A 70,889-nucleotide genomic window follows, 5' to 3' on the forward strand; every position below is an offset into this window, starting at 1 on the left:
GGTGCCAGTGTTTAGGGTCTGTTGAATATTGGTTTCTGCTCCCAGTTCCCCACTCTCACCACCCCGCCACAGTCCCAGATTCGGTCCCCATGTCCCATGCAAACTGGGTTCATTAATCAAACACAGAGGAGGATTTTCTCGGCCATTGTCAAGCCGTGAGTCAGCCCCACCGGAGAGACGGGTTTGAGGTTGGCACTGGCAGCGGGTCAGACACGGGCGGGAGGCAGGCTGGGGGTGCAGCAGGCAAACTGGGCAGCTGCCCACAGGAGGGAGGGTAAATGCCAGCTTGTGGGGGTGGGGAACTGGGCAGAACCGTTGACAGGACCTCGTCCAGGAAAAGCTCCCTTGCACTCAGCTCCTTGGCCACAGGCCTGTACTCCAAGCTTCACACACACGCTCAGGTAGGTCATTTCAGCGAATGACCTTCCTGACGTGTGCAAGGCTTGACTCAGGTACAGTGGCTCCAGGTGTTGTTGGAGGCCCAAAGCCCCATTCCCCAAGCGCCCGGCCATAGAGCTGGAAGGCAGGGGTTCTAACCCACCCTCCCCTTGCAGCTCAACAACAACACAACCCAGGGCCAGGCTATGGTAGTGGAGCTGATTCTGACCTTCCAGCTGGCACTCTGCATTTTCTCTTCTACCGACTCCCGCCGCACCAGTCCTGTGGGCTCTCCGGCACTGTCCATTGGCCTTTCCGTCACACTGGGCCACCTTGTGGGGGTGAGCAATGCTGCCACTTGGCTGGAGTTGTGGGGATCCCCTCGGGCCAAATAATGGGGCCCTAGAGCAGCACCCTTCTGAACCAGGAAACCCAGCAGTTAAGGCCTGGAGGGGGGTTGCTGTACTCTGTCCCAGGCTGGCTCTCCCCAGCTCTTCTCTAGCCTGAGGGAATATGCCAGGAAGTGGGAGTTGGGGTGAAAATGGAGACCCAGCCTGAGCACGGGACTTGAGAAGAAAGAAGGGGGCACGGGCACCCGTGGAGGGAGAGGTCACCAGCCTAGAAATCTGGAGACTTGATTCAGAGACTTGGCTGAGCCCCTAAACTTCTGGGTGATGCTGGGAAAGACTGGGCCTTTAGGAGTTGGACAAGCGTGTTGCCCTCCTTGCCACCTGCCTCCCTCTGTGCAGATCTACTTCACCGGCTGCTCCATGAACCCAGCCCGCTCTTTTGGCCCCGCAGTGGTTATGAATCGCTTCAGCTCTGCGCACTGGGTGAGTCTCAGCCCTACCCTGCCTCCCTGGCAATGTGGGCCTGGAAACCCGGCCAAGAGCCCCTGGACTATCTGGAGGCTGTGGGCGCAGCCCTTGGGGTGACCCTGGGAGGAGTGGCTGGAGAGAAAAAGGGATATAGAAAGGGATGGAATGCAGCCAGAACAAGGACAAGGGTAGTTGAATGGCAGAGGACCCTGATTCAAGGCTGGGGTGAGGTGTATCTGTACCCCTAAGGAAGGGAAGGAGATCTGTTCCTCTGTGTAGATCTCTGACGACTTGGTGTCTGTCCTGGGGTGTGATGGGGTCACACCATGTCTGTGTGTCTGTCCTCTCTGATTTTTTTTTTTATCTGTTCCCGTTGAGGGAGCTGAGAGCCTTCCTTCCTGTGGGCCTGTCCCCCTGGACAGTCTATCTGTTGCCTCCTCATGTTCTCTCTCTCCAGGGTCTCTTTCATTTCCTATGTGGGAGGGAGAGGAGTTCTGTTGTCTCTCCGAGAATCTACATGCCTGTTTCCTTCGAAGGGTCATTTGTGCCTCTTTAGGGTGAGGCTGGGGGTCCTGTCCTTCTGGGTATCTGTGTCCTTTGAAGATCTGAGTGTCTGTAGGTCTCCCTGTCATTGAGGAATGGAGTGTCAGTATACCTGTTCCTTAGGCAGGAGGGAATCTTTCCTTCTGGAGGTCCAGAAGTCTGTTTGTCCACCTCCCCTGAGGGTCCATAGTTCTGTCCTCTGGAGGGGAGGCTGTTGGTCTCTGAGGCCTGAGACTCAGCCCTCTGATGCTGCCGTGTCCCCGCCAGGTGTTCTGGGTAGGCCCCATCGTGGGGGCCATCCTGGCTGCCATCCTCTACTTCTACCTGCTCTTCCCCAACTCCCTGAGCCTGAGTGAGCGCGTGGCCGTCATCAAGGGCACATATGAGCCTGAGGAGGACTGGGAAGAACAACGAGAGGAGCGAAAGAAGACCATGGAGCTGACTGCCCGCTGACCAGTGTCAGGAAGGGGTCAGTCCCCTAGCCCCTAAACCACAGGGGCAAAATATATACATATATGACAGCAAAGCTTCCTTCCCCTACAGCTGGGTCCTCTGGGCTAGGGAGGAGGTGCTGGGTCCCCCAGCTTCACAATAAGGGATGGGAGCAGGAACCCATGATGGGACTCTTGGGTGGGGGCCAGGGGTTGGTGTCTGATGGGGAGGGGGTTCTGTCTGGGACAGGGCAGCCTGCTGCCATGAGGTCAGACCTCAGAGACTGTGAAAGTAGCACCAAGCTTACAGGCTGCATGGGGGCCAAGCTAGGAAGGGGTGGCCAGCAGTCTGTATGCCCCTATCTTCCCCCACCACCCCCACCTTAAAAGCCAGAGGCGTCCCAGTCCCTTGGACCGCAGAAGCTGCCCCTCCCCAGATTGCCTTAGGAGGGAGACAGACTGATTCATTAAATGCTGCCTTATTTATTTCCGCTCAAGGATGCACAGGGTAGGGCTGCTGGTGTTTGGGGCAGGGGCATACCAATAAACCACTGACATTCACGTTCTACCTCGTCTCTCCCCAGAGCGTCTCCTTGAGGCACTCTGGCTGATTACCTGTGTCCCTCTGGACAGTCCGTCTCCTCTTTGTCATCCCCTATGCTCTCCACAGTCTGCATAGTTCTCCGTGGCAAGACAGGGAAGCTGAGGCCAGGGGAGGCTTAGAGAGGTAGAGAGATGAGGTAAGGAAGAGAGAGAGGGAGAGAAGAAGACCGAAACACAGAAACAGAACTAGAGGTCAGGAGGGGGCCGTGGGAGCAGAGGAGGGGTCCTCACCAACTCACCCACCTGCTCATCCCCCCACCTCAGCTATGTAAGTCTCTGCCACTTGAGGAGGGCTTGGACCCAGTGCTAGGGAGTGCCAGGCAGGGTGGAGGAGGACTGAACCCACTGGCAGCCCTTTGAGATGCCAAGGGGGTGACCAGCCAGCTGTGTCATCGGGAAGGAGACACAGCCCTGGACTGCCCTCTCTGCACCCCACTAGTCCAAAAAGATGCCATGTTGGGAGCCTGGGGTCGGAGGGAGAAGCCCCCTGCCTCACTCCCCAACATACCAGGAGCCACAGCCAGCCCTGCCTTTTTCTGGTTCTCCTCACTCCTGCCTCTGCCAGCCTCTGTTCCCACTGTTTTCCCCTCCGGGCCTGTGGCTCTGCTCTGCTCTGCCCCGTCCCCTTGTCACTGACACTCCTTAGGAAGTCTCCTTAAACTCTCTGAGCCTCCGTCTCTCAAGCTAGGAAACAAGGATAAAAAAGGCTTCCCTCACAGGGTTGCTGTGGGAATGATTTAAGATGAAGGGAGTGAGATACCTGGGACCAGTCTACTCTTTAGGGAAAATGGTGGACATGGTGCAGAAAAGCAGCTCAGAACACAGCCCTGCATCATAGTTAAGGAGTCTAGCTTGGAGCTCAAATCCTACTTTGCAACTTTGGGTAACACAGGTTCTCTGAGTTGTGGTTTTTTGGTTTTTGTTTTTGCAAGATGTTTTATTTATTTATTTGAGAGACAGTGAGACCATGTGAACAAGAGTGGGGGGGGAGGGGCAGAGGGAGAAGCAGACTCCCCCCTGAGCGGAGAGCCCTCATCTATAAAATGGGGATACTTCTACCCACCTCATGGGTTGCTGTGAACATAAAGGAAGACAGAGGACGGACAGAAGATGCTTGCGTAAACAGGGCCAGGCACCTCTGGGAGTGCTCAGTGAACTAGTGTGACAAGAACTCAGCAGGTACATATCGGGGACCCCAGCCACTCTCCACTTCTGGGCCCCTGCTCTCCTGAGAGTGAACCTGAGTTCCTACTTCTCCGGAATGGGAACCTCTCCCATGGTCTTACAGTTTTGCCTCCGAAGAGGAGGGGCCAGTAGGGTCAAGAGAGGGACTGAGATGGGGCGGAAGAAGCCAAAGACCCTGTCTGGCCAGCCTCAGTCCCAGGGAGGGAGGGTGAGGAGAGCCAGACTTCCTAGCCCTCCTTCAACTTGAGCCTAGTATCTGTGAATGAGAGCTGCAGCCGCCCCTGCCCTGCCCTGCCCGCCTCATTGACTGACAGTTAACACCACATGGGTGTGTGTGTGTGTGTGTGTGTGTGTGTGAGAGAGAGAGAGAGAGAGAGAGAGAGAGAGAGAGAGAGAGAGAGAGAGAGAGAGAACCTCAGGCCCCCCTTAAAGGAGTAGTCCCTTACCTGCCTCTTCCACCCCGTCCCAAACCTTGAGCCGGGCAACGCAAATACCAACTCTGACCAGCAGGGGGGGACCTCGTCCACCGAATCCGCCGCTGCTGGGCTTCCTCTAACACAAATCCTAGGTCTGGGCCCTAGCCGCGTGAGGGTACGGGGAGTCTCTCAGATCTGGGTCCCCTAAGCCACCAGGAAGCAGCTACCCCGAGTCCACTATCCGGGAAGGGGTGCAGAAGAGAGAGGATCCCTTCCCCCTTTTGTCCCCCACAGGCCTCAGGTACAGACACAGATCTGACTGGGAGGCTGGCCTCTCCCTCCAGCCCAGCGACCTGCTTTCCTTTTTTGATGGGTCCGAAGGGGAGCATAAGGTGGTGAACAGTGGGCCTATGGGACACAGACCCTCCAGGGATGGGTGGGGCACCCAGCTCGAGGGAGTTCCAGGCCTGACCTGGCCAGAGGGTGTGGGTCCCCACAGGGCTTTGGGCCCACAAGATGCAGCAGTGGGCTGTTGAGCCAGCAGGGGGCGCTGTGTTCCTTGGTGGGTGAACTTCCCGGCGGCTGGGTCCGGAGCCCAAAGGGGCCTGCGCACGCGGGAACACGCACACAGTCGTAGCCCGCCACATCTACAATGACCTTCAGTTGTACTCCAGGGACTGTGTCTACTCAGTGTAGACGGATCACGTGGTGTGTGCGCGCGCGCGCGCGCGCGCGCGTGTGTGTGTGTGTGTGTGTGTAAGAGCCACATCAACCCTCCCCCATTCTCTCACAGGGCCAAGGGGCTGCTGGGGACCAGACCCAGGAAACTGGCCCTGTATGTTCTCAGAGAGGTATGCGTGTCACGCCCAAGAACACACATGCCCAGTCACCCCTGAGCCTCTGCTCCTCCTGGAAATGGAACCCAGGAAAAGCCTTGACTTTCCTATGGGAGATTTCCTACTCCTCTCTCTCCCTCTCTGCCCAAGGGCTGCTGGTTTTCTCCTGGTAGGAAGGCGGACATGGGAACACGAGGGAGATGGAGGGGGGCTGGGGGTAAAGGCAGAAAATGGCTGCAGGGTTGGCTGTCTAGGGGGATGGGAGCTGGGGTTGAGAAGTGTGTTAGCTCTCGAAGCCCCACAGGAGCCTCATGCTTCCTCTGTCAGGTGTGGATGAGGCTTCCACAATTCGGGAGGATTGCTGAGATGATGCGAGGGAAGCTACCTTGAATCCTTCCTTCCCTTTCTGACTTTCATTCCCTTTCACTTTCATTCTCCCTTGGCTCTTCTTTCCCAGCACCTCCCTCTTTCCCCTCCCTTCTGCTCCTCCTCTGTTCCCCAAGCCAAGAGGACCTCAGTCAGAGCCCACTTTGCCCCTGGTGCACACACACCTCCACACTCCACTCCCCAATGGAGACAGCCACTGCAGAAGCCAGACAGGCCTCTAGGAGGTTAAAAGCACACGACCACCGGCCAGCAGCTGTAGGCAGCCAGGTGTGAGGCCTCGGCATAAGGCCTCTGAGCGTGAGGGACCTTGGAGCTCACCAGTAGAGCCCAGGACTGGCAGGGTCCGGGGAGGTGCTGGCTGGAGCCGGAGCAAGGCCCTGGCCAATGCCCACCTGGCCTAGGAGGGGGTGGGGGTTGAATGACCTTGGCCCCAGGCCAGACAGGGCCGCAGGAGGCGCTGCTCTGGGCCAGCTGAAGACATGGGCTGCTGCTGAACTTGATTCTCTCAACCTCCAGGGCCCAGAGCAGGAGTCCCAGGAGCTGCTTGTCTGGGAGTTGCCATGGCAATCAGGACCCTTCCCACCCCAACCCAGTCCTCACACCTGTCTCCCCAGAGGGCTGAGGGAGGGTAAGCCTAACAACCAGAATTTTCTTGGCTCGGAGACTCTCTCCTAAGTATCAGCACATTTAGCCCTAATGACACATGGGGAAATGGCAATTATCTCCATTTGTAAGTGGGGAAACTGAGCTCACAGAAGTTACCCACTGGTCGGGGGTACAGCATATACAGCAAAGTGAATGCTTTCGCCTGTGTTGCTGTATCAAAGGCCTTCAACAGCCCAGCGTGAGGGCTGCTGGGTGCTTGGCGTACAGGTGCACCCTACCGAGGCGAGGCAGGGTATAGGGAAGCCCTCTGTGGTCCTGTCTGCAGGAAGTGAAGGAGAGACATGCCTTGAGGTGCCCTGGGCCAGCCCCTAGGCAGAGAGCCCATCATGTCAGCCCCACCCACACTGCCCCCGCGGCCATATTCCTTCATTCCTGGAGCATTTATTAAAACCTCTTTGAGGGGCGCCTGGGTGGCTCCGGCGTTAAGCGTCTGCCTTCAGCTCGGGTCATCATCCCAGGGTCCTGGGATCGGGTCCCACATCGGGCTTCCTGCTCGGCAGAAAGCCTGTTTCTCCCTCTCCCACTGCTTGTGTTCCCTCTCTCGCTGTGTCTCTGTCAAATAAATAAATAAAAATCTTAAAAAAAAAAAAAAAAAGCCTTTTTCACACCAGGCAAGCATGGGAGTCTGCACCAAAACAGGGGAGGCACTGAGGAGGCCAAAGCCAAGAGTAGCCACTGGCTGGAGAAGAGAATCAGGGCAGGCTTCATAGAGGAACTGGACCTGAGCAAAGTCTTGAAAGAGACAGAGGAAAGGGGTGACAAACCCATGGTCTCTCCAGTACTCTGCGATTACCCAGGCCCCGTTACCAAGTACCAGCCAGGAGAGGGGGAAGTGAAAACCCCAGATGAGACTGGGACCCCGATCCCAGTCGCTCGCAGGGAGCCAGGAGCCCAAGGAGGGGCCCCTGACAGGACAGGAGAAGGGCTGTCTCTTCTTCAGGTCCAGAGGGAAGACGGGGAGGGCATGGAACTGTGGCAGGGGAGTTTGTGGCTGGGGAAGAAGGATGGGAAGAAGTCTTACCTGCTAGTTTCTCTTTCTAGGTAGGACAGGGGGCGAGCTGAGCTGCTGGAAGAAAGCTGGAGTAGGGCACTTGGAAAGCGTGGGCAAGGTTGGATGCCGACCTTGGAAGAATGGGGAGAGAGAGAGAGCCGACTGAGGTTGGGGTAAGGATTGCTGAGCAGAGCTGTGACCCCCGCTGAAGCCAGGGACCATGGACTCGTCATGGCAGCAGTCTGCATGGCTGGGCGAGCTTCTCCGGCAGCGCTTGGCAGCACAGATCCAGATGGGGGCAGAGGGCTGTGGAGGAGAATGGAGCGGAGAGAACAGAGAGCCAGGACAGTGGGGGCATGGATGGGGGATCTCGCTGGGGAGGGGAGGGTGAGGCCACGGAAGGCTGGAAGAACAGAAAGGGATGGGGGGGGGCTCCAGGTGCGGGGTGGGGGGTGGAATGGACAGAGCCAGTAACCAGTGCTGGGATATTCCACTTGAAGATTTCAGAGGGCTCAGTCCCAGGTGGGATAGGTAGAAGGCCAGAAGAAGAGCTGGCTGGAAGGAAGTAGGTATGAAAGTCGCCTGCCTCCAGGAGGTCAAGAAGCTTTTATTCATTCATCCTTTCATCAATAAATATTTATCAAATGAGGAATTTGAGAGGCAGGGTGGGGGTTCATAGTAGGAAGGAGGGAAAAACGAACAAGATGGAACCTGGGAGGGAGAAAAACCGTAAGAGACTCTTAATATCAGGAAACAAACTGAGGGGGTGAGGAGGGAAGGGTGGCTGAGTGACGGACGTTGGGGAGGGTATGTGCTGTGAATTGTGTAAGACTGATGATTCACAGACCTGTACCCCTGTGGCAAATAATACATAATATGTCAATTTAAAAAAACTGAAAAAAAATTAGTTATCAAGCCCGGGGCCCCTGGATGGCTCAGTCAGGGGTGGCTTGGGACATGATCCTGGGGTCCTGGGATGGAGCCCCGCATCGGGCTCCCTACTTGGCGGGGAGTCTGCCTCTCCTTCTGCCTCTGCCTGCTGCTCCCCCTGCTTCTGTGCATGTTCTCTCTCTGTCTTTCTGTCTCTCTGTCAAATAAATAAATAAAATCTTTAAAAAATATATTTCTTGGGATGCCTGGGTGGCTCAGTTGGTTAAGCAGCTGCCTTCGGCTCAGGTCATGATCCCAGCGTCCTGGGATCAAGTCCCACATCGGGCTCCTTGCTCGGCGGGGAACCTGCTTCTCCCTCTGCCTCTGCCTACCACTCTGTCTGCCTGTGCTCGCTCACTCTCTCTCTCTAACAAATAAATAAATTTAAAAAAAAAGATTTTAAAAAATATATTTCTTGAGCACCAACTCTGGCCAATCCCTGTGCAAGACACTAGATCAGGGATGAGCAAAATTTCTTTCCTGCTCCCTGAGGGGCTCACTGTCCCATTAAGGAGGCACATTAACGCCATGACAGCACTCTGCGGTGACAGAAGTGTACAAACGTGCCCAGGTGGTGTGGGAGCACACGGAGGGCTCATCACCCAGGAAAGGAGGGGGCGACACTGAATCTGAGCCTTAGGAATGAGTTAGGAGTTACCCAAGCAAGAGACGTGGGAAGGGCTGTCCAGGGGGAAGACAGAGCCTTCTCCAAGGAGCAACCAGCAGGGCATGTTGTGAACCTCTGGCCATTTGGTGAGGCCACAGGGTAAAGGACAAAGCAAGGATAGGGAGAGGTGAGGTGGGAGGAGCAGGATCTCTGAGGACCCTGTAGGCCTGGCACGAGGGCACTTTGAAGGGATTTTAGCAAGGGAGCAGCAGAATCAGATTTGCATTTTAGAAAGATCACTGGGGCTGCAGTGTGGATAATTGATTGGAGCTGAGCGAGGAAGCAGACAGAGAGAATGGTTCAAGGCCACAGGGCAGCGGGGGTGGCAAGAAGAGGGCACAGTCAAGAAATATTTAGGTTTCCAAAAGAGCAGGATTCGTGGGGGGCAGGAAGGAGAGAAGGTTCAAGGACGAGTCCTGGGTGCCACCAAGGGAGTTGGAAAAAACCGGAAGAGTGCATGGGGGGACGGAGGAGGTGTGTACAGAGAGAGCTGAGGGTCTCATTTTAAGACAGGTCGCATCTGAGGAGCCTAAAGACAACCAGGACATATCCACTGAGCAGGGATTTATGGCCAGGGGCTAGGTCAGGGCATCCCGATGTGATGAAGAGGTGAAGACCATTGTTTCCACAGCTCCACAGATTCTACGTAAGGAGGGAACACCTTTGTTTGAGAAAATATCTTTATATGCTGCTAGGGTGAAAAGGGCAGAGCCTAGGGCCTGGGTGACCTTAGGGCCAGCATTGCCACAAAAATGGCTCAGCATCCCTGTGTGAGACTTGAGAGGAATTGCTCAGGCCCCTGAGAAGGAGGAGAGCAGGGCAGTGGTACGGGAGAGGGCCTGAGAGGGAGGGGGCAGGCAAGGGAGACAGGACAGGGCAAGGACAAGCCAATGGAAATTCCCAGCTCACAGGGGAGAAATTCTCCACTGCCATGTGTGTCATCTGATCAGCTGTGGAAGACGCCCCTTCTCCCCCGGTCCCCCCTGCGCCCACACAGACCCAGGTCCTTAGTAAAGTTGACCCTGTTCACATCTGCTTTCTGTGAGTAGGGATTTAGGTGGGAAAGGAGGAAAGAGCTTCATTTCACATGTGGGTTTATGGGGCATTGAATAGTGTGAGCCCATTCCGAGGCAGAGCCTGGAGGCGGAGGTGGGGGAGGGCAGGAGAGCAGGAGCCTCTGGGAATGCCCAGGACCCTCAGAAGCCGGCCTTGGACTTGGGGATGTGAGGATCTTCTCCATCTAAGCTGGAATCCCATGCCAACCACTAGCCCTGGCCCTGCCCCCCTCAGGCTGGGCCCCAGCCTGCGGCAGCCTTAGTTCTGTCCAGGCTTAGGAACCTGGAGGTTCCAGCTCAGCGCCTGGGGACTGCCCCCCCCCTCCAGCTGGGAGGTGAACTTAGGGCGGAGCAAGCCAGGGAGCACCCCTCCTCATCCCAGCATCACACCTCCCACCCACAGAGACACACATAACCTGCTCCCTGCCAGTCTGACCAGCAGGTCCGTGGGCCAGCAGCTAGGAGAGGAGCAGGCCGGAGACAAGAGACCCCCCCCCAAGAGAGCGGAGATCAGAGGCTAGAGAAACAGAGGTCCCAGGAGAAGTAGAGGAAGCCGCTGAGGCAGCCGGAGCCGGACCCAGGACAGCCTGGCGGGTGAGGCTGGGCCAGCATGTTGGCCTGCCGGTTCTGGAGAGCTATCAGCAGGGCGCTGTTCGCCGAGTTCCTGGCCACGGGGCTGTACGTTTTCTTCGGGGTGGGCTCAGCCCTGCCCTGGCCCTCGGCACTCCCCACCGTGCTGCAGATCGCCATCACCTTCAACCTGGCCACGGCTGTGGCTGTGCAGGTCACCTGGAAGACCAGCGGGGGCCACATCAATCCTGCCGTGACTCTGGCCTTCCTCGTGGGCTCCCAAATCTCCCTGCCCCGTGCCGTGGCCTATGTGGCTGCCCAGCTGGCAGGGGCCACTGCAGGGGCTGCTCTGCTTTATGGGGTCATCCCAGGAGACATCCGAGAGACCCTTGGGGTTAACATGGTAGGTGCAGGGAGGGGTACCTGGCAGGCCTAGGAAGGGATGCCCCTGCCGGGGGGTAAGGGAGGAGGGCCAGGCCTGAGGAGCAGGGACAGGGAGGTAATAAACTCAGCCATGTGCTCCTTACCTGCTCTGCGCTGAGCCCCGGGACACAGGAGAAGCCGACCGTGGCCTCAGTGCAGGCAGAGCAGGAATGGGGTTGTGGTACCAGGAACAGGTGGAACAGGGCCAGGAGTCAGGAAAGGACCAGGCATTGAAGGGTCAGGGTGGCCAGGGATACCTGGGCTGTGGGTAGTGGCAGGAGTCCCGGCATGCCCTTCTTCTCTCCCAGTCTACCCCACGAGCCCTGCTCCTCGGCGTCCCCATGTTCCTCCTTCCCCTGAGGCCTGTCTCACTCCCCCAGATTCCCCTAATCATCCATCCTTCCACCTACTTCCCCAAGTCTCCTCCTTCTACTTCTACCCACGGTCTCTTCCCAGTCTGCTCAAAAACCTGTAGGCCACCCCCTGCCCTGCTCTGAGCCTTCCCTCCCCCATCAGAGCTAAGCCCCTTGCCAACTACCAGCCCCAGCCAACCGGTGGGCTAGGGGTGGGGGGGGCGCTCCCTTCTGCAGGGAGCAGGAGTCCAGGGCTGACTGGAACTCCACTGCACAGCTCTCCCCATCTCCTTGGGTCCTGGAACCTGGGGTGGTGAGGCGTCACCCCCCTACGGTGGGGCAATGAGGCCCAAGCGGGTCACCAGCCAGCATCACCTCCAGCACAGCCTCCTCATCCAGGTCCGGAGCAGCGTCTCGACAGGCCAGGCCGTGGCTGTGGAGCTGGTTCTGACCCTGCAGCTGGTACTCTGTGTTTTTGTTTGCACCGACGGCCGGCAGGCATCGGGCTCCCCGGCCACCATGATGGGGATCTCTCTGGCGCTGGGACACCTCATTGGGGTAAGAGGCAAAGGGGACACTGTGGACACGCACACACTGGTCACTCCCCGAGGAGCCTGCAGGGACCCTGAAGGCCAGGAAGCGTCCCTCCCTGAGCCCTTAGTGGGTTGGGTCGAGGCTGTGCTCCCACAATCCAGGTCTGGGGTATGGTGCTGCCATGGCCAAGGATCCAAGCCAGGACAGAGGGGGTTGTCCCCTCCTGGGCCTGTCTTAAGCCTCCTCACACCCTAAACCCACACTGGCCCCCCAGGTCTACTTCACAGGCTGCTCCATGAACCCGGCCCGCTCCTTCGGCCCCGCCATCATCGTTGGGAAGTTCGAGGTCCACTGGGTGAGATCCTCTGCTGGCCGCCATGGGATGGGAAGGGACTGGGCAAAGGCAATAGGGACTGTGGCTCTCACCAGCAGGGAGTCCATGGGGACTTAGGGAGATCGGTTCCCCACCACAGACCATCTTGACCCCCCAGTGGAGGTTTCCCTTGGTTCGGAAGACAAAGGCGAGTATCCTGGCTTGTACTTCCTTTCTTTCCAGCTTCAAGAGCCAAGGGGACCCAGTAGACTGTTAATAAATGGCTGGGGCGGGAGACACAGGCTTGGCCCAGGCCTCAAGTCCTGGCTGTTTCCTTATTCACTTCCTCCAGCTGGACCAGTTTCCAAACTTGGATAAAGAAAAAGACAAACAGAAATAGACACACACACACCAGCAGAAGCAGGAACAGCACTTAGCCAGCGCTCCTGGTTGGAACAGGGGAGGCAAGAGGAGGGAAGCAGGAGTGGTGAGGAGAATGGGCCCGCCCCGTGCAAGGCAAGGTCACCTCACCTGCAGAGACTTGGCAGGCAGGATGCCTGTTTCTCCATTTTGTCACCATGTAGAGAGCCTGAGGGGTCCTGGTAGACCAAGTTAATACTAGGGAAGCAGGCTAGGATGCCGAATCTACCCTGTGATCCTGATGACTCATGCCTGCTTCTCTCTACCCCCTCAGATCTTCTGGGTGGGACCCCTGACAGGAGCTGTCCTGGCTTCCCTGATCTACAACTTTATCCTCTTCCCTGGCACCAAGACCATGGCCCAGCGACTGGCCATCCTCATGGGTAGCGAAGAAGTGGAGAAAGTGGCAGAAGAGGAGCCCGAGAAGAGAGAATCCCAGTCCAGTTCAGGGGACACAGAATTGGGGAACATGTGTCAGACGGTATAGAACGGGGCCCCTCATCTTTGGGCTTCTGCGAGGAGCCCTTTAGGTGGATAGCCTGCCTTGTACAACCAGACGTCAGCTTTTATGGGGGTAGGGGGAGGGGGGAGAGGATGAGGGCAGGAAGGATGGGGAGGCTAGGCCTCTTGTCCTAACAGGGTGGGCCGGGAATGCCAATCCCTATCCCTGGCATTATATTTCTAGACAGAAAGAATCTGGGGAGCAAATCTGTTCAGTTTCTTCCTCCTACATCTCTTAATGGGACAGAGCAGAAGGAGGCAGGGAAATTCATGACTGCCCTCCTCTTCTCTCATCCATCTGGATCCTAGTGGGCATTGTGGGCCTCCAGATTGCCTTGTCTTGGGTATTGGAGCCCAGACAGCCATTCAGCTTAGATACTAAGGGCTATAGAGACCTTGGGGAACCTCAACATCTCACCCACCCTTGAGGGGAAAGCCAGACTTCCCAGAAGAATCAGGTCCTGGGATGGTCTCTGAGCTCCTCATAGGGATGTCTCTGCTCTTGGGCATAGTTTGGGGGCTACAGACCAGCCCTCAGCCTGGGCACTTCCTGAGGACAGAGACTGTCCTTCCAATCGATCTTCATTCCTCAGGCCTATAAATACACAGGAGAGGACCCTGCCCTGGGGAAGAGCTGGCCCAGAGAGGAGCCTTTTCTAGGGCTGACAGAGGGGCAGAATATAGGCAAGGGAGGTTTGGGTCAAACAGGCCTTTTCCAGGGCAGGCTCTCCCCAGATGTTTGCCCACCTTCCACCCCACAGCCTCATCCATGGGAACAATCCTGAGAGGAGAAGGTCCTTATCCCAGCCCCCTACTCATGACCTGGGCCATAAGCTGTCTCCAGCCTCATTTGCAATTCTGCCAGGATCCTCAAAAAGCTACTAATGAAGTCCCAAGGATGGTAAGAACTCAAGAATGACCCAAGAAACCAGAATTTGCAGTTCAGTGCTTCTGAAGGACCACAAGCCTCAGTCGGTTTGTTAGTATTTATAAGCTGCTGTAAATACTGTCCCCCCATGACTTGGGGCCCTATGGATCTCAGCTTCCCCAGCTATAAAATGGGCACAGTCCTCCCCTAGCGCCTGCTGTCAAAACAAATAAGAGACTGGAAAATGTTTTCGGAAGTTAAAATGTTAGAAAAACAAACCCAATAAATGATGATTATCGTCACTGTTACTGTAATTATCGGGTTTGAATACAATTGCTGTTGGTAATGGGAGGGAGGAGGGAAGAAGGGAGAGGAGGATGATTGAGAGGGAAGGAAAAGAGAATAGGCTTTTCTCCTTTCCTCTGTTCCACTTACTTGCACTGCCTCCTTCTCTCCTGGATCCACTGACCCGGGAGCTTTGTGTGTGTGGAGGGGTTGAGGAGGGCCACTGGAACAAAGAGACAAGCCAATAAAAGTCAGTTCTTCTCATCTCTATGGTGCCCATCACCATGGTACCCTGCGATACAGCAACCAAATGCATAAAAAAGATAGGTCCTTTTCCATGATGTCTCCAAAGGCGCTGGGCATGGGAGGGGCTCCCAAAGTCTTTCATGGGCAGGGTGACAGAGCCCAGCCGGTAACTAGAGTAAGAGCTGAGTCCCCAAGTGCTTGTGGCCACAGTGACCGTGTTCAGAGTTCTGTGATATTGTCAGTGTGGAGTACTATTTACATCTCTCCAAGCCAGGCCCCTCTCATCCATCTTCACAATCTCTCAGAGCCCAGGGCTTCCCGTGCCCTTTTATGAGCAGGGACAGCTGAGTGTGGGGGAGGGGGGAGGGCTGTGATTGACTTGCTAAAGATCACCCAGCTCAGTACCAAAACCCCCTAAGGTCTCCTCAGCTCCCAGCTTAGAATTTTTCAAAACAGAGCTCTGGGGGGCCTATACAAGCTCTAGCCGGAGGAAGAAAGGAAGGAAGGAAGGAAGGAAGGACGGACGGATGGACTGGAAAGTTGACAAAGGCAGGAGGTCAGAGCTCCTGCAGTAGGCTCCGAAGTTCCTAGACAAATTATCTCTGCGTCCCCAGAGCTGAGCACACACTGGGTGCTCAGTGGACGTTTGATGAATCAATGACTGAGACTGGGCGACTGGGGAGGGAGGAGAGGCGGTCATTGATCAAGAAAATTCAGGAGGTGCAACTTCCGGTGTGCCTGGATGAGAGCAGCTGAGGCGCCTATGCTTGCAGGGAGGGAAAGCTGGGACCAGGGGGCACAGCTGCCCTGGAGCCTCGGAGAGCTCCCTAGAGCTCCTCGGGAGCAGACTGTGGACCCTCTGTCTCAGGAACTTCCGGGCCCAAAGGGTCAGACTGCTTGGAGAGAGCTGGGGGCTAGTTTCATGAATAGTTCTTTAAAGCTGTGCTCTGTTGGAATAGGCTAGAGCAAGGAGGGGAGACAAGCTTCATGAAAAGTGAGGAAATAGGTTAGAATCTGAAGAGCATCCAAAGTTAGACACAGGAATGAGTAACCAAAGGTTAGCCTCTCCCTCTCTGGCGCCCTTTAATAGGACAGCCAGCCATCTGTTTGGATGAGGGAAGTGCTGGCCCTTGGGGAGCCAAATTCACAGGTACCAGCCTGGGGCAACGGGGCTTCACAGTCCCAGCCCCTGGGCCTGGGGTTGGGTGAGGGGGTGGCAGCAGTGGGAGCGTGTGGAGGACTGAGACCCAACCAGGCAGACCCTCGGTGTGGACTCCCTTCCTCCCAGTTGTCACGGGAAGTTTTTAATTAATGGTGTGTAATCTGATCTGGCCCTTCTCCCCGCTGAGCACTGCCTTCAATCAGCAGAGCCATCTGCAATTGCAATTCATAATTCTCCCAAAAGGGAGGGGGGTGCCTTGATGATTAATACAATTAGCCTTTTATGTTGATGATTGCCTTAGCAGGAGCAGATGATGTGAGCTCAGAGCCTAGGCTGCCGTGTCCCCAATTGGCTGGCAGGACGCCCCTCTCCACTTCCCACCCCCACTGCTACCTCTGGCTGGAAAGAGGACGCACTGGGACCACACTGGGCAGGGGAGGGGTGCGGGGAGCCCACCAAGGGGCCAGGCTCTGGAACACATTTGGGCTGCTGGGACTGAGGGGGGAGGAGAAGAGACTTCATTTTCCAAAGAACATCACTTTGACTTACAGGATTCTGTGCACCATATTAAAAAAAAAAAAAAAGGGAAGAAGGCTACATAAAGGTATAATAGGGGTTGAAAGGGTTGAAAAAGTTGAAATACAGACCCGGGCAGTTATAGCTGGGTGAACTTAAGCAAGTTACTTAAGCATCCTGAGACTCACTAACCTTATCTAGAAAATGGAGTCTATTCAGTAAGGGTGTCAGGAACCACACGGGATGAATGTGATTAGCTAGGCAGTCCCCTGACACAGATCTCAGTTGGTGGTAGGGTTGTCGCCATCATGGTGGTAGACTGATGACTGTCGTTCCCTCTTGCCAATGGTTCAGCTGCTTCCCAGCAGTTCCTAAGGCAGCCCAGCAGCCTAGTCCGCTATTACTAAAGAAGGACCCACTTCTTCCCCATTCCCCAGCCTTAGTTAGCTTAAGCAGAGGATACTGTGTATATGAGTGTGTTGGGGGAGGAGGATCCCAGAGGAAAGAGGAGTCAAGATTCACACCCAAAGGGCACCCGGCTGGCTTAGGTGGAAGAGTATGTGACTCTTGATCTCGGGGTTGTGAGTTTGAGCCCCATGTTGGTTGGAGAGATTAGTAAAAATAAATAAACTTTTTTAAAAAAGGAAAAAATGAATGAAACTCAAGAAAGAAGGAAAGGAAGAAAAAAAAAAAAAGAAAGAAAGAAGGAAAGGCCTCCCCGGAACAGAGAGGTGGAGCACTGGAGTGATTGTGGCTGAAAGCTGGTTTGCAGGAAGATCCAGGAAATGAGAGTAAGGAGGCCAGGTGCCTATCAAGGGGTACAAAGATGCAGGACTTTGAGCATCTGGAATTTCATAGGAAAGCTAAGAAATCAAAAGGGAAGCAGCCATCAGAGCTGAGCATTTAAGAGGTGGCACCAATGAAAGTCAGGGATCTCTGATCTATAGTAAGGTCAGATGATCCGGAACAAGCTGACTGGGGACTTGATGGGAGAGTGCCCGTGGTCAGGAGCAAGTATGGCCTCAGTCCCTCCTAGTCCATAGCCCTGCATTCCAGGACCCTGAGCCGCAGGAGAAGAGAGCCCCTTATCAACAGGGATGTTGACCTAGAGCCAATGCCAGGCCCCGGCAATGTCAGGGGGAAGACAGGGAGCAAAGATGGGAGGGGAGAAGCTAAGGGCTAATCAAGAAGAAGCATCTGGCCGAACAGTGGCCACTGGGGGCAGCTGGGGGAGGGGGTCTGCATGGCCAAGATGTGCAATCACCTCTCAGGGAGGGGTAGCTACACCGAGGAGCAGTCGAAGTCAGGCAAAGCCGGAGGGGAGGCAAGGTTAGGGAAGGGGGCTTATGAGACTGTGGAGTCTGACAGCACTAATTAGTAGGCTGCAGTGAATGGGCAGAGAAGGGGGAAATGCAAACTGTTTCAGAGCTCTGATTAAGTCAGCGAAAGGGACAGTTAATTTTTCTCCCTTTTAAAAAAAACTTATTTTTTATTAACATATAATGTATTATTAGCCCCAGGGGTACAGGTCTGTGAATCACCAGGTTTACACACTTCACAGCACTCACCATAGCACATACAAACGGCAGTTATTGCCAAAACTGGGAGCAGGGGATGCTACTGATGGTGGCAGAGACTAACAACTCCACCCCAGCTCCGTGGACAGATGGAACAAGGCCCACCCAGGCCAGGGCCCAGCCTGGGATCCAGAGGAGAGGCTGGGACAGTCCTCAGTGTCCAGTTATGAGGCACCGGGCTGGAGGTGCCTCTCTGCCCAGAATATGCTTCCTGGTCCTCTCTGGCTGCCCTGTGCATCCCGACATGCAGCCTAATGACATGGTCTCAGGCTGGTAAGCCTCCAGGGCCTCCCTCCAGAGCTCCCCACAGCACATGACACATACCTCCGTCCTGGCACTGAACACACTACTTCACAATTATTTGAACACTTCTCTCCACCACAACGTGAAGACCTTCTTAAACAAAATTAGATTTTTAGTCTCCTTCTCATCTCAGGGCAACAATTTCCTTAACTTGGCTATCTGTCCTCTTCTTGTTGGTCCCCACACCATGGCCTTCTGGTTTCACGGGAGGAAAGACCTCTGATACTCTGGATTTGGTGAGCAAGTCAGACAGGAGATTGCAGTAAACACTCCCAGCTCTCTGCCCGAACAGACCTCTGACCTCCTCTGTATTAAAGCACCCTAGGCTTTCGGTGCTGCCCTCATTTCAGAACTCCACTAGGAAGTTCTAGTATTTTGGTCATAGCCTCACTGATTCACAGTGACTTTTTTCTTACCCTTCCCTGACTCCGGGGTCTCATGTGATGGCTCTAGGGGCCATGACTGGGACAGATTTTGATTCTATCCTACACATTGCCTGTCTGTCTCTTTGTGCCAGATGTTCTGGGGCTGAGCTCTCCTTTTCCTATCCTGCAGCTTCCCTCAGACACAGAGAACACAGAGAACTCCCTGTTTTAAAGCTCTTGGACCGCAGCTAAATAGCAGGTTCCCTGACCTCCTCATCTGTTCTAGCCAACAGCCTATCTCCCGCGAACAGCAAACACTTTCAGCCCAAATAACATTGATAGTAAGATGCTTGACTATTTTATAAGAAAAAACACTGCATTTTTTTTGTAAGATGCCATTGATTATATGATATTCCAATTCTCAGAACTATTAAAGCATATTTTTAAGTGCATCTTACAACCAAGGAAATGATTGTTTCTCCTTCAGATCTTTGCTCTTTATTATTTTTTTTTTTAAGATTTACTTACTTGAGAGAGAGTGAACTTGCAGGCACACGAGTGGAGGGAGGGGCAAGAGGGGGAAGGAGGGGGAAAGGGAAGAACCTCAAGCAGGCTCTGTGCTGAGCACAGAGCCCAACAGGCCTCTACCCCACAACCCTGAGATCATAACCTGAGTGGAAACCAAGAGTCGGACACTAAACCAACTGAGCCACCTGGGCACCCCAGATCTTGGTTCCTTAAATCAGATTTTTTTTTTTTTAAAGATTTTATTTATCTATTTGACAGAGAGAGAGAGATCACAAGTAGGCAGAGAGGCAGGCAGAGAGGGAGGGAGAAGCAGGCTCCCCGCCTAGCAGAGACCGTGATGCGGGGCTCGATCCCAGGACCCCGAGATCATGACCTGAGCTGAAGGCAGAGGCTTTAACCCACTGAGCCACCCAGGCACCCCCTTAAATCAGATTTTAAAGTGAAGGGGGAAGAGCGCCTGGGTGGCTCAGTTGGTTAAGTGTCTAAGTCTTGATCTCAGGGTCCTGAGTTCAAGCCCCGAATTAGGCTCCATGCTGGGTATGTGGAGCCTACTATGAATGAATGAATGAATGAATGAATGAATGACGCGAAGGGGAATGTAAGGTCAAAGTGGGGATCACACTGGAGGGTCTCAGATCTTCTTCCTCTAAGGGGTTTAGCATTGCCCTCATATGCTCTCAACTCCTCCAGTACAGTGTTTCAATACCCAGGCCACGAACATGGTTAACATCTCTTCTCCCTCAGTGCCATGGAGGCCAGGGAAGAAAACCCCCACCTTTTTTTTCACGGAGACGAGACACAAACTATGCCAAGCACGGACCACCATTTTGGAGGGGATAATCACCTAGCACTCCAACACCATTTATCCAACCATTTCCTACCCCACCGGGTTATCTTCCCCAGAGCCTCCAGGCCAGTGCCCTGAGAAGATGCCGAGATTAGTCATTTCCTCCTCAGAGGGCTAAGACAGCTCCCTTAAGCCGCCGACTGCAGGCAGTTCCCGTTAAAGCAAAGCAGCTGGAAAGGGCTTAGCCCTGTAATGCCAGCAGCTGTATCTCCACAGTGCGGCTTCTCCGCGAGGGGCTGGACTCTGTCCAGAAGCGTCAGGCATTTAGCCCCAGTCAACGTATATTAACCTAGGAGAACTGAGCAGCCGGCTCCCGGGGAGGAGGAGAGGCCGTTCATTTAAGCACCACACCTGAGGCCTTGCTTCCCAATGAGGAAGAAAAATCCCATCCCCTTCGTCTGTCTTGCTCTACTAAAATCTGGACAAACTGTCTCATCGTACAGGCAGGGGCAACTCCATTTTAAAAATTCGCCTAAGGACAGATCCACTTGTTAGTTTTGACAACAAAAGGCCACTAACCCCACAGATGCATTTTCCTTGATTTTTTTTTCCCCTCTGAGGTCTAAAGTATTTCCTGGTCCCAGGTGTGCGTATGTGTGTGCACAACAGACTGACTACCTCTTCTTGGAGAGCACTAGGCCCTGGGGTTGCTGAGGAAGAAGCTGAACAGGCGTCAGAAAGCCCTGGCACGGAGCAGGCTGCTGAAGAGAGATCACTCGACGACTTCTTACTCAAAGCCAGATGGTGAACATGAGACGGGGTGAGAGCTAATGCCACTCAGGGGGAAAGCCAATAAGCTAATCCGCTGACATGTTTCTAGAAGCAGGCTGATGGCTTTGGCTCAGAGACTCGCCTGTTCCTGGCTCTGAGCTTCAGAGCACACAAGATGCGCATGGGTGACCCAGCCACGGACTCCCACCAGGAAGAACCCCAAACACTCACACCAGCTCATCCACCTCCTTGCACACAGAAAGCAGCCCCGGTTCACCAACCAAGCCCAGGGCTCCCAATCTACAAGACGATAAGCCCAACCAGTAAGACATTTCCTTCTCCTGTCCCAAATGCTTTCCCCAGCAGTCTGGGCCTCCCTGCTCCTTCTGGGTCATCTGTAAATAAGCACATCCGCATACAGCCTTGAGTGGAATCATTTATGTACCTAATAATATATCAACCGAGCCCACGATGCTGCTCTGAAATAGCAAGCACCACAGCTGAACTCCAGTAGGAGCGCTAATCCCCAGGTTCTTATCCCCGCTAAACTATAGATTAGTTGGTGGGAATTTAAGCCAAATCACCCCTCTGAATTTGTCAACGGGGATAAGATGACCTGCCCACCCCACACGGATGTGGTGACATCAGGTAAGACAGTGCATGAAAGCACTTGGTATCCTGTCAATCACCATATTACATTTCCTAGAGACTTTATGGGGAATTGGTTAATTCCATCTTCACTGAAGACCAGAGAAGATATTAACTGGCAAGTGCTTTATTAGAAATCCAAATATCCATTTATACGTGTCTGAGCCTAGCACACAGATGGTGTCCAACTGTGTGAGATGGGAGAGCAATCTGTATCAAAACAATGCAACTAAATGAAGCTGGCAAGAGTTATAGCGGGAGAAGGTAGACAAAAGGAAAATTCCTGCTCCAACTCCGAGTCCCTGAAAAGTGGCCTCCTTTCCCATCCCACACAACTGCGGAGGACAAGGCTCCCACACGCTACAAGGTTATTCCTAGTGACGTCAAACTGCCTTCTGCCTGACTTCGTGAATAGAACCATCAACAAACAGAGCCTCTGAGAACCAGAGTCTAATAAATTATACAAGTTAAGAATCCTGGCCCCTGGCCTGGGGCCTTCACTTATTTACCAAACAGACCAACTACAGGGAGCAGATTTTTTTAAAAATCACTAAATTCCTAGGTTAAGTGACCATTCTCCAAATCCTGTTTATATGAAAAACACAGTGACTGACATGCCCCAATTCTGCATGCTTGAAAGCTGCTCACACCAGTGGCCGAAACCCGAGTCATGAGCAAGGCTATCATCGAAGCACATGGACCGGAATCCTACTGTATGAACTGTGCCAGCCTAAACACTGAACTCTCTGCCCTCCCTTGTTTCTCAGATCTGGACTCTGCAACAGCCCCTTCCCTGCACCTTGCAGAGCCTCAAAAAAGCGGATGCATGAGTAAGCAAACCACTGCTTGGTATCCCAGGCTCACCACGGTGGGTTTCCCAAATGTTCTTCCACCAAGAAATCAAATCCCAGGAAATCATACACTGTGTATGATTTATACATATACATATACCATATGTATATGTCTATGTGTCTGTCTGAAGCTTGCAGTGGGCAGGGGAGCCCTGCTGTTAACAAAACCAACCCAGCAAGACTGATGGTTTTCCTCCCTGCACTCAGCACTGCTGGTCACTTTGTGCTGCAATAATTTAAACAGGAATTTAAGAATTCAAGACCCCTTTCAATGCCATAGGTGCAGTTCATAGCCAAAAATGGCCATTTTTATCATGGTAAATCACTTAAACACTGTAGTCCTCTGATGGAAACCCAGATGCTTTCTCTTTCTGCAATGAATTCACCTTCTTAAGGAAAGAGACATCATTAGACACCAGTAATAAATGCAAATTGTTGCTGCTGAATCAAACCATCCAATGCTTGCCCGGTTAAATAAACATCAAACTTAGGAGTCTTACTTAGACCTATGGAGAACGGACTTAAAAATGTAGATTTCAGGGGCGCCTGGGTGGCTCAGTGGGTTAAAGCCTCTGCCTTCAGCTCAGGTCATGATCTCAGGGTCCTGGGATCAAGCCCCGCATCGGGCTCTCTGCTTGGCAGGGAGCCTGCTTCCCCCTCTCTCTCTGTCTACTTGTGATCTCTGTCTGTCAAATAAATAAATAAAATCTTAAAAAAAAAAAAAAAGTAGGTTCTGTCAAATAAATAAATAAAATCTTTAAAAAAAAAAAAAAGTAGGTTTAATGCAGTTGTTAAACTGCATTAAAGGCAGGGAAAGAGGCAGCACCAGAAAGGGTCAGGGGCAGGAGCTACTCCTGCTACTCCAAAGCACTGGACCCTTTCCTTAGATTTCACATCAAGGAAATACAATTTAATTAAGAAAGCCCTCGAAAGTCAAGCTGTTCCACATGAAGTACTATTAAAGAAATTGAAGGTGGGTACATATTTCCCTTTGCTAGTATCAGAATTATTTTCATGGCTGAGGTCTCTTGGCTTAGCCCGAAACTGAGCAACTGGCTGCCAACATTTGACACACAGGACCATTTCCTTTTTCGCTAATGGGCCATCAGTTCCTGCATAGGGTAGCCTTGCCTTCACTAACATTATACAATCCATTTACTTCCTCCACATTAGTGACTTAAAATGCACCTTGGGGAGATACTACAGAACAGCAAATACGGAGCCAGGCCAATGCCAGGCTTGCACAGACATAAGGAAAGAGATGGCATCTAGGACAAAGTTAAAAAATAAAATAAAACTTAACAGGCGTGTGTGTGTGTGTGTGTGTGTGTGTGTGTGTGTAAAGCGGGATAAGAGGAGAGGGGACCCGTCATCTCTCAATTTGCTGAGGTAAAATCTCCCTGCTGTGAGAGCTGCCACCTCCTGGGAAAAAAGCCAGTAGGTTGCCTCCTCTCTCGGTGGTTACATATTAAGCCTGCAACTGTTTACGCTCAATCTCAGATACATTCTGTTCACCAGTCTCAGAGTTCCCAGCGCAGGTGCCCTCAGTTAATCACCCCGCTCGCTCCAGAGGCACTTCCAGCAGTGAAGGATGCTCCAGGCAGTCAGCCAGCTAGAGTCGTCTTTTTTTTTTTTTTAAAACTGCACCATTCTGGTCCCTAAAGACTTGTTTTTAAAAATTTGGTTTTTGTTTAAAGTAGTTTCTTCAAATGAGAGGCAAACAGTCAAAGGACAAATTCTAGGACTTCAGTTTGGACAATGAAAGAGCCTGAATGAGAAACGAAGAAACAAACTCCTGATGGTGGCCGCAGTGGGGGATAGGAGAGAATGAAAATGAACAGTAGACCAAAACACGGAGGAAAAATTTTTTTTTTAAAAAGGCGCTGAAGGTTACCTCCCAGGATAAGAACACCAACCTCACAGTCTTTTTGGGAAAAAAAAAAAAAAAGATTTACTTTTTTCCAAATACTATTCCAAATATTATTCTAAATATGTGTTTTACAGACAAAGGTCACTATGGATCAAAAACATTCTACAGAAGAAAGCATTTTTATAGACACTGAAAATAATTTTAATAAAAAGTTCATATTTATCTAGATGTGGCTATGTTCCATAGGAAGATTTTTAGCAACCAAAGTGCAAAGGCAACATGACTGTGGCTTTTCTTGCCACACAAAATATCAACAATCTCCCCTTATAGCCTACTCTTAATTGTGAACTGGGACGCCAAATAGATGGCATGCGACTTTTAGAAGTAGGGCTCCAATGGACAAGGGGAAGGGGGGTCAAGCAACAGAACGAATTCAACTGAAACACAAACTGGCTTTGACCCCAACCAAATCCAAAGTCCAGCCAGAAGCCCATTAGAGATCAATTCAAGCTGTAGTATCACTTTTACAAGGTTGTGCCACTTAACACTATTAAATCTAATCAATCCAAATCAAAGCTAAGCACACCCCCATCACTAGTTCTATCCTCGTCCTATCCCATTTTTATGAAGGCTCCACGTTAGAGCTTAGTTCATACTGGGGGTAGGGGACGTCCAAGTCCTCAGAAGGAGCCATCCTAAATCCTCTGTCCAACTTTTCTTATTTTGCCCTCCCACCCTGAGATACCAGTCTTACCAAAGAGGTGTGGCTTCTGTCATAGTCTCCGGGAAATTAGTTCTAAATCATACCAGAGAAAGATCAGTCCGTGAGCAGCATTCGGTTTTAAGCCAGAGGGATGGGTCCACTCCAGCCTCCCTTCCCCGCAAAATCAAAGTGAACTCCATATTCTCCCTTCTACCACTATAAAGATCTCCCATCTAGAAGGTCCCAACAACGACAGCACAAGGTGTTGATATTACATTACCGGAGGAGAAAGAGAGGGAGATATATATAGTTTTAATAAAACCCCGTGCACAATTAAACTTGATTAAAAGCCTGGAGAATGCTAAAAGTAGTAACGAGTACAAGAGGCTGCGGAGAGAAGGTGCGGCCTTCCTTGCAGTCAGTAAATGCTGGCAAGCAACAGGACACGGGGCTTCACTTGAGCATTGGAGAAGCAAAGAAGTTGCCTTGTCGTCCTAGGTTGGTGGCAGATTTGCTTTTGCTCCCAAATCTATAGAGAATGAACCGAAAAAGCATTCCATGAAAAGTAGGTAAATAAACAACTCTAACATTACTCAGGATTATCAGCTAAAAATAGGAAACCCTCAACAACTATTCTGCAAACTACTCTTTGTCATCTTCGATGAGAGAGGGGAAACAAAACCCTTAGACCCTTTTCAAAAAGGGATCATTATGGCTCCAGGTTACTTTTAAAGGCTAGCTGCTAGCTGAAGGCCTCATCCAATTTCCCCTTCAGTAAGCTTCGGCATGCTGGGAAGAGTTCTTCAGTTCCCAGGCCGGCCAGTTCCACATACCTGGGCGTGTTCTTGGTGAGGGTGGAGCGCACTCTCTGCGACAGGGAACTCGATGAAGGAGTCTTGAGGAGCTGATGCTCAGGAGTGGTCACGGGCCCCAGTAAACTCACTTCAATCAAAGTTAAGACATATTTTTAAAGGAAGGGCAAAAAGAAAAGCACCCTTGTGGGTGGCCAGTTTTAAGCCAAATACCCTGTGAAGCCCTTAAGAGCTAAGGTTAAAGACCCAAGCAAAGTCCCAGAGATCATTTTTGTCATTGTCTATAACAGACCAGTGTATCTTCTATGCAGGCAACTGCTCAATGAACAGCTGACATATGCTTCCTGATTTAAGCCATTCTCAAACTCCAGCATTCACAAATCTAATGTCTGACCACCCGATTCTTACCTACATTAGGAAAAAACAACGTTCTTTCTTAAAAAGGATCTTGCAAAAATGAGAGGTCTGGTCTCCAATGCCAGTAAAGTTGGAAGAAACCAACTTCAAACATTTTTGTTTGGCGATACAAATTGGCAAAAGCCTTTAAGAAATCAAGTTGGTAAAACAAAAAAATGTTCAAGCCCTTTAATTCAGCAGTTCCTACTCCTGGGAATTTAACAGTGGGGGAAACAGAGACATATACCTATAGTGCTGATGTCAGCATTATTAGTAACTATGAAAAATTCAAAAATAACATCAATTCCTAATAGAACATGTTAAAGTAAATTACTGTTTACAACCATAAAAATGATAAAATTAAATAGTAACAGAAAAAGTTCTCACAGTATGTTAAGTGAAAGAAGATCAAATTATATCTGAATTGTTATTCTGTTTCTAAAATATCCGTATGTAGAAGGAAAAGGAGAACCATGTTCCATTAAAGTGAAAAAAAGTCAGGATGGTAGAGCTGTATAAATTTTCTTTTAATGTTAGAATCCTCATAATGAATTTAATTTTTGAATTCCAAACAGCTCTAGCAAAGGGAGGGAGAGGGTACATGGCTAAAACCAGAGAGGGAGTCAGGTCCCTTAGGAAACACAACTTGGGCCTTACCTTTAATATCCGGTGTCTGTGGTGTTGAAAAGGCATTTGAGTTTTCAATGACATGCATGGGGTCAATGTTCTCTTGTTCTACCATCATGAACTGACTCCAGTATTCCAGGGGCAGGGAAAGCAGGCGCTCTACCACCTAAACAGCCACCAAACAGGTTAGTGTACTTCCAAAGCTCAGGGCTTACCTCTTCCCACACCCTCATGTTATAATGTCATTCATATATATATATATATATATATATATATATATGCATCTCCACATATATATACACACGCACAAACACACACACACATACATATATATCTTTTATATACAGATATGCACATTCCGAAGCTCAGGGCTTACCTCTTAGCGCTTTCTCATGTTATCACGTCACATAAGAGAGATATAGATATAGATATAGATATAGATATCTATATATCTATCTCCACATATATATCTTTTGTGTATATGTATATATACAAAGGGCACTTGCCTACCTTGGGCTGACGCTTGATGTCCTGCAACATTACCACTGGATCTGGATTGGGCACAGCATGGGCAACTATGGTAGGCCCAAAGACTTTAGCCAGATTGGCCACATCCATTTTAGTGTTTGGACTCTGAGCCACTCTAAGAAAAAGAGCATTTAATTAGAAGACTTGCTCTTCCACTTAAACACAGACCAAAAAAAAAAGATCTATCAGAAAACATTTCACCCTTCACATTCCCTCTCTAACATCCAACCCACATTATGTTCCCCATGGCAAATTCCCAAACTCCCGGAAGTGAGTTTCTGCTGTACTCACCTCTGCAAGTGAATCATGAGGAAAGCTAATGTGTCCCTGTTGGGCTGGGGCAGTTCACCAACAGCCTGGTACATGGCAGCTATGCTATTGTCCTCATCTGTGATTTCTGTAAATGAAAAGAAAACACCAAGAGGCCTAGACTTCTTTCCCTTGACAGCGTGCTTCCAAGTGATCGACCACAAAGTCTCATCTATACAGTAAGCTTCTGGAACTTCTGATGAGGTTCATGACTACATCAAACTCCAGTTTCATTAACAAGCAGGACACTGGCCCACAGCTCAATATTAGAAATCAGAACCTTTAAAAAAAAATCAGCTCCTGCAGTTAGGGAAAGCAGCTAGCAACCCACGTGCTGGGAAGGCAGGCACACAACTACAGCGACTACAATTACAAGAAGGTGTTCGTTTATAAACCGTGGTGAGGGGCCTACTATGGACCAGGTACTATTCTAAGTGCTCAGGTAAAGCAGAACTAAACAAAGACTTTGCCTCGTGGAACTCACATTCTATTGGAGGAGTTAGTCAAAAAGCAGGTAGCAGATAGTGCTACATAGTAGAAGCTAAAAAGTAATGGGTGGACATATTTTATTTTAAGATTTTATTTATTTATTTGACAGACGGAGATCACAAGTAGGAAGAGAGGCAGGCAGAGGGGGAGGGGGAAGCAGGCTTCCCATTGAGCAGAGAGCCCGAGGTGGGGATCTATCCCAGGACCCTGGGATCATGACCTGAGCCGAAGGCAGAGGCCTAGCCCACTGAGCCACCCAGGTGCCCTGGGTGGACGTATTTTAGACAAGGTGGTCAGGAAAGGTGTTTCTGAGGACAAGGTACCCAAAAAGAAACCTGAAAGAAATAAAGGAGCAAATCATGCAAATACATTCCAGGCCGAGACAATAACAAATTCAATAGTCTCAAGAGGGGAGTAAGCTTGGTTATGCTCTGAGAACTGCAAGCATTCCAGTGCATCAGGGAAAGAAAGAAAGAAGGGAAGGGTATTGAGAGAAATGATGCTAGAGACGTAACAGGAGCCGAATCCTACAGGTGGGGTCTTTGGGGCCATGTGAAGGACTGGTGGGTTTTATTCTGAAAGTGATGGGAAGTCACTAGAGAATACTAAGGACAGAAGAGACTTCATCTAATTTAAATTTTAGAAGGACCCCTCTAGATACTGTTTGAGGATCATAGTGTAGAGGGCTGAGAATAGAAAGAGGAAAATCAGTAGGTTCTTTTGTCATTCTAGGATGAGAGATGTCAAGAGTGGTAATAGTAGGAGTGGCAAATTTCAATTTTAAGATAAATTTTACAAGAGCTTTGCTGACAAGATTTGTTAATGGATTAAATGTGTGGGGATTGGCTCCAAGTTCAAAAGGACAGCCCCAAATTCGACCTAAAACAACAAAAAAACCCATCGTACCCATATAGTTTAGACAGGAAGAGGACAGGCACCGAGAACACGGATACAGTCATTCTTCCATCAGGGCGCGTGCGTGTCCACACGGGCACAGGCACCGTACTGGGCGGCACACGCAAGGGTCAAATATTCCTGCCCTTGTGGGACTCACATTCGAGTATAAGATCTACTCTTACCCGCTGCCTCCATGAAAGTCTTGTTTAGCCGAAAAGTCAGAAGGGGTTCTTTGAGGTTTCGGAGGAAGTCCTTCAGGAGGCTACAGACAGCATGGATGTCATCCACTTTGCTGAGGAGGGGTACGGTTTTCACTCTGAGGAACTTCTCTTTCAGCTCTCTCACTGTCCGGTCACAGCCAGAGATCCGGTACAGGCCTGTCTGTTATCGAGGGGACACTTCCAGTTACAAACTAATTATTAACAAAAACAACAAATCCACACTCTCTGAAGGTAGACTTTTTTTCTTTAAGGGAGAGTTGGGGGCAGGGCGCGGGCAGGAGCAGGGCAAAAGGAGAGGGAGAGAGAGAACCTTTAGCAGCTTCCATGCTGGCCTCAGAGCCGGACATGTGGTCCGGCTCACAACCCTGAAATCAGGACCTGAGCAGTATCAAGAGTTGGGTGGCTTAACTGAGCCACCCAGGCGCCCCGAAGGTTGACTCTTACCTCAGTCAGCCCTCTCTGCTCAATCTCATTTACGCAATGGACAACAATGGAGGGGATCATTGGAGAAGTCTGAGACACATAATCTGCTAGCAATCCCTGAAAAGGGAGAGTTTTAAATTATTATTTATACTACTTAGACCAGCAAATCAAGGCAAGTAGGAAGAACCATCCCCAAACTAATACTCAGGTAGGGACATCATGTCTACTTTTAAATTCCTATTCCCAAAGCATATATTAGAACAGAGATTCTCAGCTATATTTTTCCTACAACCACAACAGGACTGATTTATGGTCACATATACACACCATTGCATGAACAAGTAATAAGACCACCACTCTGCCCCCGCTTGTCCTCTACTCAAGGGCTTCAGAAAGCAAGCAATAATGAGATTACAGGTATGGGCTTTAATATGAACTAATTATTCTAAAAAAAAACCCCAAAAACCTTTTTTAACCCTTTAATTATTCTTAGTAAGAAAAATTATTTAACACAACTCACAGTTGATCGGGACACAAACCTATCTGTAGGGGAGAACTCCATGGTTCTCTATCAGAGTAAAGAAAATCTGTAACCAATTACATGCATGAATAAGAACTGTTAAGATTAAAGAAAAGTAGCATTTGATTTGCTAGGGGCTCGGGAGCAGCATAATCAATTCATTCTGAATCTTGTTAATGTTGTTCATATAATAAATAAATACTTAATAGATTGAATCAGTTTTTAGAAATAAGCAATCTAATCTTAATAGCTTAGTATACAATACTTCTAACATAAAAGAAAGTACATTCACAGATGAAATTACACGATGGCTGGGATTTGTGTCAAGATAATTCACTGGATAGGGCCAGGAGGACAACATGGGGGTACTGATAAATCAGGACTGGACATAAACTGGTAATCACAGAAGTTGAGTGATAGGAACCAGGGATCAGTCATCCTAATCTCTCTACTTCAGCACATGTTTGGAATTTTACAAAACAGGAATAGGATGTGGAGGGGAAGGAAAAGATGAGGAGGAAAGGAAGGGGGAGGGAAGAAGGAGGAAGGAAAGGAGGGAGAGAGGATGAGTAGGGAAGATGGGAGAAGGTGAAAGGAGGGAAGGGAAGAGAAGTCTGGTGTAGAAAAGTTACTAAATAGACAAACCCAAGCAGGACTCGGCTGCGAGTTAACATTTTATCATTTCTCTTCATCATTTATGGAAAAACTACGCTTGACATCACTAATTTTATTATAAAAACTGACAATAAGCTTTGAAAAAGGTAAAGAAGTCAAAATACAAGGACAGACCCCATAGGTCCTACCTCTCCAATCTTGACAGGTGTTCCTATCAGGGTAGGAATGCAGGGAAGGGGACAGCGGTCCCGACATTCTGGATGAGAAACCACACGACAGTCGCGACACTTCAGAGATAGCTTGCCAAATTTTATCCGTTTTCCACATGGAACACAAGATTCAGGTTTAATAACCTGAGGACAAAAGAGGACAGAAATAACAGAGGGGTCTGAATTAGAAAATTATCATCATCAACAACCAGCATTTTTTAAGCACTTAGTATGTGCCAAGCAACTTCCTAATTCCTTTACACATACTTGTGTAATTCTCACAATAATCCTGTAACATAGGTTTTGTTCTTTAAGGAAAGGCAAAAGAGGCTGTGTAATTTGCGTAAGGTCACCCAGCTGGAAGGCGGCAGTGTACAATGGTGGAAAGAACCTGTTGATGAGGAGCCACAAAAACTTCATGTTAACTCTGCCACTTACTGTCCTGTGGCTCAAACAAGGCAGTTAACTCTTTTGAACCTCAGTCAGGTTGCTTGGGTTTGTATGAGGAAATCCAACGAGACAAAGGTAAAGTGTGCTATATCCAACCATACTACGTAAATATGTATCACTAAAAAGCATAAACGATTGCTTCTGTTTAAAAGCTGCTTTAACGTAATATATTCACAGAATGCAAAGATATACACATCCTCTGTAACCAGTAGTTACCTCTGAGGAGTGGAACTGAAAGAAGGAGATCTGACATTTAACTTTCTAACACTAAGTTATTTAAATCTGTTCCTGGTATATATTACTTTCACAATCAAAAAATTAAGTGTGCCCGAAAGAAGACAGAACGATCACAGATCTACCGTCTTAGAGACGAAGTCATGCAGGCGCATCCCTCCATTGCTCTGTGGAGTGCCAGAACTCTCTGTCTCAGTCCTTGGCTCCAGCGGCCTGTTGCTCAAGGTGGAGTCGCTATTCCAAGGTTGTAATGTACCTAGAAAACAAGCAACTTTAAGCTTCTTAATATTTTGTTCCTTCTGAATTTTAACCTCAATTTTAATATAACTGGTAGACAACCAGTAATTTGTAACCATAATCAGAAGCGACTACAATGGCTATGCAGAAAAATCAGTTCAAGAATAATGAGTTAATAATGGGGCGCCTGGGTGGCTTCTTTGGTTGAGCATCCGACTCTTGATTTTGGCTCAGGTCATGATTCATGGGTCGTGGTACCAAGCTCTGCATGGGCTCGACACTTATCGGGGAGTCTGCTTGAAGATCCTCTCCCTCTGCCTCTCCCTTCCCAAATAAATAACATATTATGTGTGAGTGGCACAGACCAGGCCAGCAATCCAAAGGTAGAATATGACACAGTGCTCTGGCCTCCAGTAAGCAGCAGCAAGAAACTACCCACAATATCCAATCCCTGCCTCAAAGGGTTCTAAAAAGCCAAGTGTCCCTGAATTTTACCAGTTGTTTTACACAGGCAATTTAGCTACAAACTGAGTGGACCTGTTTTTCTTCGGCTTCTTGTCCAATATGGCACAGTCTCAATTGTGGACACAGCTTCGATGGGCCCGCCATCATTGGGAACAGTCACTGTAGTTTTTGCAACTATGGATTCATTCCCCTGAAACAAAAGCAGATATGAGGGAAGGACAAACAAGTGAACCTAATATCCCCACCACTATAAGGTAATTTTGGAGTGGTTGAAAAATTCCTGAATCTTGGTCAGGACTTATGGCCCAAGCTCAAAAAAAACTCAATTGAAACCTCATACTTCAGAACAGAAATATAGGTCACAGAGGCATACACAACAACAAACTAAGAATCAAATATAAAGCTGACAGTTGTTTACTCAATCAGAGTGATTCCATTCATATGGATGATAAGGATCCTATTATTACATAGAAAAACTCACCAAATCTCTCTCTCAAAATAACATTGCAGCGTTGACTCAGGATTCTATTTTATTTATTTATTTATTTGAGAGAGACAGAGACAGAGACAGAGTACAAGCCAGGGGCAGCAAGGGTGGGGGTTGGCGCTGAAGAGGAGGGAAAGGGACAAGGAGACTCCCCACTGAGCGAGGAGCCCAATACAGGGTTTGACCCTGAGCCAAAGTCAAATGTTTAACCGACTGAGCCACCCTGGCGCCCCTTGACTTAGCATTCTTAATGGTTGGGGCCACTAACCTCTGATGTGTTCACAACCACAATTCTCTTGGCCTATTCTTACCTGGTCTACTGTGGAGCCAATGGAACGAGTCTTCTTCACAGGTCCTGGGGGACCATCAATGAACTGTCGGCTACTAGAGCGCTGGAAAGGAGACAAAGATCAAGAAGTTCAGCGTCATAGAAGATCTGAAGCACAGAAGATAAAATTATTCCATTGGACAACTTGGATGCTAGTCCTGGATACCAGGGCTATGGTAAATAACAATATGTTCTCCCTCATTCTATTTCCACATGAAGCTTAAGTTGTACCAACACAAAAATGCCCTCAGTGCCCTAAAAGAAACAAGCAAGCTTTGGAAAAATTTAGGTGACAGCACCAGAAAAAGTAGAGGTGTAATCCTATCCAAGGACAATATGTCTTTGGACACATATTAAGTACCCTAAATAAGCACACACAGACACAGCTCTGCATATCCCATTATACACACATTTCATCTGAAAATTATATTAGAGTACAAAATCCTGCATAAAAATTCCTATGACAACTCAAAACAAACTCAAGTATATCCTTTTCCACTCCAGAGGCAGCCAGAACAGTGAACTAGGACGAGACTGTCCTGAGTTACTACCTCGAGGATCATCCATAATGACCCCCAGCAGGAATTCACTTGTAATATGTGTTTAACAATGGTTAGAGCAACATGTCAGGAATGCTGTATCATGAAAAAATTTCTAGAGAAAACTCCTTTATTGTAATTTTGTAAAAACAACAAAAACTAAACAAAACCATACGTACCCTCTTTTCTCTCTTCTTCAGTTTGAAAGTCTTTACCAAAGAAGAATCCCAATCCTGTTGACAATTGTAATGTATTAATTTCTTTCTGTGGTGAGGCAAAAACCCCAGACAGGAATTTTTGTGGAAATAAGTTTACAGAGAACCTTAAAGGCTTTTTGAGTCAGACTGCCTAACTTATAATTTGGGGAGAGGGCGAAGGGAGGGTCTCAGGTGCTGTAGCTATGGAGCTACAGTAAGTTAACTAGCTTTCTTTCCAAAATTGAAGCTATTATAATAGAGTCAGGAGTCAATACCACAGAGGCAAGAAAAGGTTAAAGAATCAACTTCTGTCGTGATTATCTCCAGCGCCTGGTCCTTTATTTCTACTATTTCTGTAATTAGTTGTAGAACTCACAGAATCTCAGGCACTATACTGATCAGGTTAGATGTCTTTCTTACTCTTAAGGGACTGCTATCTAATCAAACGTTCTGTACAATGTAACCACTTAAAAAGTTCTAGTTCAGGTTTTACATTTCTCAAACATCCCTCTTCCTTGGGCCCCAACAAAGACATTCACCCCTGAAGAATTACATTTTTTACCATAGTCTAGTTTCATTTCACTTATTTTAACCATTTCCATTCATGTGACTTCCTTACTCCTGATAATCCCCGAAAACACAAAACCCAGAAACAGTAGTACAGAGCAAATGGTAGCTTAGCTAACTGAAATCTCTACAATTCCTGGTCAAGTAATTTAATTTAGCTACTGATTATTGGATTCAGTTTGGGTTACAACAGATACACCATAAGTAGGTCTAGCTCCAAAATCAGCTATTAAAACATTCTAGTTTTATCATATACTCCAGGCCTATGCATATCATTCCTTATTTCAAAAAGGGGATACTTACTATTTATATCTGTAAAATGGCAATGATTTCCCCAAACACTGATTTGGGACAGAACACTCCTAGCCTACGTAACAAGTAGTCGCCACTTGTTTCACTATCAGAAAACCAACCACAAATAACCTCCTGATTTATTGCTTTGTTGCTAGCTTTCAGCCAGTAAAACAGGAAAGATACACAAACCAATAAACCATCAAAGTCTGAACATCAAAGACTGAGATATCAGGAGATGACTTTTACACAGAAACACCACCATAAGTTAAGAAAAGGGTGCTGCCCCACAAAAGCGGGGTAGCAAGGAGTTTAGAACAGTCAACCATTATTGAACAAAGCATTACAGAGTGCCTAGAAACTTTGTCAGTCTTCTGGCTGAAGTTCCAGAGCACTGGTTTCCTTCTAATTATGAAGTATGACTAAGTTTTCTTTAAGAACCAAACTAATTCTGAAATAACGCACAAGTCTATTCTCTCCAAGAGCAGCAAATAAACCCTGCCTGGGTAGCATCTTGCTAATTTTTTTTTTTTTTTTTTATTGCTAGCTAGGGCTTTTTAATAAGCCAAGATACAGTCAATTAGCACATGCAGCTCACAGATCCGTTAAATAAATTTAACCTCATCCCAAATCCTGAGTTCTATATTCTCACTTCCAGAAACTAAATATATAAGCCAGTCTCTTATAGCCTGTGTGGATTTTTATTTTAAAATGCGAGCTCAGGGGCGCCTGAGCGGTACAGTTGGTTTGGCGTCTGACTCTTGGTTTCGGCTCAGGTCGTGACCTCAGGGTCCTGCGATCAGCCCCGCTGCATCTGGCTCCACACTTAGGGCAGAGTCTGCTTAAAGACACTTCCTCCCTCTCCCTCTGCCCCTCCCCTGCACCATGTGCTCTCTTGCTCTCCCTCACTGGTAAATACAATCTTTAAATAAATTAACTAATTAATAAAATAAAATAAAATGCTAGCTCGGAATCTGTAATACATCAACAAACAAAACAGCAATAAAGGAATTCCAGAAAAGAGGACAGGAGAGAGAGTCCTGAGGGAGCAGGGGTAAGAAAAATAAACAATCCTCAGAGATCAATCATTTATTACCAGCGATTCGTCAGTCTTATCAAAGCTGATATCTGATAAAATGGAACCAGATTCATCAATAGTTGACAATCTAGATGAGAGAAATAACACAGTATTAGATACAGAAGACCATGGAAAGTAAAACACATGAACGCCCGGAATGAGTCGCATTGGTCACGTAACACCAGCAATTTCATAGCAGGTCCTTCCTATGGAGGCAACTACAAGTTCAAAGCCTAGCCATGGTGGCTGCTTGCTGTGGTTTCTACGGGAGAGAGTGGCTGTGCGTGCGTGAGAATACATGCAGCACAGCTGCTTTTTTGGCAAAGACCTCCCAACAGCAGTTGAAAGTTACAGACAGGAGCAAGGGTGCTACTCCTCGCCGAAAAGGCTACTAGAAATTCGCAGGCACAAGAGTGAAGTTTAATCTGATCCCAATTGTGGTTGCTTTCTACAAGAAAGAGTGTTACCCAGCAACAGCTTTTGAAGAAATTAAGCCCATATATTTTCTCAGTTATAAAGATTCCCCATAAAACAACCAGGCAACAAAATAAATAGCTGGAAGAGTGCTGACCTTTCCCTCCATACTGTATTGGGGGTGTTAAATTCAAAGCCTGGTAGAGACGATTTTAAATAGTGATGCAGTGGAACCAAAATTATTGTCTGGTCTTGACTCACAGAAGGCCTTCTAAACCAGAAGAGCTACAAGAGCTACAAGAGCTCTCTGGAGAGTAAATGCTGAAAGTATTGCTGAACTGCTGCTTTCACCTTTAGGTTTCTTAGCAATGAGCGGGATTAGTTACTGATGTGCAATTTTGCATCAACATCAAAATTTTACCCATGGTGAAACAATTATCCTAAGGGAAGATCAAAAACAAAAGAAGATAAAAGAAATCGGGAGGCCCCTGTGCCTGTGCTTTATTTCCCACCCACCCTTCCTCCGAAGTCTTTTTCTGCTTTATTCAGCACACATTCCAGAAGCAGTCTATTTAAGAGTTCAGATAACAAGAACTTCTGACAGCTGCGCTGCTCGTGATCAGATAACAACAGACACGGCTTCCCCACCTTTTGTTCCCAGCATTGCCGCTGGACGGCTGGCCTCTGTTGAGAAAAGCCAGAGCTGATTTTTGCTCCTCGCTTAGTTGAATGCTGCCAGATGTGTCACACATGAGCATCTCTCGAATCAGCTGAATCTGTCTTTCCTGCAGACCAAAGCAGAGTAAAACATCCTAACTAACCAGGGGAGAAAGCTTCACCTCAAATTTATGGGACAGGCAGACCAGAAGACATTAAAATACAGCATTATGCAAATGAGCCTTCAGGAAGGCTGCTACACCAATAGCATATTAATTCACATCAAACCCAGATTGTGTCTCTGATTTCTGACTGGCAAAATGAACTCCATCCAGAATAGTGGGCTTTCTGCTACAAGACTTTTGGGTCAAGGGGCTAAATCCAAGACAGTATTGCAAAATGAGAGTCCCAAAACAGAATTTTGCATAGCATAAACAATTTAGTGTCATTTTATCAGGACAATTATTGGCTTCCTCTATGGATCAAAGCAGCCACCCACCTTTCTAAAGGGTGGAGCGAAATGCATTAAAATGGATACAAAACTGTGACACACTGGAACCAGTCAATTTGAGCTTACTGAGGCATTTAACATTGTACCAAGATGGATTAGCGGCTCCTCGTAAAGGCTTTCCTTTGTACCATGACCCACCCTGATACACCAAAATGATAGTGTTCCACGTTAGTCACATTGCTCAACTGGCTGACTACATCTACATCTCACCCCTTCCCCTGAATCAGGAGCAGTAATGATGGAAAACCTTAGAGTTGTCTTGTCTGTCTCAATAACAAATACTAGCTATTGACAAAAGGATGAGGGTATTCTGGGTGGCATGAGAGATAGCCAACATCTTGTGACAGATCAAGCATGCTAGGAATTCCCTAATTTTAATTCTTTAAAAATCCTCATCTGAAATCTATGAAGTCATAGTTTTAAGTCAAGAAGAGAAAAAATATTAAATTTCAGCCTATGAAGGACAGGATTTCTATGCTGCAATTTCAGCTTCAATCAAGGCCAACTTGTCAATGGACAGGCTGCTTTTAGTTCTTTAACGTGGAAGAAGAAACTCAGTATAACTGGGGGGTGGAAACAGGACCAGATGATGCTGGCCCTCCCCCCACTGGCTCAGCTCTAGCGTAGAGAACAATACACACCAGCTTCTCGCAGTCAGCCTCAGCTCGCTGTCTCCGTTTGATCTCGACATCCACCTGATTGCGTGCGTGCTTCAGTTTAACATCCAGAGCACTACGCTCAGTCTCTGCTTTCATCAAAAGATCCTTGTACTTCCCCAGTTCGTGGTCTGTTCTCTGCCACTTTTTACGGAAATCCTCAAAGTCCTTTGCCAACTGGATGAATTCTGAGGAAAGGGGGAAACTTCAATAACTCAAGCACCAAACACAGTACTAAGGCTCTAATGACTGAGTCCTCTAGTTAGTTTTCCTCCAAGTATATAATGAAGGGACCAGCTAAACTCTCGGCAAAGCCAGCTGAAAATACCCAGAAGTAGATCCTGGATATCCGTTCATCACCCTGCATGGCAGCTTTGTGGAGAGCAATTCCTATTTCGATAGGCCACCTCCTTTGGCTTGGCCAGTGGCATCTGCTACGGAATAAGTAACTCATTAGTCACCTGGCTCCAGATGTAATACCAACACTGAAAGCTCCTGAACAGAAGGCAATCAAAGGGGGATACCTCTGGGGCAGCTGTCACGCACCAGGACAGTTACAGCTATAAAACAAAAACAGCCTCCTTTCGAGTCACGCACTGCTGCGCCAAAGAGACGTTAAACAGCAAATTCAAATATAACTGCTGTAATATGCTCCAGTAGATGTAGATTAATATTATAGATGTCTAGGCCTACAATACCATTCAACTATATAATTATACAAATATTGATTTGAAAGTAAAGAGCCAATTTGCTAGTGCTGTTTAACACTGCCCTGAAGGGTGTATAAACATTTCAATGGGAAAGACACAGTAAGAACAGATCATACTAACCTAGGGTGAGTCAGTGATGGCAGAATGTGGACTCTTTCCACATGTCTGCAGAGAGAGCATCACTTCCAACGCCGTGCCCTGAAGCACGATAACCCTGGTGGCATTCATGCTTACCACCTGCTATTGGCAAAGACTGTTCTACACTGCCTTCCTATTTTCTCGTTACCTCCGATCTAGCTCTAGGCATCACTCCACACCACCTTCATGGAGGAAGTTCCCAAGGTGTACATCTGCTGCTGGCCAAACTAACCCAGTTTACAGCTGAAACTAGGCCACAGGCACACAAAGCTAGCAGATTCTTGGGTAGTAAGGGCACTTTTCCTATTTCAATTTACCTAAGAGCATAGAAACAATGAATATAGTGCTCTTTCCAGTCTTAATAATTTGACTAAACTTAAAACTTACAAATTAGGATGCCAATTCAATCTAGAGAAAGCAAGTCTTACACATAAAGACACGTCAGTTTGTAACAAACAAAAGGTTTTAGCAGAACAGGATATTATGACCTAATTAGAGAATGCAACTATGAAAGCTAAGTATATATATATATATATACACACACACACACACACACACACACACACACAGAATATATATATATGTATATATGGCTACAATTCAAATAGCTTTAAATAGTGTGTTCATTTTGTTTAAAACACATAAATTTTTTCCTTCTTAATTTAAAGAAAAAGAAAATATATCCTTTCGCCAATTTAACTATTTCAACAATGTAGAGTCACAACATTTTTTTTTAAAGAGCTGGTTCTTTGCCATGTTTACTCTGGCAATTCATCAAGTACTGCACTTATGATTTGTGTACTTTTCTGATGTATGTAATAGTACTTCAATTTCAAAAAATAAAGAACAAGAAATATACTTTTCAACCACACATCTAAAACTTTCTAGCTCCACACTGTGGTCAATTAAATGTTTCTAAATATAGTGCTGTATACACTATATTTATATACACTCAAGTATCTACTGAATTGAAAAACAATTTTGAGAATGAAAAGATTTCCACTGGACCTAATTTTGCTCATTTCTTTGTTCCTTAGAACACTCCTTTTTTTTTTTTTTTAAGATTTTATTTATTTATTTGAAAGAGAGAGAGCATGAGCAGAGGGGAGGGATGAGGCAGAGGGAGAAGCAGACTCCCTGCTGAGCAGGGAACCCAATGTGGGGCTCCACCCCAGGACCCAGGACCCAGGACCTGAGCCACTCAGGCACTCTAAGGACACTCCTTCTTGATAAACCTTATTAAATTTGGGTTTTAATCCCTATTCGTTGTTAATTGGTATATAAGTCTAACTGAATTGGATGATGGAACTCAAACCAAAAAAAGTATCAGTTCATTTCCTGGAAAGAGTTCCTATTTTAATAGTATGAATGATTCAATTACTAGTTCAACTTGGTTTATGCTAGACCAAACCCAAAATATTTGCATACCTAAAATATTACTTAGGTATAATTCTGTTATGAACTAAGTTTGCTAGGATGGGTCAAAACAACACATTAGATCACAGATCAGGAAAAATTCTGATATAGGAGATCAATAAGCAGAGCATTTTGGGGGTCAGTTTGTGAATCATGATTCCAACTTGGTACTAGCCCCCATCATGAAGAACATATTCAAAAGATTTTTTTTTTTTAAGATTTTATTTATTTAGGGGAGGGGGTGGGGGGTTAGGTGAGCCTGGTGGTGGGTATTAAGGAGGGCATGTATTGCATGGAGCACTGGGTGTGGTGCATAAACAATGAATCTTGGAACACTGAAAAAATAAAATAAAATTTAAAAAGATGTTATTTATTTGAGAGAGAGAGAGAGCATGAGAAGGGGGAGAGGGAGAAGCAGACTCCCCGTTGAGCAGGGAACCCGATGTGGGGCTCAATCCCGGGACTCAAGGATCATGACCTGAGCCGAAGGCAGACGCTTAACCAACTGAGCCACCCAGGAGCCCCTTCAAAAGATTAATTAACTTCAAATTACCTCCTTTAAAAAGTTATGTATATTAAACTATGAAATGCATCTATCAAAAAGGAATGAAGGGGGTGCCTGGGTCGCTCAGTTGGTTAAGTATCTGCCTTTAGCTCAGGTCATGATCCCAGGGTCCTGGGATTGAGCCCCGCATCAGCTCCCTGCTCTGTGGGAAGCCTGCTTCTCCCTCTCCTTCTGACTGTCGCTTCTGACTGTCTGCTTATGCTCTGTCAAATAAATAAAATCTTTAAAAAAAAAAAAAAAGGAATTAAGGGAAATTTCCTTAAAACAAATTGAGGATAATCTCTGATTCATTAAAAACAAAACAAGCAAAAAAAAAAAAAAAGCAAACAAACAACAACAAAAACCGAGGATTTGGTTCATAGTTCAGCAAATAGATTAAAACCATCTCAGAGAAAAAAAAAAAAAAAAACCCATCTCAGAGATCTTGGTTTTCTCGGCTCACTCCTCCTGGGACCTTTGCACAGGCTCTTCCTTTTGTTTTCCCCACCACTCTCCAAGCTTCTTAGAAAGGGGAAGGGGAAGGGCACTGGGTCTCTTTTCTCTCCAGTGCCTTGTAGCACACAGTAGGCACTTAAATATCCATTGAACAAATAAATGAATTGCTGTTCAGATCAAATTTAAACTCCAGGCGTCCAAGCCCACCTCACCAGTCTATTCAAACTTGACCTCCCACCACTACACAATACCCTTTCTTGTCCCTGCTCCCAGACAGACCCATGCTTATTTCTGCCTTCTCCCTTGTGATCAAGCTGTGTACTCCAAACAGAATGCTCTACCTACACTCTTCTTTTATGTATCCATTCTTCTAAGTCCCATCTGTTCTATAAATCCCTTCCTAATCTGTTTGTTCCACATTACGTTTTTCTATACTTCCCAAAAGCACATATTTTGATACTTATATTGTTTCATAAGAAATCGATCTCTGAAACTCAAATACCATGATCTTCTTGAAGAAAGGTATCAAGTCACAGACACTGTAGTATCACCTACTATAGACAGCATAACACAAACCCAGCATTGTTTTGGCACACAACAGATACCTGATAAATATTAAGTTATATTTATTCCCAAATTGCACAGCAACAACATAAAAAAAGTTTTGGGCAGCTCACAATAAAATAAAAATAGAAGATAAAAACAATGTAGACCAGGGAAATCAAAGATAAGGTTATTAAAGTCATTTTATTTGAATATTAACCTTCATTTTGATATTTCAGGAACCTTGGACTTAGCTAAAAACAAAACATGAACAAGCCTATACAAAAAAGGAGAGAGAAGAATGAAGTGACTGATGAAAGATTAGAATAAGGAGTCAGGATACTTAACCATGCAAGGAATTCCTAGGATCAAAGAAGAGGACAGAGACTGAGATGGTTGTAGAAAGGAGATTCTAGAGTCTAGAAAACATAAACCTACTCCATGTCCTCAAAAGCCAACATTCCAAGTTAGAGATATGGAGCGGAAGGCAAACATGCCTCTATTTTATAATAGGAATCAATGGTAAGATAGAAATGTGTTTATAAAATAAGGATACCTGTAAGAATATCTAAATGTTTTTGGCATAATTACTTCCAAAGTATTTTCACAACTAACTAGTATCTCGTTTTTATCCCCAAATGCTCACAGCACTCCCACAAAGATAAAGACATTTGAATTCCTATTTTACAGATGGAGAAACAGACACAGAAATAAGTTAAAAGCCAACACTGGTTACTGAGACTCCAAACCTCAGATTCCTCCCTCTCACCCACATCCTATCGGCTGCCTCCTCTCCTCGTAGAGCTCTCATTATCACAGTCTCTTCTACCCGTTTCCCCTTATTTCCAGCTTCACAAACACCACTCTAGTTAGGACTCCTGCTGCCTCTTCCTTGAGCTATGGTAAGGACATCCTCATTGGTCTCCCAGGCTCCCCCTCTGCCAGGTTCATCTTCCAAGAGCTCTCTCTGATTATGCCACTCCCCGCTTATTCCTACTCCCCCTCAAGCCCCACCCCCACTTGCCTCCACCCTAAATGCCCTCTTTCATCTGTGTCTGTTGGGATCTCCATTATGGCTCCACCCTACTTTTGTCCACGAAGCCATTTTAATCAGTCATCCCTTTCCCTCAACTCAACATGTGCTAGACGCTGTATTAGGTTCTTGCTAAATATTTGCTGAATGAGCCTGAATTTTAAGATCTCTCATTCAATACTCTTCACCCCACTGGGCTCCAAAGCAATCCATTTTCTGAGATGATGTGACCTCAAAGAGGAGCCTAATTAGCATGCCATCATGGTTACTGAGCTGGTATCAGATGATAGGGTCACGCAACAGCTATTAAGAAAGAGAAAATAGAATATTGTCTTAAAAGGCCTGTAAGTGGATAAGAGCTATTAAAAACATCAAATTAAAGAAAATGCTGAATGGCATAAGCAGGACACCACACTAAGTACTGTGAAGATCTAAAAACTAAATAAATAAATAAAGCTTAGAGAGACAGTTCTTACTTCACTTTCATATCAATGAGGCTGATTTAAGAGGAACGCTTACTAAATTAGGTATTAATGAAAATCTCAAATGGAAGACGATGGCAACTCAAAGAAAAGATGAGAAAAAATAAATCCTTAGAGCACTTAAGTCAGGGCCATCAGCGCCCCCCTTCTTCTTCACTCATCTACTTCCCAGACCACCATTCTCTCAACCACCTCCTTTTTCTCTTCAACTCTCTACCCAATTTCAATCCTCTCTTACTAAGAATCAAATCCATGAAATAGGTGAAAGCAGATGAACAGTCCCTTTTTCAAAAAGAAATTGTGACATGTTTCTCCTCTTCAACTGAAAATGTTTTACAGTACAGAGGGAAAGCCAGGATAAAAAATACAGACAACAACTACTCTAAAGAAAGAAGCAACATCCTTGGAACCTCAGATTTTACCCAGTTCTTGGTGTGAAAGTAAAATTGGCAACTAATGCCAAGTAGTCAATGGAAAGAGACTCCTGATAACGAAAGAAATCTGGGGGCACCCACTTAAGAACAACTACAGGAAAAAAGTGACCAGCTAGAATAAGTGTCCATTAAGCTCCGACCATGGATAAGTGACCATCATTTTCTTTTTAGGAAGCTCAAATGAAAACAATTTTAAGATTGGAACACACGTCAGCTTTGCAGAAAACCCAGATCTGAAAGCTGTTTTTTCTCTTCACACAGGCCAGCTCAGGATGACTTACGGAGTTCATTTCCTTCGCCGAGAATCTCCACCCGGCGTACAAGCTGCTCAAACAGATTCCGCAAATTCAGCATCGTCGTATCCATCTTTCTGCCAAGAAATCAAATATACATTAGGGGTCCTGCCTTCTCCCCCAGACAAAAGATTCAGTAGCAATCCATTACAGCCATCAGTGACTAACATCTGGACTCTTCCATTTGTAGCTACCATTATAAGGATCTCAAGCCAACAATCGGTGTTTTGTATGATCTTTATTACAAAAACAAAGTTGGAATGTTTAATGTTATTTGCAAATCAAAAAAGCATTTCAGACCTCCAAATATAACACCCCCTTCCTGCCTACTTCTTTTCCTCCAGTCTGCAGTCACTCTGGAGCTGTGAGGAAAGCAATTAAGGACAAGCATGTCAGCTGATTAGTAGGTGACCAACTATAAAACGTGGTTCCTAGTCTATTGATTAATACAATGCTTTTGCCACTTTAATCCTTCTGGACTTTGAAGACCTTCAATGTAACTTAAAAGGTTTATTTTTAATTTCATTTTTAGCTAGTATCCCTATTGCAACTGCCTTTTAAAACGCAGGACATGGTCAGCACATTTCCTACCAACAGCCCAGATGACGTCACACGAGTGATTAAGTGAGGAAATCGCCGGCTCAGCAGCACAAGAATTATTTCTGTAATGCAGGGCTCTCTGCTGGACTGTGTGCAGGGACTATGTCTAATAAATTTATACTAAGTATAGGCAAAGGATTATGTTGTACCACATTCTGGCATCAAGGAGACAATACACCACCTTCACAGTTAGAAGGGCAAAGGAAAAAATCATTTGCTACTGTGTTCTGTATGGTGAATTTCAGACTTCATATTCTCCCCAAAGCCCTGCTGATATTACATTAAAAACGGTGTCCTTACAGACAGTTGTATTCTGAATAGACTTTAACTGGGAACACTTTGAGGAAATAAGATCTTAATTTAACAGACAAGAAAAAAAGATATCAACTGGACGTTACAAAAATTATCAAGGAAATGAAATAAAAAATAAATTTCATTTGAAAACTGAACGTCCTTAAAAATACCATTTAAGGATTCTTGTGTTTCTCCAAATCACCCTTCAACATTCTAGTCTAGGTCCTTATTTCATGCATCTAAATAAAATTTAGAACTCTTTCATGGGGCGCCTAGGTGGCTCCGTCGGTTAAGTATCTGTCTTTGGCTCAGGACATGATCCCAGAGTCCTGGGACTGAGCCCCAGGCCAGGCTCCCTGCTCAGCAGGGAGTCTGCTTCTCTCGCTCCCTCTGCCTGTGGCTCTGCCTGCTTGTCTTCTTTCTCTCTTTCTCTCTCTCTCTCTGTCAAATAAATAAATAAAATCTTTAAAAAAAATTAAAATAACTCTTTATGAAGGTTTAGTGATTTTACAACGTTTATAAGATTGTACCATGAACTATGAGGGTGGGACAGGGTTAAAAAAAAAAAAAAAACAAAAACAACCCCACAAAGGACAAAGGAATATATAAACATAAAGATATTTTCTACTAAATGCTACAGAGTTATTCATTTGTACTCAAATGATGATTGGCCTAATAGCCAAAAAGCTTTCAGTTCCAAGCTTGGAGGCAACATATACCTGAATCAGGGCCGGAAACCAAGATTTTCAAATGGCAATGTATCTGTTCCAAGCTACATAATCACAGCAAGCTGCTAAGCAACCAGACTAACAAATGTATTACAAAGATCTTTCTCTAAACTAAGAACAAAACTAAAAGAATAGCATTAAAACTGGCAGGAGGCGATCTGGAAGCTGTGGAGATGCCCATGGATTTCCCAGTATGACAAACCAGGCACAGATACCCAAATGCTACAGGGCAGGAGCAGGGATTTCAGTAGTTTATTCAAATGATGATTTCCTTTGGCTCCAGTAAAAATGGGAAGAGACTGATCAGGTTAAATGTAGGGCACTGATTTCCATTTTCTCAGCGGTCATCTATACATTCTGAGACTCAAAGTCAGTGAACTCCGCACGTAGGAAAATTTCTAACTGCCCAAGAGTGCAGAAAAGGAAGATTTCACAGTGCAACTAGAGTATTAAAAACTGGTTGTTTTAAAAAAGAAGAAGAAGGAGAAGAAGAAGTTTTGATGTTTTTTTTTTTTTTAAAGATTTTATTTATTTGACAGACAGAGATCACAAGTAGGCAGAGAGGCAGGCAGAGAGAGGGGGGTGAAGCAGGCTCCCTGCTGAGCAGAGAGCCCGATGCGGGGCTCGATCTCAGGACCCTGGGATCATGACCTGAGCCGAAGGCAGAGGCTTTAACCCACTGAGCCACCCAGGCGCCCCGAAGTTTTGATGTTTTAAATGACAATACAACAACCTGATCCTTTGTCCCCTTTAAAAGAAATCTTCGCATTTTCTCAAGTTCCTCTAGCCCACTATTCTTCTCCCCTATGTTCTTTGTGCATAACACTCCCTAGAGTGAGGGTTGTGGGGAGGTACGCTCTTGAAAACACAACCAGATTCGTCAAAAGACTAAAAGACTAAAGACACAGAGAACCTACTATCCCTACTACTACTATCCCATGTTAGTCCTTACAGCTCTCCAGATAATCACCCATCCCTCTCCAGCCTCTCTCCTAACCGCCGTCCTACAGCTCTTAATTCACTTGGGATGCCCTAGAGGTGAAGCTTGATCCTGAGACTTGGTTCTATCCTTCCCCATCACATATATCAGCAACCACTCTACCCACTGACCTACTCTACCAACTCCCAATTTTGATTTCCTTATCATTCACGCAGTTCCAAACCCCAGAATCACCTTCAGTTACTCCCTTTCTGACAAGTACGATCACCATACCCGTGGACTCTTCTCTCATGTTCTCTATCCAGCCCCTAATCACGGGCAGGCTGCCATCATTCACTTCAACTGATGCTTCCCCCACTGCTTTGCTCAGTTGGCACTCAAGACACATACACCTTGCACTCTAATTTAACTTTACCACATTTCTACCCTATATCCCAGGTAGGCCATACATGTGAGAGAAATCTTATCTTTGGCACAACACACAACACACAATATTTACGCACATACACTCAATATTTAAAAATAAATATTTGATGGGGTGCCTGGCTGGCTCAGTCAGTAGAGCATGTGACTCTTGATTTCAGGGTCATGAGTGGGAGCCCCACATTGGGCATAGAGTTTACTAAATAAATAAATAAATGATAAATGGAAATCAGAGATCACACACCAATGAGTCTACTGTCAAAAGAATTTCCATTCTAACTGAACATCAGTGTGTAATATAGATGAAAACTTAAACAACGGTTTTAAAGAAGGGGTGGCTTGGACAGAAGCCCTGGGATAAAGTTTCAGTTCTTCTATTTGTTAGTATAACCTGGAGTAAGTCAAATTCTGAGACTCATTTATAAGTGGGAACAGTAACACTTGGCCTACTGGCCTCACAGAATAGCATCAATTCACATAGATAAAAGTTTTATAATGTAAAAATTGAACCTTATATAGGGTATTATAGTGGGTATGACATTTTTTTTGTTTTTTGTTTTGGTCTGATAGTTGTTATTTACATTCTACCACAGTGATTACCAAATCATAGCTGGAACCCAGACCAAGAAGAATGGAGAAGACAGCAAAATTTGACCAGGTCTAGGCTCTTTAGCAGGCTGTCTTACATGAGGCTTGTAGCATCTGAAAATAGCTTTTCCTCTAACACAGGTTTACTTAGGGTAATCCAAAAACGGCACTAGCAAAATATAATCCTCTTCTCTTTATACACCAGGGGACCATGTATTTTTATTAATGTTCTATAGAAGTGACATTCAGGAATTATTTATAGATGACAAAAATATCTTTCTGCATCAGTACTAACTCTGATATCACAGCCAAACTGTAACTCAAAAAGCTAACATTTACTCATCCTATTCAATGTCAATTAAAAATGATGTTAATTTTCCTGTTGGGTCACACTTTCACTCACAAGAACACTCCTTTATTTCTCCCCCTTTATTATTTAGCTCCAGAGCTAGGAGATACACTAATGTGAAAGGAAACAAAAACAAAGTCATATTGTAGTACATTGCTTTGCAGCTGTAAAACAGCTGTCACTTTTCACTATGGAGGCAGCTGCCTTTTGGGAAAGCTGAAATGATCCCTGTGTGTAGCAAGGAAATCAGTTTGTGGAGCACTTTAAACAAAAAGGTGCTAGAGAATCTCAGCTGTTATTGATGAGAAGCCCCAGAGGTGGAGAAGTCACTATGTTACAGATTCCCAATCTGTGAGTATCCCTGAGGGAGCAATTTCACATCACCAGGAAAGAGTCTCAGCTTGATGTGATTGCTCTGAGTCCCCAATTTAATTTCAATCACCCAGCCAAGAGACAGACATCGTCCTTCAGAATAACAGACTATTACAGATCTTAACTGCAGAGTATCCTGGGAAAAGTCTCTATCCTCTTCTTCCTCCTAGAAACAACATCATTAAAAGAGACCTATACATCATGCCTTAGATGCATCAAGGGTGTTAAATTTTGTAAGACAAAGCAATGGAAGGTTGAGTTTTTCAGGAAAGAGTTTTAATGAAAAACATTCTCGCAAACATTACTAAATCTGAAGATTCCCAAGAATTCAGCAATACAGGTTTTCCACTGCCAAAGAAAATCAGTTCCTAAGACAGTCTCAATACTATAAGATTCTTTCATAGGAAAGCACTTTGGAGCAATTCTTTTTCCCAGATGTCCAGCTTTTGCTTTACTGTATCAGAAGTCTCTATAAAACTGGCAGACAGAAGGAATATCCTGAAACCAGATGCTCTTATGAACAAATGAATTACAGAAAGAGTAAACAGAATGTTCTCAATCCAGCATGAATGAAGACTAAAATAAAAAGACGAATTGAACTATTATTTCTCAAAAAATTATTACCAGCTTAGTATACTAAGCCCTCCTCTTTTCCTTCTTATACTGTGGATTCTTACCATTCTGCAGTGTTCCATTCTTCAAGGTCTAGTGTCTTATCAATTCACTAAAACATTCCCTAACAATTTCAGCCCAAAATTATCTCTATTATCAATAACATTCATTTGGCAGATATAAAACATTGCTTCATACTATGGAATTTTCCAAGTTCAAAAAAATTAATGTTTTTTAATAGTGAAACTAAAATCTCATCACCCTAAACAATTACATGCATCTCATTATCTAATCTTTGCCCATTATATACTGATATCTTTGTAATATTGCAATCATAAATTGATATGTTTGTGTTTTGCTTTTCTCCATCATGTTTCCATTAAGTTACAGAAAGTTAACTAACAGTTATTTAACCATTGTCTTCTTTGGATATTAATGTAATTTTCAGTTACATCTACCTGGAATCTCCTGCATGGTCACTCCCTCACCTCCTTCAGGGGTTTATTCAAATGTCATTTTCTCATTGACGTCTTTCCTAACTACCCAATTTTCAATTGCAGACTTTACCCCCTACACTTCTCTGCTTTATTTTCCTCCAAAGCACTTGTCTTCATCTAACATACCCAAATATTAACTTGTTTATTGTCTGCCTCCCCAACAGCTTAAGTTTCAAGAATGCACAGATTTTTGTCTATTTTGTTCACCGCTGAGCCCCTGTACCCAGAACAGGGCCTGCCATGTGGCAAATGATTAAAAGACATTCACCAAGGGCACCTGGGTGGCTCAGAGATTAAAGCCTCTGCCTTCCGCTCAGGTCATGATCCCGGGATCCTGGGATCGAGCCCCAGAGCCCCACATCGGGCTCTCTGCTCAGCGGGGAGCCTGCTTCCCTTCCTCTCTCTCTGCCTGCCTCTCTGCCTACTTGTGATCTCTGTCTGTCAAATAAATAAATAAAAATCTTTAATAAAAAAAAAAAAGACATTCACCAAATGAATGAATTGAACATCACTGTAAACGGGTTTTTCCTTTAGGTGGCTGTATTCCTTAGAACTGATTTCCAAGGCTGGGATTACTATATCGTACGGTAAAAAACTTCTCATAGCTCTTGATAAATACAGCTAAAAGGGCTATAATAATGTACACTATACTCAATAGTGTAGAGGCCTTCTAGACTCACCACAGTTATCTTAAGTTCTATCAGCCCAAAAAAAGTGCAAGCTCCTTTACGGCTAAATAAGATTGTATTGTATTTATATCATGCACTGATTAAGTACCTGTTGAGTGATTAAGCTACAGGAAAGACGCCTTCTCTCCAAACACTTTCAATGACTCCAAAAGTTCATCCCACACATTCAAGAGAATGATAATAACATTTCTTTAAGAAAAATAAAAAGCTTATCTTCCCACCCACCCCACGTTGCTAAACACTCCCTCCGTCTACGGAACGAAATTCAGTGAAGAGAAACACACGTTAAATTCTAAAAGTAAGGCCTCCTTGTTCCTAAGGCTAAGAATTCGGATGGGAAGAGCAAGATGTCATTACCTCGGCCAGCCTACCTGGATACACACAGTCCAGAAGGGAGAGAGGCTCCACTTTAAGCCGTCCCGGCCTCTCAAACACAAGGATTTCTCCCTTCCCAAACTCCGTGCCCCTCGGAAGAGAATGGGGGCATTACCCCACCCACTCCCAAACTCTGTATTTAAGTCAAAGTCACTTCTTGGGGGTGGAAGGAACCACCTGTCCAAGCCATCACCTCAAAACCACCTGTCTTGCCCTGTCCAAGCCATCACCTCAAAAACACAGCTAGGAAAAAAAAAAAGCCCTCCACCTAGCCACCGCCCATTCAGGCCGCTGCCTCCCCCGGCCGGTGGAGACCTCCCAGAGGAGGGGTTGTAGGTACCGATCTTCTCCCTGAACCCGCGGTGGCCGCGCCTCACCACCTCGGACACTCTCCTCCCACCACACACCCAGAGTCAGGCGCACCTGTTCTCGCAGCCTCTAGCGCCCACCTGGCCGGGTCCGCCTGGACCCACTTGGGCCGCCTTCCACTTACTTCTCTCCGCGCCTCACCCAACGGCAGAGCGGCACCGCGCCTCCAGCTCGGGTTTGAAATCCTGCACCAACCAATCACAGAGAAATTTATTCCTCCCGCGCTGTCTCTCTACGCTGCGACGCACGCATCAGCGCCACGGGGTGGGGCGGGGCCAGAACTGGGCATGCGCATGATGATAAAACGACGCCAAAGGTAGCCATTTTGACTAAGGTCAGAAGAATTGTGGGGGCGCTGTTTGCTTTTAGGGTCTGCGGCTCCAGATCCCTTTCCTGAAGCCGTTCAGGATACCATGTTGACTAAGGGCAAGTGATACTTTGAATGCAGATTATGCTAGGCTTGCTGTTTCCCCAGGCAGGAAAATAGGGCTTTTGGAAATTATCAATTGAACAGTGTAAGGTCCCACTGTTGAATAGGAGGAAGTCCGGAAGGAGTTAGAAAGTCATTTGTAACCATGTTTATTGAGCTATGTAATGCCTTCATTCGTTGGTACATTCATCCAGGTCTTACTTGTTATTTGAGTGAGTTAAATTTGTAACAAGCGCTCTACTAGGTATCAGAAAAATAAAGATGAGGGGCGCCTGGGTGGCTCCGTGGGTTAAGTGTCTGCCTTGGGCTCAGGTCATGATCCGGGTCCTGGTATCAGGCCCCACATCAGGCTCGCTGCTCAGTGGGGAGTCAGCTTTTCTCTCTCCCTCGCCCCTCTCCCCCATCGTGCTCTCTCTCTAAAATAAATAAATAAATAAAATCTTAAAAAGAAAAGAAAAGATGATATGATCTCTGCTTTCCAGCAGCCTAGAATGCAAGAGAGAGCCCAGGGGAAAAAAATAAATGCAAAATAAAAGTGCTATAATTCCATTTAATAAGTGTTCGCTTAGAACTTGGCAATGTGCTAAGCACAGAGCTTGCTTTCTTTTTCATGCAGACTCACAAGGAGAAATACATTTTACATTACAACCACGTCACAGAATTCTGCTCATCCTCACTACAATATACTGTACTCTGAACTTTTCTATTCCCCACCTCCACCTCCATGTTGATTGTCTCTACGTCATTGAATTCCTTATTCAATAATGAGCGGCTACCCGCAATTTGAAAAAATACTGCCTAATGCATACAAGAAACGGTGTGGTCTAAAGGAAAGGTCACAGGTTTTATAACCAGAAAACTTGACTCCATGTAAACAAATACCATTGGAGCCCTTCTGTGCAGCAGGCATACCACTGAAGCAGTGGCATTATCACTGTGTAACGCTTCTGTACTTTATGTCCTCCAGCTACAAAACAGAAATAATAGTACTATCCCTATCTCACATGTTTAGTCCCAGATCAAACAACAGTGGGACACTAACAAAGTTTACACTTTATAAGCTATAAATACAGCTTGTTATTAATGTTATTAGGGAAGATAGGAAGAAAGTAAATATTAACTGTACACATATTATCCCACTTAATCCTCCTCACAGCCTTTAAGATCAGAAGCACTCATTGATTGTACTAGTCTGTGCCTCCTTAGATACCTATCATACAATTAAATATGAGGACACAATATGTGTAAAGTGCTTTAGAAGTACAGACGAGGAAGCAGTTTTAATCCTATCTGGGGAGTGGGAGTGTTAGTAAAGCCTGCAGAGACTTAATGTCTGAGCTAGTACTTGAAATGTGAACAGGAATTTACCAGGTAGAAGGGGGTGGCACATTCTTAGCAATGGGAGGATCCTGTGACCTCTCAGGAATGAGTCATGTGTATATTTAATAAATACACAAGCAAACAATTTATGAAGGTTTAGGGCTATGAAGGAACATTGACCTCAATGTTCAGGTGACATCGGGGGTTCAGGGAGTGTGAAGCCTTCTTAGGCAGCTTTGGCTTGAGGAGGGGAAGAAGCAGCTAGCAAAATATGTAGAGACCAGATGAGGAAGGAATTAGACTTTGTCCTGTAATAGACACAGTGACAAGACAGTGGGGTTCAGACCGATTTTGAGTAGGTTTGCATTTTACCTGGGTCATATGCTCAGCTGGCATGGAGGACTGTCTGGAGAGGGGAAAATATGAAAGTAGAAAGACTCTTTCTGTGTCGTTAGGGAAAAAAAAGACATGAGCCAAATTAGACCAGTGGCAGGAGGGATGGAAAGGAGGGGCAGATGGGAAAGATACTCATGAGATGAAGTGCATCTATTAAACAATTGGACCTAATGACTGGAAAGAGAGGAGAGGGTGTAAAATGACTCAGCTTTCTCCCTCTCCCTTTAACCTCTTGTCCAGTTACTGAGCGCAGCTCTTTAAGTGTCTTTTGTGTGCACCCTTTTCTCCTTCCTACTGTCACCACCCTAGTCCAATTCAGTAATCCTAGCCACCAATGAAATTATTTACCCGTCTTTCGCATTCTTTACCCCCTCCAATGATCTTTCAAAAATGCAACGCTAATCATGTCTCTGTCTTGTTTAAAATCATGAATGATTACAACTTCCTCCGCAGTAAAGACCAAAATCCCTACCAAGGCTCCCCTAACCTGGCCTGGCTTGCCCCTGGAGCTGCACTTGTTGACCCCTCTAGCATTTATTTGCACTTTTTCCTCCCCACCCCCACTGCCTTTTCACCAGGCTAAGTTCTACTCACCTTTCCAGGGCAGCTTAAAAGTTTTCTGTCTGTTTCAGAGGTCTCTGAGGCCTGGAGCCATGCCTTTGTTAGAAGCTCCCCTAGTACCTGTCCCCCCCACCTTCACACGGCACTTCATTTATACTGGGGTTCTTCCAGTTACCAGTTATATGGCCTTTTTCACAAGTCATCTTTGCCTTTGCTCACTCAGCTATAAATGGAAATCATAATAGTGCCTATTTCACAGAGTTGTTGAGAGGAATAAATGAGATGCTATGTAAAGCACTTAGCATAGTGCTGGCACACAGTAACTGCTCAGTAAATATTCCCTTTCCTACTAAACGATAAACTTCCAGCGAACTAAAGATGGTATTCCTCTCATTTACTGCTATATTCCTCTAGCTTTCGCAGCTCCAGTAGCCATCTGAGTGAGCAGAAGTGAGTTCAGTGGGATGGTGGTAGCCATGAGGGTTGGAGGCATTGCCTGCCCGCCTACTCCTCCCTCCACCCAAGGCACCACCACACCCCTCCTGTTCCACCCAAGCCCCTTTCCTGTTGCACAAGCCCGTTGAGAAGAAGGCACAGAAAAGGTGAGGTTGTGTGTGTGTGTGCGGGGGGTGGGGGGATGGAGCCTGGAGGAACGTTCTTAATCCCCTTTCTTCCCAAAATACGGTTCTCTGGTGAGGGAGGAACCCCGGGGCTGCACCTGTTAAGGGAAAAGCGTGAAAGCTGATGCCAAAAAGCATGGGTTTGATCTCCCGGCTCTGCCACTTATTGGAGGCGAGATCTGGGCTTGGTTATTTAATCTGCTTCTCTGAGTCTCACTCGCCGGGCGGCTCTGCGGTGCCAGCGAGGTAATGGCTGTACAAGAGCCTTGTGCCTCCCAACGCGCCGTCGGAGGACGCGTGAGCACCGGGCGGAGGAGGGCGGTCACCTGAGCCCGCTACCCCCATCCCCGCCGCCCCCGCCGCCCCCGCCGCCCCCGCCGCCCCCGCCGCCCGCGCAGCCGCCTCTCGCCGGGAGCCGCTAATGGGATTTATGCTAATGACGAGGACGCGGGTGACCGCCCGAGCGCGCCGCCCCCGCGCCCCACCTCTCCAGGGCCGGGCCGCCTGCCCAGAAGTCGCGACAGAGGAATTGTCACCGTGGTCCCCTGGGCGGTGGGAAGAGGCATGGCGCGGCGAGGGGAGACCCGCTCCCAGACTGCGGTCCGTCTAATCACACCCCGGTGTTCGTCTTCATCCTCTCTGCCCGTCTCGGCTTCTGCCTCCCCGTTCCTTCTCCTCTGATCTCCATCTCTAGAGATCTCACTCCCTACCTCCACTCGACAGTTGTTCTCCCTGTCAATTAAACCGGGATGTGAGCACTTCTGCGTTCCAGACCTTGCGCTAAGCACGGGGGTGGGGGTGCGGTGGGGTACAAAATGCGCCGAGTGCAGAGGTGGGGACTGTGTTCTGGGGTTCAGGGAGAGCCAGCCCCCCTTCTGGATGCGGATCAGGAAAGTCTGCCCGGAAGAAGAGGCATTTGAGCTGAGCTTTGAAGTTTGGATAGGATCCCTATGAGGAAGGGAGTAGGAAGTGAAGGGCTCCGGAAGTTTTCAGAGAAAACGGAGAAGTTAGTTGATCCAGTGTGGCGGAAGTGCAAGGATCCTGATTGGTGAGTAGAGGTAAAACTGGAAAGAATTTTGACTTCACAGTGTGAGGGACATTGAATACCGTGCCAGGTAAGTTCAATTTCAACCTCCAGGCGCTAGTGAGTCATTGAAGGTTTCTGAGCAAATGACAGGACTGCTTTTTTTTTTTTTTTTTAAGATTTTATTTATTTATTTATTTATTTGAGAACGAGAGAGCTGGGAGGAGGGTGAATGGGGGGAGGGGCAGAGGGAGAAGCAGACTCTCCACGGAGCCGGAGCCGGGAGCCCCACCAATCCCAGGACCTTGAGATCGTGACCTGAGTTGAAGTTAGAGCTTAACCTTAACTGACTGAGCCACCGAGGCGCCCCGTCAGCCTTATTTCTTCCGATTTCTCTTATAGAAGCAGCAAAGTATAGTGGTTAAATGGGTGAGCTTGGGGTTATACTGGCCCTGGTTCAAAGTCTACTTCCATCACTTACACCTGTGTTGATAGGCAACTTGACTTCTCTGTGCCTCTATTTCCCTGCCTATTAAATGGGGATGAGAATGATAGTGTGAGGGGCTGTTGGGAGGATTCAGTGAAACAGTGTTTGCAAAACTCTCAGCACATTGTGGGGCACAGAGTTAGTGCTTCATAAGTATCAAGTTACTATTTTGTGTCTCCCTGTCCTCCTCTCTGCTTCTTTCAGTCTCTTGTCTTTCTTTTCTTTTTTTAAAATTTTATTTATTAATTTATTTTGGAGAGAGAGAATCTTTTTTTATGATTTTATTTATTTATTTGACAGAGAGAGCTCACAAGTAGGCAGAGAGGCAGGCGCGGGGGGTGGGGGGGTTGGGGGGGAAGCAGGCTCCCTGCTGAGCAGACAGCTCAATGTGGGGTTCGATCCAGGACCCTGGGATCATGACCTGAGCCAAAGGCAGAGGCTTTAACCCACTGAGCCACCCAGGCGTCCCTCTTCTTTTTTTTAAACAATTTTTAGAATATTTTATTTATTTATTAGAGAGAGAACACACAGGAGGGAGAGGGAAAAGCAAACTCCCCACTGAGCAGGGATCCCAGGGAGCCCAACAACACAGGACTCTATCCTAGGACCCTGGGATCATGACCTGAGTGGAGGGGCAGATGCTCAACTGAGAGTCACCCAGGCACCCTCGTCTCTTTCTTCTTATAACCCTTCTCCCTCTCATCAAACAAAAACAGAAACAAATCTTCCCCAATACATGTTTCCCCATTTCACGCCTAGGAATCACCCTCTCAAAATGAATAAAGTGTCAAACTAAATCAGACTATAATAGAACCAAGGCCCGTTCAGAAACACCAGGGCCTCTCCCAAGCACCCAGGAGCCTTGCTTAGGGGAGGGTTGTAGTTATTGTACTGAACTCAACTCACCCAGATTCCAGTGTCTTTAAAAAAGAGAGACCACAGCTCGTTTAACCCTACTTTGTCCCATCTCTGACAACATGCCTGACCTTCAGGAGGTCTGCTCTACTGGTTGTTGTCAGATGTTGGTGTGCATTAGAATCCCTTCCAGAGTGTTGTTAAACCACAGATTGCTTGATGGGGCACCTGGGTGGCTTAGTCGTTAAGCGTCTGCCTTTGGCTCAGGTCATGATCCCAGGGTCCTGGGATCCAGCCTTGCATCGGGCTCCCTGCTCAGCAGGGAGCCTACTTCTCTCTCTCCTATTCCCCCTGCTTGTCCCTCTCTCGCTGTGTCTCTCTCTGTCAAATAAATAAAAATCTTACACACACACATACAAACACACACAGAGATTGCTGAGTTCCACCATTAGGGTTGTTTTGGGGGTTTTTTTTTCTCCCACTTCTAGAATTTCTGATTCAGTGGGTCTTCGGCAGGACTTGAGAATTTGCATTTCTAACACATTTCCAGGTGATGCTTCTGCTCCTAGTCTGGGGACCACACTTTGAGAACCACTGCTCTCTAATAGCTGTTCAATGAGAGAGGAAAATAGCTGGTTCTTTAAAAAGATCAGAGATTTATGTAAATCATAGCAAGTATGGTACAACACCCTCACTAGCTATGTGAATTTAAACAGATCTCTTCCCTTCTAGCTGGTTTCATCATCTGTGACATGAGAAGTGGTTTAAATCCGTGGTTCCCAAACTGTAGCAGCCGTAGAGTGATCACAGGAGTTCAGCCCCTGACCCCATGAAGACTCTGAGAAACTGGTCTGTGTGTAAACTATGTGATTGCTGGGGAAGAATGAAATATACATGAGTTTTAATGATGCAGCCCAAAATTCAGTCATTATGTATTTTTTCAACAAACACACATCCATTTTTTTTTAAAGATTTTATTTATTTATTTGACAGAGAGAAATCACAAGTAGGCAGAGGGCTGGGGGGGGCGCGGGGAGGGGAGCAGGCTTCCTGCTGAGCAGAGACGATCCCAGGACCCTAAGATCATGACCTGAGCTGAAGGCAGAGGTTTAACCTACTGAGCCACCCAGGTGCCCCAACCAACACACATCCAAAATACAATTGTTTGAATACCTGGCTGGCTCAGACGGGAGAACATGCAACTCTTGATCTTGGGTCGTGAGTTTGAGCCCCACGTAGGGCATAGAGTTTACTTTAAAAAATAAAACTGTTAACGTGTCAGGATCTTGGAAATTTTTTTGGAATTAAAAAGGTTGGAAACCTCAGGGCTAAATATCCTCTCTGAAGGCCCTTTGACCTGCCATCCTACACAGCTGAACTGGTGAGTGGGCTCTAGACCACCAGGGGGCGCTGAAGCCCGGGACGATGCGGAAACTGAGGCCCAAGGGCAGGAGGGCTGTCCAACGTAGGGTGGAACCAAGATTCCAGTCCTGGGTCTATAGACCGCATTGGAGACCTGTTACACATAGGCTCTGTAAGAGAGATGTATCTCTGGAGTTCCGAGAGGTAAGGGACCCAGAGGGGACAGTGACCTGTGTCCCAGGGCACTTAGCACGGTGCATACACCTGTGGTAGAGAGTGTTAATTCCCATCTGGTTGGACCTCGAGCTCCAGCTGCTAGCCTGCCACGTAGAACGGTCCTCACATTCCTCCGCTATCCTCGGGCAAGGGGAAGGGACTGAGGGAAGAAAAAGTAACAAACAAGGCACAGATGGCCATCCTGAGTGGCTTTGGCACACGACTCAGGAATGCAGGGAACTGGTAAAGACCTGTGGAGGCAGGGAAGCCTTTCTGAAGGTGGCGTTGAGGACAATCAGAGAGGAACAGGAAGGTCAGTTCGGGCAGGGAGTTCTGTATAAAAAGGGAAATAATTATCACTTGAGAATAGGAGGCAGCAGCTCACAGCAAGAGGGGAGGACAGGAGAGGCCAGCACCCTCCTCCACTCTCTCACCACACCCCCACCCCACCCCAGCCCTGCAGAACCCTGGGCAGGGCTCTGACCCAGCTCAGCCTCTCCAGTCAGGGATTTCTCCCTGGGAGGGCCAGAGGGAAGGGGGCTCCCACACACAAACCCTAGAGTCTGAGACTCATACTCAGTCAGGATCCAGAAGACTTTCCATCCCAGCCTGAAGGTATTCACAGACCCGTGCTCACAGTGATGGGACATAGAGACTTTACACCACCCTAGGACTGACTCTCACTCTCTTTCTCTTTCTCTCTCAGGCTTGATCTTAGCAGAACAAATGAAGAAGGAGCCAGGGACCCCAGCCCCCTTGGGCCAGAGCACTGGACCTTCACCCATTACTCCTTTACTCTTGCTCTAGCTGGGCCACCTCCTTTTCCTCCCTGACCAAGCTCCACTCATCTGCTATTCCTCTCTTATGTATCCCAGCTGGCCCTAAGCAGTGAATTCCTTCCCACAACCACTCTGCCCTACATGGCTCCTCTTCCTCTGGGTACCACCCCAACCCCCAGTCTGCAAGTCTCCCAAGGCTTGTTCCTTTTGCTCCCCCCCCCCCCGCCACCTCTGGCCCTTTCACGATACCTTTTTGAGGTTTGCCAAGCCTGAGTGTTCATCTAAGCAGAGAAGACCAGAAGGAGAGGCAGAAACACAGGGGGCATTCATATTGGCAAGGCTTCTCTGGACAGCAGAGTGGACAGCAGGACAGGCAGGCAGGCTGGCTACTCTGGAGAGGCTGTGCCCACCCTGCCTCCCCCCATCTAAACAGGACCATCTCCCAAGCTTAGAATTTTGGCTCCAACACGCAAGCGTGTGTATACACACACACACACACACACACACACACACACACACCCCACCACCACCACCAGGCCTATCTGCTCTGCGGAAGTCGGCTTCCCTGGGGCCCCTAGGGCCTGTTTTCCCATTGCCCACCAAGTCTTTCCCACCTGCTTTCACAGGGGAACCTTCAGTCATGGGTACCCCCCAGACATCTCCCAATTTTTGAGTCTTCCAGCTTTCTAGAGACAAGGCCATATCAAATCTGGGATCACTGCAGCTGCCCCATTTACAGCCAAGCCCCTGTACCCCCCTCCCACCTCAGCATATCCCTCCCGCCTCTGTGAAGCCTTCAAGGCTGGGAGGCAGGTCAAAATGGAGCCCATCTTGGCAAAATGAGAAAAGATTAGAGCAATACATTTGCTGTCAATGGCAATAAGGCTGCCTGAACAGGGGAAGAGGAATATTTGATTTCGGGCTCTCCAGGGGTCTTGGCGGAGGAACACTGGCAGCCCGCAGCCTCGGGCCTGATGGAGTGGGGAGGGCTGGTCCCAGCCCCAGCCAACTGGGGACCCTGGAGTCCCAGCCCTCCCATCTCCATATCGACCCTATCCTCTGCAGTCACCCGCAGGGTTGCGGCTCCCTCCTCCTGCCCCTCCCACCATTTCTCCCTTCCCACTGCCAAACTTGTTCTTCCCCTTGTGCTTCCCTGAAGCAGATTTTCCTACCCAGTGCAGGGTGATGGAGCAGAAAGAACCCTGCTCTAGGGGCTGGAGAGGAGGCCTGGGTTCTAACCCCCGTGCTGCGTCTGCGGACTTCAGGCAAGTCACTGGGCGTCTCTGAGCCTGGGGCAGTGTGGGGTTGGGGGACCACAAGGCATTTGGCATCCTGAGGTCAGTTCAAGCCATTCACCACTTCAGTGGTCTTGGGTCACTGTCACTTAACCTCTCTGAGCTCCCAGTTGTTCATCTGTAAAGTAGGAATGAAGCAAATAATAAGGCCTGTCTATGTCCTAGGGCGGTGGTGAGAGTCAACAAAGCCTTGGGCTAAGAAAACTGTAAACAAGTGTGGCATAGCGTTGTCTCCTTGTGGGAATTTCTTGTGTGTTCCCTGGCTGAGGATGGGCCTGAGATTCATCCAGAAGCTCTAGAGAGTTCCTTCCAGCCCTAGGATGTGGCTCTGGACCCCACCCTCCCCAGTGGGCAGAGGGAGTAGTTTCTCTGGAAAGGACAGATGAGATTTTGGGGGGACCGGTATCAAACAGGCCTGAACTGAGGAGGAGTTGACTCTCCTGGGCCAATCCTGAAAGACATTCTGGAGGGGAAGGTTTTAGAAGCAGCCGGTCAAGAGTATCTCTTTCCGACCTCCTACCCTCATGTTTATAGGCTAACTGCCCCCTGGAGTTGTGCAATGGGTGCATATGAGACAACTTCTGCCCAGCTTTCCTGCAAATGGACAGGGTACTAGGCAGGAGAGGGCGCAGGGAGTCTAGGAAATAGAAGTAATATTCATTTCCAGGCTGCCTAGAAACATCTGGAGTGTTTTTCATGTCTCTACATCAGCCTGAGAAGGGGGTGTCACCAACATGAGGTTGGATAACCGTGCCCATTTTTATATGCTGGAAGGAACTGTGACTCAGGGGGGCTGGACAGCATCACCCCATGCTGCTTCTGATTGGAGCAAAAGGTCTGAAGCTTCAGCCCCAGGCTTGGTTCCTTTGGCGGAGCTGAGAACCTGGGCAGAGCTTTAAGAGGATGGCACTGCTTAACCAACGGAGCACAAAGAATGCTTTGGAAAGTTTAGAGCCCTGCACAAATGCGTTGTACCTTCATGAGCTGCCTTTCTGATTCCAACTTCATTTCCCACTGCCCCCCCCCCCCCGCATGGTCCTCCCCTCCCCCACCCCGGCCAGATCTCACTTTATTTTCCACCTGACACATCAGGCTGATTCATGTCTTTCCCTCCCCCATTGCCTATGCAGATCTCACCCATCTTTTGAGGCCTCCGTGAAGGCTTGCCTACCATGCAAAGTGGCAATAAGGATAGACTTCCTTGACTTACTGTTCATTTTTTATTAACGTGTCCTGATCCCACAAGAGAATCCCCGACTCATTCTCTGAGGGCCCAGACTGTGGTCTTATCTCCTCCCTCTTTGTAATTTTGGGGCTTTGCATAGAATCTGATGCGTATTAGGTGTTACATTTACAGCTGGAGGTGATGATTGTGGGGCTCGTGCTCATGAAAGAAACCAGAGTGGAATTTAAAGTCGAGGTGAGTGAGGGGGGCACTTGGGTGGTGCCATCAGTTAGATGTCTACCTTCGGTTCAGGTCCTGATCCCAGGGTCCTGGGATCGAGCCCCGTGTCCAGTTCCCTGCTCAGTGCAGTCTGCTTCTCCCTCTCCCTCTGCTGCTCCCCCTGTTTGTGCTCTCTTTCTCTCTGTGTCAAATAAATAAACAAAATCTTAAAAAAAAAAAAGTAGATCTGGGAACGGTGGTGACTTTGCTGATAGCTGTAATGGCAGGTAGGCTGGCGAGTTGAGCACAGTGGTGTTGGTAGGGATGGTGGCGACTTCAGTGATGTGAGTATGAAGATGGCAGTGGTGATGGCGGTAATGATGGCGACGGTGGTGATGGTGGTGGTGGTGATGGGGGCCATATTAATTACCTATGGCTGCATAACAAATTACCCCCAAAACTTAATGCTTTAAAACAACACACATGTATTATCTCATAGTTTCTGCAGGTCAGGAGTCTGGGCATGATTTAGGTGGGTGCCTTGGGCTCCCTTTCTCCTAAGACTGCACCAAGGTGTCGGCAGGGGCTACAATCTCATGTGCAGTCTCCACCAGAGGAGAATCTGCTTCCAAGCTCACGCTCGTGGCTGTTGGCAGGATTCTGTTCCTCTTGGGCTTGGGGGCCTTGCTGGGTGTTGGCCCGAGGCCTCCGTCAGTTCTTTGTCACCGCAGAGTAGCCGGCAACATGGTGGCCGGCTTTCCTCAGTGCAAGGTAGAGAGCACCCAGGCCAGAAGCTACGGTCCAGTTGTAACCCAATCTTCACATAACATTCCATCACCTCTGCTGTGTTCTATTCACTAGAAATGAGTCATTAAATATGGCCCATACTTTTTTCTTTTAAGATTTTATTTATTTATTTGACAGACAGAGATCACAAGTAGGCAGAGAGGCAGACAGGGGATGGGAGAAGCAGGCTCCCCACGGAGCAGAGAGCCCGATGTGGGGCTTGATCCCAGGACCCTGAGACCATGACCTGAGCCGAAGGCAGAGGTTTTAACCCACTGAGCCACCCAGGCACCCCAATATGGCCCATACTTTTTAAAAAATTATTGCATATAGACACACACTATTACATTAGTTTTAGGTGTATAACAAACAGTGATTCAACCTCTCTATATGTATGTTGTGCTCACCACAGTGTAACTGCCATCTGTCACCATACAACACGATTACAGTGCTGCTGACTCTATTCCCTATGCTGTGCCTTTTATTCCCAAGACTTAGTCACTCCATAACTGGAAGCCTGTATCTCCTACTCCCCATTTTGCCCACCACGCCCCCACCCATGCCTCTGGCACCCATCAGTTTGTTGTCTGTATTTATAGGTCTGATTCTGCATTTCTTTTGTTTATTCATTTAGTGTTTCAGATTCCATATATAAGTGAAATCATACAGTATCTTAGTCTGACTTATTTCACGTAGCATAATACCCTCTACGTCCATCCATGTTGTAACAAATGGCATATCTCATCCTTTTTTAAGGCTGCATAGTATTCTTTACACACACACACACACACACACACACACACACACACCCCACATCTTCTTTACCTATTTGTCTCTTGATGGCCATTTTGGTTGCTTCCATATTTGGCTATTGTAAATAATGCTGCAGTAAATACAGTATGCATATTATCTTTTTGAATTAGTGTTTTTGTTTTCTTTGGGTGAGTACCCAGTAGTGCAATTACTGGATCATGGAGTAGTTCTATTTTTAACTTTGTGAGGAACCTCCATACTGTTTTCCACAGTGGCTGCACCAGCTGGTGTTCCCACCAACAGTGCACAGGGGTTCCTTCTTCTCCACATCCTCGCCAACACTAATACAGCCTATACTTGAGGGGCTAGGATTACACAAGGGCACAAATACGGGGAGGCAGTGGCCAGTGGGAGTCACCTTAAAGGCTGCCTTCTACAATGGCGATGATGATAATAATGATGGTGGAGGAGGAAAAATGGAGAATGTGACTGCATCAGGGATAATGGTAGCATATCAGAGACTGAAAGTATTAGTGTCCACATGAGAATGGAAAAGTGGATCCTCTGAACTAGATCTGGGCAGAGGAGTGTCGCTGACTAGAGCCAGAGATGTAAGACCCACTCTCCTCCACTGCACTCCACCCCCATCCCGGTCTGGGTCCATATCCATTCCCCTAGAGTCCTCCCTCCCCATTGCTTTCTTTGCCAATCACCCCCACCCTAAGCTGATGTTCTCTTCTAGGCAATTAATGAGCTAAGTATTGGCCAAATGGAGAGAAATTACCACCAGCAATCAAAGGAAGGAGGGAGAATAGAGTGGTCAGAGGCCCAGGGGAGACAGAGAGGTACTGCTGGTTTGGGGGCTGGGCTGGAGTTCTCACAAGTTGGATAAAGCCATCCACCTGATCCTATACTGAGTCCCCGTGTCCTTGGTCTCTGGCTTCACATTCCCATAGGACAAAGCCCACCACCACCATCACTTTATTTTCCCTCTCTCAATTCTTCACATAGGCTTTAGTCTAGAGCTTTACTAAGCTCAGGGCAGCTCATTCTCTCCAGTCCCCCTGCCTCTAGCTCCTTCCTCTAATCTCTCCCCACTTCTGACTACCTGCTATTTCTTAAAATCCCCCTGATATTACCTCTGTTCTTTGATAAGCACAGAAGAAGCTCATCTTTTCTGATGTCTCATCCCTTCCATGACTATCACTAAGCCCCCTAATCCTACCCCAATGCCAAGGTTTTTAGGTCTGGTAAGCCAAAATAAAGCCTATTATCTGGAGAAGTCTCTTTAAGCAGCCAGGTGATATTGGGTGTCAGGAACCCAAGTCCTCTTGCTGTAGAAGCATCAGGTTGAGTGACAGGGGTAAACTATATTCGATTGGGAGTAAGGAGACCAGGATTCTAATCCCAGATTTGTCACTCACTAACCATGTCACTTCTGCTCAATGTCTTCATCTGCTTAATGGTGGTAGTTAAATGTGGAAGGTAGATCAGATGACTTCTACCCCGCCAGTTCCGAACTTCTCTGAGTCCCATGAGAATGGTAGAGGTTGAGTGGAGGATGATGGCCAGGCTAGAAAGGCCAAGGGCCATGTGGCTGACCGAAGAGTGTCTGCAAAGGATAGTTAAACCTGGTCATAGTGGGGGACCTTTGCTCTGTGCACCATCGGACCCCAAGGGCACCCCAACCTTCCTTTCCCGCATCTGCCCAGGCCCCCCACTCCCAGGTACATGACCTTAGAATTGCCAGCTTCCCTCTGGCCCTCATCAGCCTGTCCAGACAGTCCCCATCTGCCACTTCTGTCTCTAAGATATCACTCACCTCTTTTGTTTCCTTTCTTCCTCCCAACACACCGATATTTTCCCCACCCTGGTTCAGACCTTAGCCTCTTCTCTCCTGGACCTCCAGACAACACACCTGACTGTCCTCATACCACCCCCCCACCCGCTTCTTCTGCTTCACAACACCTCTCTCTCCTGGTTCTTCTCTTTGACCGATCTTCCTCAGTTCCCTTTCTCTTCTAGCCTCCTTTCCTGCCGCCTGTCCTGCTGCATGCCCCTTAAATTTGGGTGAACTCCCTAACGCTTTGTCCCAGGCCATCTCATAATGGTAACATAATAACAAAAGCGAAAACAACTTGGATTTAGTGGTTCTTATACGCCACAAAGGACCTTCACATGTATTTTTATTTGATTCTCTGAGATAAACTGTTCTCTTCCATTCAATAGAAGTCAATTTTGCCTTCATGGATTTTCTGAAAACTGTCCTTTCCTTTTTATTTCCATTGCCACTGCTTTAATTCAAGCCTTTAATGCCTCGTCTTAGACCCTTGCTTCCGTGCCCGAGCTCACAATAGTGTGGGTCTTAGCGGCAGAGGAGAAGGGAAGGATGTAGTTCCCGTTAACCAACTGACCAAGGGCTTTGGACTTAGCTGAACCAGACCGGGCCCCACTCAGAACACAGTGGGCTGTACTGTAAAGATAAGGCACTCAGAAGTAGAGTCATTCTGGGGAAAAGATTAGGGTCACACAAAAATTCATCATCTGTGATTGGTCCAAGCATAAAGAGGACAGTTCCTGATGGAATAAGTGAAGGGCTGCATAATGAAATCCAGGAGAACCTCTCTGGAAACCCCACCCCGTCAGGACCCTGTGTCTGGTCCCAGATCAACTCTAGGCAAACCAATTTGCAAAGCCCATTGAGCAGCCCTCAGCCTGCTGGACTCTCTAGGTTAAGTCAGGACAATGCTACCCTAGGAAGAAAAGAGAATAAGAATGAAGAAAACAATATTAGAAATATTGAACAAAGAAATTTAAATTCATGATACTGTTTTTGTAGTGGGCTTTGGGGGGGAGCACAACCACTGTAATTTTGTTTGTTTTTTTTAGGATTTTTATTTATTTTTGAGTGAGAGAGAAAGACAGCGAGAGCTCGAGGTGGGGGTGGGGGGGGCGGGAAAGGGCAGAGGGAGAAGCAGACTCCCCGCTGAGCTGGGAGCCTGGTGTGGGACACAGGATTCAACCCCAGGACCCTGGGATCCCCACCTGAGCCAAAGGCAGGCGCTTAGTCAACTGAGCCACTTTGGTGCCCAGCACCATTGTTTGTTTTGTCTGCTCTTTAAGATGTTGAAAGTTTTTAAGAAAACCTGATTTATGAAGAGTTTAATTAATTCCATTTGCAGTCAATGTTTAAATATTTGGGGAAATACAATTTGCCAAATTCATAAGTTTTTGATTTATTGGTTGTATAAGTGGTATGAGAATATTTAGGGGAATGTTAATAATTGAATAAAGATTAATAAATTGGACATCAAAGTAGGAAAAATAATGAATATTCCCCTCCATGCCCCAAAATGCTTGAGATATTAAAGAATTTATCATCCTAAACTTCCCATCTGTGATTTCTGCTGTCTTCAATTAATTCCCATCCTCTTGCCAAGACCTCTGTGACCCCATTTGCTCATCTATATAATGGGATAATATTACTACCTACTTAGAAGGTAGCTTTGAGGATTAAGTGAGAAAATTGCTTCCATAGCACTTAGAACAATACCCAGGGCACAACAGCTCAATAATGTTGGCTATCTTTATCTTCCCCTGGTACCACTTTGATCATACCTCCTCCTGCTCGAAACCCTGCAACTGCTCCCTAATGACCACAGACAAATGCAAGCTCCTTCCACATATCAAGAACCTTCATGTCCTCACCTCTGTCTGCTTTCCAGCCTTGGCCCTCACTATTCCCCCTCACCCATCAGACAAAATTACTACCTCTTTGCTTCACTCTCATCCTCTATGATCATTTCTCCCATTTCTTCCTCCTCCTAAAATGCCTTGCCTCCTTCCTATGCCATTATGGCTACCTCAAACTCCTAGTCATGCTTCAAAACCCATCTCAAATACTCCATCCTCCAGGATACTCTCTTGGTCATCTTCAACTCTCTTCCTCCTCGGAGCACTTGACTGGTAGCTCTTTCCTGGCAAGCATCACATTCTGTCATGCATCCCAGTCAGTTACTTCTGTGTCTGGTCCTCCCAGTAGGGCCATAAGCTCATTGAAGGTGAGACTGACTCGTAATACAGATCTTGGGGAACACATGGCTGCCTGACCCAGGTCCTGGTGCATAATAGGTGCTCTGTGAACAGATGTTAGGTTCCTCTAGCTCAGGGTGATTGTGTCAGAAGCAGCAGGGACCTTCAGGCTCCCCAGGCCAGTGTCCCCACACAGACCATAGAGGCACAGGAAACAGAAGGAGCCAGCCGTCTGTGGGTGCCAGGGCCCCCAGGGCAGATGGGAAAATGGCAGAGCCACGTTCCAGGAGCATGCAGAGCTATCTCTGCTCAGCTCATCAGCATTCCCCCAGACATTCACCCCTCAGTCAGTCAACCCTTCTTTCTGGACTCTGGTGTGCCAGGCCCTGCATGAGGTGTGACAGACACCAGTGCTGGTACCACTTCCTGAAGAGGTATGCCCGCGTGCCTGCCACTGCCGTGTGTATGCGTATGTGTGCCCACACGTGCGCCCCACGTGCCCGGCTTCCCTTCTCCCGACAAGCCGAGCAGTCTGTAAGCCCAGGCTGAGAGGGCTGCCTTTTACCCTGTTTCCAAACAACTCCCTTTTCTGCGCCAGAGCCCTGCTTCTCCCTTCTGTTGGCCCCCTCGCCTCCTCCTCCCTCTGTTGGGGCTGCCGCTGATGATGAAATTTGGCTTGCAACACCCTCTTCCTCCCCTTCCTGCAGGCCTGGGAGAGGATTAAGCCGCTGGAGTCTGAAATCGGAAAGATCCCAGCCTCGGCTCCCCAGCACCTCCCCATGCCCCCTCCTCCTCCCCGCCCATGCAAAACCAGAAAATTAATCTCCCCTTCTGCCTGTGATATGGCGGGCTGCATTACAAGCTGGGCGTCGAGATAAAGCGGGGAGCCGCGGGACGGCGGCCGGGCGCAGGGGCCCCGGGTGGGGCCGGCCTGGGAGATAAGGGCCTCCCAGCGCCATGAATTATTCACCGGCACTGCCTCCTCCGGCTCAAAGGCTGCCCTGAGCGCTGAGATTGCGCCTTCCAGAGGGGCCTGGGTGAGGTGGGAGGAGGGTCCACGGGGAAGGCAAGGGCTGCAGGAGGGTCCTCCCGGGTTGGGGGCGGGAGGGGGGGCAGAGAGGGGGAGGACTGTGCTCAGTTGAGGGACAGCTCAGAGACAGAAGCGCCCCACGGGGCCAACTGATGCAGAGGATGGAGGATGTCCCCAAGCCCAAGGGACCCTCAGACCCAGCTATGGCCCCCAGGGACGCTCCTCATTTATGCAACTCACTAAACACTTCTGAACAGATATAAGTGCCGGGCCAGGGCCAAGTCTGGCATCCTGGAGCTGCAGATGCCACCCCTGCTGCCCTGAGGGTACCCAGGATCCAGGGCGCCTACTGAGTGTGGGTGGAGCACAGTCATCCTCCTCCCTTTCCACCTGCCTTGTCTACAGCCCTTGTCCCCTTCCCCTCTGTGGGGTCTAGACAGCCACTACCCACTCTAGTAAAGCATTTCACCTTGGTAGGGGTGGTACGAGGGGATGACACAGGACAGACCTGCTCTCAGGGCAGTGGGAGCTCAGAAACAGAGACGGAGGCAGCTGGTGCGGCAGGGGAATGGGAGGTCTGTGCTAGGGTGAGGGATTAACTGGGGAAGTTTTCTGGAAGAGGAAAAGGCCCAGGTACTCTGCAGGTCTTTTGTTTCTCCTTTGTTCACTCTTCAAAGACCCAGAATTTTAAAGCAGGGAAGGGACCTTAGCAGTCTCTTCCCTATCTGGCAGTCTCTGTTACCACCTTCTCCTCACCCTTTCTCTCTGCCTCAATCTCTCTTCCCTCCCGCTCCTCCCCCCACCCCATCTGCCCTTTTAATCTCTGCCTTGGCCCCAGTTTCTCCATCTCTCTCTTGTACTCTGCCTTCCTCTGTCTCTTTATCTCTCTGTTTTCTCTTTAATCATCCTTTTCTTCTGAAGCCCTGACTCCCCAAGTGTTATGATGACATACAAATGTATGATGGAAGAAAGGTGCCCATCTGCTGACCCCCTTCCCCGAGGGTGAGGGAGAAAAAAGAAGGGTCCGGGAAGGTCCTGGATGTGCACAAGAACTGCCAAGACCCTGAGAATATCAGCAGGAAGAGTTTGGGGAGAGAGCCCCCCCCGCCAGAAGCAGTGACACAGGAAAGAGATAGAACCTCCCCACCCCGAAAGCCGGGAGTGAGAGGTGCTGGGAGAAGGTAAGGACCAGAGGAGACCCCTTCAAATTACAAAAGTGGGGACCCAGACTGGCAGGGGACCTTGAACCCCCTGACGCCTGGAGCCCCGCAGCACTCCGAATGAGTGAACAAGCCACATTCTCTGAGACCCACGTTCAAGTTGGAGAGGGAGGAGTGAGGATGGGAGAGGGAGAAGGGGTGGAGAATGAAGTGGGGCCAGAGTAAGAGGAGGACATGGAGAGAAGGGTGAGCCCCGAAGGATGGAAGAGGCTATGACTTGGGTGGGAAAGGGAAAGGGAAAGAGAAAGGGAAAGGGCGGACAAGCTAAATGAGGGAGGAGAGATCAGAGATAGGAGCAGGGAAGAAGAAAGGAAGACAGCACGGGGTTGAGGGGAAAAGCGAGGGTAGCAGAGAAATGAGTGAGGAGGGTAAGAGAAGCATCTGGACCAGAAAAGAGAAAGCAGAGGGGGAAGAGAAGGATTGGGGGAGGGGGCAACATGGAACCCAGAGGGGTAAGGGAGGGGTGTGTTGATGGGTCCCATCAGCCTCAGGTCCACAGCCCCTTCCCACCCGCCTGCTAATTAACTCCTTAATTGTCTCTGCATTTGCTGAGCCGGCAGATGAAGTGGATGCAGACAGATTGGGGCTTGTGTGATTTCACGCATGGGGGAGCAGAGAAGAGCTGCCTGGGAGTCCCAGGGGGCTTCGCCCCCCTCTTTGCCTTCCTCCCTTCCCCCTTGTCTCTGAGAGGCTGGAGGGTGCTTCTGTACCTAAAGCAGATGGGGCCATCTGCAAAAGAAGTGTCCATGAGGAATTTGCCCCCATCAGCCTCTCAGGGATGAAAATACTTGCTACTATTGGATGGAACACCTCCTGTTTACTAGGCACACATTATTTCACCATTGTGAGCTTTAGCCAGATTTTATGGCTTGTTGAAACAGTGAGGCTCAGACAGGTTAAGTAACTTGTCCATAATCACACAGCTCTGGTGTGACAGAGGTGAGATTGGAATCCCAGGTTGGCAGAATGACAAAGCTCTGGTGGCAGGGGTAGAGGAGTTGGAGGAGTGGGGAGAAAGGGCACTGAGGTCTAGGGACCACAGGAGCCAGAGAGGAGGGAAGTGTGGGCAAGGGATTGGGAGGAGGCTGAAGGAGCTAGGATCTGTCACAACCTGCAGAAGAGGTAGGTGGGTCCAGAGAAGGAGAAAGGAACAGTGGGACACTAATCACAGTCCTTGGATCCCTCAAGTGTCATCTTGCTGAAGCCAACTTCCCCTTTTCCTCATCACTACAGCCCAAACCCCTGTCAGTATGACTTGCCCCTCTGCCACTCTATGCTGGCCCATCCCTCACTTTTACTCCTGACCTTGGAGCTAGAGTCACTTGTCAACACATTCACCTCTCCCTTGTCACTGGGAAATTTTGAAGACAGTGACTATGCCACTCCTTCCCATGTCCCCAGGGCCAATGCTGGGATTTCACACAGTGTAGGTTTGCTGAAATGTACAGGGCAGGGATGGGGGGTGGGGATCTGTGCGGGAATCCATCTCGCCCCAAATGAAGAGGAAACAATAACCTGATGTACTTAGGTTGTGCATAAGAAAGAACTTCCATGGTGCCTGGCTGGCTTAGCTGGCTAAGCGTCTGCCTTGGGCTCAGGTCATGATCTCAGGATCCTAGGATGGAGCTCGGCCTCTGCAGCTCCCTGGGCTAGGAGATAGGCTCCCTGCTCAGCAGGGAGTCTGCTTCTCCCTCTGCCCTTCTCCCACCCCCACTTGTGTGCTCGCTCGCTCGCTCTCTCTCTTTTTTAAGATTTTTAAAAATTTATTTCAGAGAGAGAGAGTGTGTGGGGAGGGTT

General features: G+C 47.7%; 3 protein-coding genes across 4 annotated transcripts in view; 2 read left to right on the forward strand and 1 right to left on the reverse strand.

Annotated features, from left to right (window-relative positions):
* AQP5 (aquaporin 5) overlaps positions 1–2,265 on the forward strand; it is a 3,003-nt gene extending 738 nt beyond the window's left edge. Inside the window, exons 2-4 of the mRNA XM_080811890.1 lie at positions 555–719; positions 1,128–1,211; positions 2,007–2,265. Of these exons, the coding sequence (XP_080668016.1) occupies positions 555–719; positions 1,128–1,211; positions 2,007–2,192 (435 nt within the window). The 3' untranslated portion in view covers positions 2,193–2,265. The remainder of the gene's footprint in view (positions 1–554; positions 720–1,127; positions 1,212–2,006) is intronic.
* Positions 2,266–10,498: 8,233 nt separating this feature from the next.
* Positions 10,499–13,006, forward strand: AQP6 (aquaporin 6; the record flags this gene model as incomplete). Its single annotated transcript, XM_080810256.1, has 4 exons — positions 10,499–10,879; positions 11,652–11,810; positions 12,061–12,141; positions 12,794–13,006. Exons 1-4 carry the CDS (start codon positions 10,517–10,519, stop codon positions 13,004–13,006), a joined length of 816 nt encoding a protein of 271 aa, XP_080666382.1. The 5' UTR covers positions 10,499–10,516.
* A 10,772-nt stretch (positions 13,007–23,778) lies between these two features.
* RACGAP1 (Rac GTPase activating protein 1) lies at positions 23,779–50,738 on the reverse strand. 2 transcript variants are annotated; one of them, XM_080811097.1, is made up of 17 exons: positions 50,667–50,738; positions 43,695–43,783; positions 37,643–37,845; positions 36,482–36,618; positions 35,438–35,507; positions 33,466–33,519; positions 32,731–32,811; positions 32,005–32,122; positions 31,356–31,486; positions 30,526–30,690; positions 29,224–29,319; positions 28,741–28,939; positions 27,155–27,260; positions 26,846–26,978; positions 26,366–26,501; positions 25,334–25,442; positions 23,779–25,029 (listed from the first exon to the last, which is right to left on the reverse strand). In XM_080811097.1, exons 2-17 carry the CDS (start codon positions 43,777–43,779, stop codon positions 24,954–24,956), a joined length of 1,899 nt encoding a protein of 632 aa, XP_080667223.1. In that variant the 5' UTR covers positions 43,780–43,783; positions 50,667–50,738; the 3' UTR covers positions 23,779–24,953. The 2 variants fall into 2 exon arrangements, with proteins under 2 accessions (XP_080667223.1, XP_080667224.1); XM_080811098.1 differs by having other exon boundaries at positions 50,597–50,694.
* Between the last annotated feature and the right edge of the window lie 20,151 nt (positions 50,739–70,889).

Source organism: Martes martes (genome assembly GCF_963455335.1).
Source record: "Martes martes genome assembly, chromosome: 8".
In the NCBI taxonomy this organism is placed as follows: Eukaryota; Metazoa; Chordata; class Mammalia; order Carnivora; family Mustelidae; genus Martes; species Martes martes.

Bases quoted from the DNA above. Each gene is read 5' to 3' on its own strand.
- RACGAP1 (XM_080811097.1), bottom strand. From the start codon at position 43,779: ATGGATACGACGATGCTGAATTTGCGGAATCTGTTTGAGCAGCTTGTA. The intron at 27,261-28,740 runs GTAAGAGTAGAT...TTTCATTTACAG, and splicing joins GACTTTCATGGAGGCAGCGG to AAATCACAGATGAGGACAAT. The intron at 26,979-27,154 runs GTGAGTACAGCA...TCTTTTTCTTAG, and splicing joins CTCATGATTCACTTGCAGAG to AGTGGCTCAGAGTCCAAACA.